Source organism: Pelobates fuscus, chromosome 3, assembly GCF_036172605.1.
Source record: "Pelobates fuscus isolate aPelFus1 chromosome 3, aPelFus1.pri, whole genome shotgun sequence".
Taxonomy (NCBI): Eukaryota; Metazoa; Chordata; class Amphibia; order Anura; family Pelobatidae; genus Pelobates; species Pelobates fuscus.
In genome coordinates this window covers 9,990,366-10,062,454 of record NC_086319.1, presented here as the reverse complement: position 1 = coordinate 10,062,454, position 72,089 = coordinate 9,990,366, and the positions used below count along the sequence as shown (strand labels likewise).

General features: G+C 43.4%; 1 protein-coding gene across 1 annotated transcript; it reads right to left on the bottom strand.

Moving 5' to 3' along the window:
- Positions 1-25,816: 25,816 nt before the first annotated feature.
- Positions 25,817-60,232, bottom strand: SSPN (sarcospan). Its single transcript, XM_063446688.1, has 3 exons — positions 59,593-60,232; positions 40,031-40,117; positions 25,817-28,273 (listed from the first exon to the last, which is right to left on the bottom strand). The coding sequence occupies exons 1-3, from the start codon at positions 59,869-59,871 to the stop codon at positions 27,908-27,910; spliced, it is 732 nt and encodes a 243-aa protein (XP_063302758.1). The 5' UTR covers positions 59,872-60,232; the 3' UTR covers positions 25,817-27,907.
- Between the last annotated feature and the right edge of the window lie 11,857 nt (positions 60,233-72,089).

The window sequence follows — 72,089 nt, the reverse complement described above, 5'->3', positions numbered from 1 at the left end:
GGGTCCTATCATTTCTCACAGGTGACCTCACCTTGCAGGGTCCTATCATTACCCACAGGTGACCTCACCTTGCAGGGTCCTATCATCGCTTACAGGTGACCTCACCTTACTGGGTCCTATCATCTCTCACAGGTGACCTAACCTTATAGGGTCCTATCATTACCCATAGATGACCTCACTTTGCAAGGTCCTATCATTGCTCACAAGTGATCTCACCTTATAGGATCCTCTCATTGCCCATAGATGATTTTACCTTATAGGACCCTATCATTGCTCACAGGTAACCTCACCTTACAGGGTCCTATCATTACTCACAGGTGACCTCACCTTGCAGGGTCCTATCATCGCTTACAGGTGATCTCACCTTATAGGATCCTCTCATTGCCCATAGATGATTTTACCTTATAGGACCCTATCATTGCTCACAGGTGATCTCATCTTACAGGGTCCTATCATTACTCACAGGTGATCTCACCTTACAGGCATATATCATTGCCCTTTGAATATTGGTGACCTTCTTGCCCAATGGATCCAGGTTACTGTAGAAGGTCTCTCCATACACGATAGACCCAGCTTACATCATGATGCGCCTTCGTGTCATGCTCCTCTATAGAAATTAAAAAAATCTCAGGCACTCACTATGATATGTTCAAGGCAGTTTTATTGGATCTGCAACGTTTTGACCTGTACCCAGGTCTTTATCAAGCTCCTCCATAGAACCTACCACTCTCTGATTTTTGTGTTCTTATTAAAAATGTTGCTGGAAGCAGTGAGTCCTACTTTGTCCTCTATATACCATTTAATTTTCAGAAAATGCCCCATGTAAGAGAGCACCTTGACGTCAGACTCGGTGTAACTTTAACCAAATCACAGACCACGACCTTTCATTTCAAGATTTGCATCCAATGTAACAGGAGACGAGAGGATAAATTATTTAAATTTAAGAAATACATTGATATTGAATGAAAAAGAGTGTCTGTTCACCCTAGTTGAAAACATTGTCTCTCCATGACTGCCACCCATTTTTTCCAGCTTGGGAATAATAAAGCCATTTCCAGGTGTCCACATAGGCCTTTTGACTAGATTACATTACACTACTGTAGCAAAGTGCAGCACGGTTGGAGCAAGCCATTCCGGGGGTTTATCTCCCTTTCCTACATCCTTTTCCCCTGTAGTTCCCTCCCCTCCATGTCACATCTTTCCAAGTATTTCTGATAGCTGCATGCGGCAGACCAGCGCCACGCCTGATCGGAGCAAGAATCGCTGAATGCTCCTCAACGCCACGTGCAGTCTGTCTAACATTGCTGGACGCTGTGAGCTTCACACATGTATTCTTCTAACCATTTTCTGCTCTGTCTAGGTGCTCCATTAAAAAATATTCTCAAAATAAATAAATAAATAAAATTATTCTTCCGTATGTTTGTGCGGTACTTTATATTTTTAATGTAGTTTCTTTTAATTCATATTTTTTTTTACTTGTGCAAATGTTAACTTGCAGTTTGTTTCTTTGTAACATTTTTAACCTTTTCACTACTGAACCTTCTGGGCTGTCTGGGAAAGTGGAGCTCGTCTGACCCCAAATAAAAATAATAATTATAAATAAATATCCCCCAGTGAGAGAGGAAGCTGATTTCTAACCATGAAATGATTATATTTATTTATCGATCTATTGATCGTTACTTTCATGACTTTCCTTTCCCGTAGCTGTAAACGAACTCCTTACGGTACAAATCATTGCTCGTTGTAGGTTATCAAAGTGTTCGATGTCAGCTTATAGTTTAATGAGCCACGTTACAGAGGAAGTTGGTATATTTTTCAAGTAACCCCCGACCCCCCCCCCCCCCTGTTTACCTCCTTCCCTTTTAATTCCACATTCTCTGAATAACAGAAGGAAGTTAATGTGAAGTATTTGGGGAAGTCTCGGTGTATAATCCGAGCCGGGGATTATGTGCAATAAATTAACAATGATTCTGCTCGCTGTTTTGTAACCTCCTGTGAATGGCTTCATGCGTCTCTCAGACTAGAAAACACAAGTCTGTCCTGTACTTGGCAACTCGCTTTGCCCCCCACTCCCCCCTCGGCACGTTTTCATTTCCAAGAATCTGTATCTGCTGCGCAAGAGCTGGCAAGTCACCGGCGCTCAAATCCCATGACAGACTCTGCGTGAGAGTGGGCAGCAAGGACACAAATATCCACTCAGTGCTCATCACCGATAATCTACTGAGCCCCACCATATCGAATGTGAACTTTTTCTAGACCCCCAACCCTTCTCACCAGGAACCCGACCTCCAGTGACCCCATGAATCCATGAAATGATCCAGTACTGGTTCACACTCTGCAGGGGCTGGGACGGGGCAGCTGAGCAGAAGCTCACGGAGTGGAGTGTAAACCGAGTGCAGGCTGTCTGTCATCCGGATAAAGAAATACTGTAACCGAGTGTCAAAGCATGGTTCAATAAAGGCGTATTTACTATACTAGGACATTTGGAGATTTGACAGAGAATTACAGACTTTAACCCAAAATATCTGAGATAGAAAGGGAGCTGAGGAATATGTTACATCTCAGTATATTTAGGAATAAACCGTGTAATTCACCCGGTAATTCTGTTCAGTTTAGTGGATAAATCTGTGCTGAGAAAGAGGGTTTATATGTAAAAATAATTCACGTTTAAACACATCTGTGTCTAAGAATAATTTAATATGAAAGCTATATTGGTTACGGCTCTATTTCTGGTCCCACCTTCCCTGAGACTCGTCCCTTATTCCTATTCTGGCACATACTGCGTACCTCCTGTATGTGGGATTAACATATCCTAAACTCAGTCAGCTCTTAAAGGGACACTCCGGGCTCCCACACACGTTAGATGCACTGTGTAGGTTAGATTACAGTTAGTTATAATGGGTGGGTTTATATTATTAAAGGGACACTCCAGGCTCCCACACACGTTAGGTGCACTGTGTAGGTTAGGTTACAGTTAGTTATACTGGGTTGGTTTATATTATTAAAGGGACACTCCAGGCTCTCACACACGTTAGATGCACTGTGTAGGTTAGGTTACAGTTAGTTATACTGGGTGGGTTTATATTATTAAAGGGACACTCCAGGCTCCCACACACGTTAGGTGCACTGTGTAGGTTAGGTTACAGTTATACTGGGTGGGTTTATATTATTAAAGGGACACTCCAGGCTCTCACACACGTTAGATGCACTGTGTAGGTTAGGTTACAGTTAGTTATACTGGGTAGGTTTATATTATTAAAGGGACACTCCAGGCTCCCACACACGTTAGATGCACTGTGTAGGTTAGGTTACAGTTAGTTATACTGGATAGGTTTATATTATTAAAGGGACACTCCAGGCTCCCACATACGTTAGGTGCACTGTGTAGGTTAGGTTACAGTTAGTTATACTGGGTGGGTTTATATTATTAAAGGGACACTCCAGGCTCCCACACACGTTAGGTGCACTGTGTAGGTTAGGTTACAGTTAGTTATACTGGGTGGGTTTATATTATTAAAGGGACACTCCAGGCTCCCACACACGTTAGGTGCACTGTGTAGGTTAGGTTACAGTTAGTTATACTGGGTGGGTTTATATTATTAAAGGGACACTCCCACACACGTTAGATGCACTGTGTAGGTTAGGTTACAGTTAGTTATACTGGGTGGGTTTATATTATTAAAGGGACACTCCGGGCTCCCACACACGTTAGATGCACTGTGTAGGTTAGGTTACAGTTAGTTATACTGGGTAGGTTTATATTATTAAAGGGACACTCCAGGCTCCCACATACGTTAGGTGCACTGTGTAGGTTAGGTTACAGTTAGTTATACTGGGTGGGTTTATATTATTAAAGGGACACTCCAGGCTCCCACACACGTTAGGTGCACTGTGTAGGTTAGGTTACAGTTAGTTATACTGGGTGGGTTTATATTATTAAAGGGACACTCCAGGCTCCCACACACGTTAGGTGCACTGTGTAGGTTAGGTTACAGTTAGTTATACTGGGTGGGTTTATATTATTAAAGGGACACTCCCACACACGTTAGATGCACTGTGTAGGTTAGGTTACAGTTAGTTATACTGGGTGGGTTTATATTATTAAAGGGACACTCCGGGCTCCCACACACGTTAGATGCACTGTGTAGGTTAGGTTACAGTTAGTGATACTGGGTGGGTTTATATTATTAATGGGACACTCCAGGCTCCCACACACGTTAGATGCACTGTGTAGGATAGGTTACAGTTAGTTATACTGGGTGGGTTTATATTATTAAAGGGACACTCCAGGCTCCCACACACGTTAGGTGCACTGTGTAGGTTAGGTTACAGTTAGTTATACTGGGTGGGTTTATATTATTAAAGGGACACTCCAGGCTCCCACACACGTTAGATGCACTGTGTAGGTTAGGTTACAGTTAGTTATACTGGGTGGGTTTATATTATTAAAGGGGCACTCCAGGCTCCCACACACGTTAGGCGCACTGTGTAGGTTAGGTTACAGTTAGTTATACTGGGTGGGTTTATATTATTAAAGGGACACTCCAGGCTCCCACACACGTTAGGCGCACTGTGTAGGTTAGGTTACAGTTAGTTATACTGGGTGGGTTTATATTATTAAAGGGACACTCCAGGCTCCCACACACGTTAGGCGCACTGTGTAGGTTAGGTTACAGTTAGTTATACTGGGTGGGTTTATATTATTAAAGGGACACTCCAGGCTCCCACACACGTTAGATGCACTGTGTAGGTTAGGTTACAGTTAGTTATACTGGGTGGGTTTATATTATTAAAGGGACACTCCAGGCTCCCACACACGTTAGATGCACTGTGTAGGTTAGGTTACAGTTAGTTATACTGGGTGGGTTTATATTATTAAAGGGACACTCCAGACTCCCACACACGTTAGATGCACTGTGTAGGTTAGGTTACAGTTATACTGGGTGGGTTTATATTATTAAAGGGACACTCCAGGCTCCCACACACGTTAGATGCACTGTGTAGGTTAGGTTACAGTTATACTGGGTGGGTTTATATTATTAAAGGGACACTCCAGGCTCCCACACACGTTAGGTGCACTGTGTAGGTTAGGTTACAGTTAGTTATACTGGGTGGGTTTATATTATTAAAGGGACACTCCAGGCTCCCGCATACGTTAGATGCACTGTGTAGGTTAGGTTACAGTTAGTTATACTGGGTGGGTTTATATTATTAAAGGGACACTCCAGGCTCCCACACACGTTAGGTGCACTATGTAGGTTAGATTACAGTTAGTTATACTGGGTGGGTTTATATTATTAAAGGGACACTCCGGGCTCCCACACATATTAGGTGCACTATGTAGGTTAGGTTACAGTTAGTTATACTGGGTGGGTTTATATTATTAAAGGGACACTCCATGCTCCCACACACGTTAGATGCACTGTGTAGGTTAGGTTACTGTTAGTTATACCGGGTGGGTTTATATTATTAAAGGGACACTCCAGGCTCCCACACACGTTAGATGCACTGTGTAGGTTAGGTTACAGTTAGTTATACTGGGTGGGTTTATATTATTAAAGGGACACTCCAGGCTCCCACACACACGTTAGATGCACTGTGTAGGTTAGGTTACAGTTAGTTATACTGGGTGGGTTTATATTATTAAAGGGACACTCCAGGCTCCCACACACGTTAGGCGCACTGTGTAGGTTAGGTTACAGTTAGTTATACTGGGTGGGTTTATATTATTAAAGGGACACTCCAGGCTCCCACACACGTTAGGCGCACTGTGTAGGTTAGGTTACAGTTAGTTATACTGGGTGGGTTTATATTATTAAAGGGACACTCCAGGCTCCCACACATGTTAGATACACTGTGTAGGTTAGGCTACAGTTAGTTATACTGGGTGGGTTTATGTTATTAAAGGGACACTCCAGGCTCCCACACACGTTAGGTGCACTGTGTAGGTTAGGTTACAGTTAGTTATACTGGGTGGGTTTATATTACTAAAGGGACACTCCAGGCTCCCACACACGTTAGGCGCACTGTGTAGGTTAGGTTACAGTTAGTTATACTGGGTGGGTTTATATTATTAAAGGGACACTCCAGGCTCCCACACACGTTAGGTGCACTATGTAGGTTAGATTACAGTTAGTTATACTGGGTGGGTTTATATTATTAAAGGGACACTCCAGGCTCCCACACACATTAGATGCACTATGTAGGTTAGGTTACAGTTAGTTATACTGGGTGGGTTTATATTACTAAAGGGACACTCCAGGCTCCCACACACGTTAGGCGCACTGTGTAGGTTAGGTTACAGTTAGTTATACTGGGTGGGTTTATATTATTAAAGGGACACTCCAGGCTCCCACACACATTAGATGCACTGTGTAGGTTAGGTTACAGTTAGTTATACTGGGTGGGTTTATATTATTAAAGGGACACTCCAGGCTCCCACACACGTTAGATGCACTGGGTAGGTTAGGTTACAGTTCGTTATACTGGGTGGGTTTATATTATTAAAGGGACACTCCAGGCTCCCACACACATTAGATGCATTGTGTAGGTTAGGTTACAGTTAGTTATACTGGGTGGGTTTATATTATTAAAGGGACACTCCAGGCTCCCACACACGTTAGGTGCACTATGTAGGTTAGATTACAGTTAGTTATACTGGGTGGGTTTATATTATTAAAGGGACACTCCAGGCTCCCACACACATTAGATGCACTATGTAGGTTAGGTTACAGTTAGTTATACTGGGTGGGTTTATATTACTAAAGGGACACTCCAGGCTCCCACACACGTTAGATGCACTGGGTAGGTTAGGTTACAGTTCGTTATACTGGGTGGGTTTATATTATTAAAGGGACACTCCAGGCTCCCACACACATTAGATGCACTGTGTAGGTTAGGTTACAGTTAGTTATACTGGGTGGGTTTATATTATTAAAGGGACACTCCAGGCTCCCACACACGTTAGGTGCACTATGTAGGTTAGATTACAGTTAGTTATACTGGGTGGGTTTATATTATTAAAGGGACACTCCAGGCTCCCACACACGTTAGGTGCACTATGTAGGTTAGATTACAGTTAGTTATACTGGGTGGGTTTATATTATTAAAGTGACACTCCAGGCTCCCACACACGTTAGATGCACTGTGTAGGTTAGGTTACAGTTAGTTATACTGGGTAGGTTTATATTATTAAAGGGACACTCCAGGCTCCCACATACGTTAGATGCACTGTGTAGGTTAGGTTACAGTTATACTGGGTGGATTTATATTATTAAAGGGACACTCCAGGCTCCCACACACGTTAGATGCACTGTGTAGGTTAGGTTACAGTTAGTTATACTGGGTGGGTTTATATTATTAAAGGGACACTCCAGGCTCCCACACACGTTAGATGCACTGTGTAGGTTAGGTTACAGTTAGTTATACTGGGTGGGTTTATATTATTAAAGGGACACTCCAGGCTCCCACACACGTTAGGTGCACTGTGTAGGTTAGGTTACAGTTAGTGATACTGGGTGGGTTTATATTATTAATGGGACACTCCAGGCTCCCACACACGTTAGATGCACTGTGTAGGTTAGGTTACAGTTAGTTATACTGGGTGGGTTTATATTATTAAAGGGACACTCCAGGCTCCCACACACGTTAGATGCACTGTGTAGGTTAGGTTACAGTTAGTTATACTGGGTGGGTTTATATTATTAAAGGGGCACTCCAGGCTCCCACACACGTTAGGCGCACTGTGTAGGTTAGGTTACAGTTAGTTATACTGGGTGGGTTTATATTATTAAAGGGACACTCCAGGCTCCCACACACGTTAGGCGCACTGTGTAGGTTAGGTTACAGTTAGTTATACTGGGTGGGTTTATATTATTAAAGGGACACTCCAGGCTCCCACACACGTTAGGCGCACTGTGTAGGTTAGGTTACAGTTAGTTATACTGGGTGGGTTTATATTATTAAAGGGACACTCCAGGCTCCCACACACGTTAGATGCACTGTGTAGGTTAGGTTACAGTTAGTTATACTGGGTGGGTTTATATTATTAAAGGGACACTCCAGGCTCCCACACACGTTAGATGCACTGTGTAGGTTAGGTTACAGTTAGTTATACTGGGTGGGTTTATATTATTAAAGGGACACTCCAGACTCCCACACACGTTAGATGCACTGTGTAGGTTAGGTTACAGTTATACTGGGTGGGTTTATATTATTAAAGGGACACTCCAGGCTCCCACACACGTTAGATGCACTGTGTAGGTTAGGTTACAGTTATACTGGGTGGGTTTATATTATTAAAGGGACACTCCAGGCTCCCACACACGTTAGGTGCACTGTGTAGGTTAGGTTACAGTTAGTTATACTGGGTGGGTTTATATTATTAAAGGGACACTCCAGGCTCCCGCATACGTTAGATGCACTGTGTAGGTTAGGTTACAGTTAGTTATACTGGGTGGGTTTATATTATTAAAGGGACACTCCAGGCTCCCACACACGTTAGGTGCACTATGTAGGTTAGATTACAGTTAGTTATACTGGGTGGGTTTATATTATTAAAGGGACACTCCGGGCTCCCACACATATTAGGTGCACTATGTAGGTTAGGTTACAGTTAGTTATACTGGGTGGGTTTATATTATTAAAGGGACACTCCATGCTCCCACACACGTTAGATGCACTGTGTAGGTTAGGTTACTGTTAGTTATACCGGGTGGGTTTATATTATTAAAGGGACACTCCAGGCTCCCACACACGTTAGATGCACTGTGTAGGTTAGGTTACAGTTAGTTATACTGGGTGGGTTTATATTATTAAAGGGACACTCCAGGCTCCCACACACACGTTAGATGCACTGTGTAGGTTAGGTTACAGTTAGTTATACTGGGTGGGTTTATATTATTAAAGGGACACTCCAGGCTCCCACACACGTTAGGCGCACTGTGTAGGTTAGGTTACAGTTAGTTATACTGGGTGGGTTTATATTATTAAAGGGACACTCCAGGCTCCCACACACGTTAGGCGCACTGTGTAGGTTAGGTTACAGTTAGTTATACTGGGTGGGTTTATATTATTAAAGGGACACTCCAGGCTCCCACACATGTTAGATACACTGTGTAGGTTAGGCTAAAGTTAGTTATACTGGGTGGGTTTATGTTATTAAAGGGACACTCCAGGCTCCCACACACGTTAGGTGCACTGTGTAGGTTAGGTTACAGTTAGTTATACTGGGTGGGTTTATATTACTAAAGGGACACTCCAGGCTCCCACACACGTTAGGCGCACTGTGTAGGTTAGGTTACAGTTAGTTATACTGGGTGGGTTTATATTATTAAAGGGACACTCCAGGCTCCCACACACGTTAGGTGCACTATGTAGGTTAGATTACAGTTAGTTATACTGGGTGGGTTTATATTATTAAAGGGACACTCCAGGCTCCCACACACATTAGATGCACTATGTAGGTTAGGTTACAGTTAGTTATACTGGGTGGGTTTATATTACTAAAGGGACACTCCAGGCTCCCACACACGTTAGGCGCACTGTGTAGGTTAGGTTACAGTTAGTTATACTGGGTGGGTTTATATTATTAAAGGGACACTCCAGGCTCCCACACACATTAGATGCACTGTGTAGGTTAGGTTACAGTTAGTAATACTGGGTGGGTTTATATTATTAAAGGGACACTCCAGGCTCCCACACACGTTAGATGCACTGGGTAGGTTAGGTTACAGTTCGTTATACTGGGTGGGTTTATATTATTAAAGGGACACTCCAGGCTCCCACACACATTAGATGCACTGTGTAGGTTAGGTTACAGTTAGTTATACTGGGTGGGTTTATATTATTAAAGGGACACTCCAGGCTCCCACACACGTTAGGTGCACTATGTAGGTTAGATTACAGTTAGTTATACTGGGTGGGTTTATATTATTAAAGGGACACTCCAGGCTCCCACACACATTAGATGCACTATGTAGGTTAGGTTACAGTTAGTTATACTGGGTGGGTTTATATTACTAAAGGGACACTCCAGGCTCCCACACATGTTAGATGCACTGGGTAGGTTAGGTTACAGTTCGTTATACTGGGTGGGTTTATATTATTAAAGGGACACTCCAGGCTCCCACACACATTAGATGCACTGTGTAGGTTAGGTTACAGTTAGTTATACTGGGTGGGTTTATATTATTAAAGGGACACTCCAGGCTCCCACACACGTTAGGTGCACTGTGTAGGTTAGGTTACAGTTAGTGATACTGGGTGGGTTTATATTATTAATGGGACACTCCAGGCTCCCACACACGTTAGATGCACTGTGTAGGTTAGGTTACAGTTAGTTATACTGGGTGGGTTTATATTATTAAAGGGACACTCCAGGCTCCCACACACGTTAGATGCACTGTGTAGGTTAGGTTACAGTTAGTTATACTGGGTGGGTTTATATTATTAAAGGGGCACTCCAGGCTCCCACACACGTTAGGCGCACTGTGTAGGTTAGGTTACAGTTAGTTATACTGGGTGGGTTTATATTATTAAAGGGACACTCCAGGCTCCCACACACGTTAGGCGCACTGTGTAGGTTAGGTTACAGTTAGTTATACTGGGTGGGTTTATATTATTAAAGGGACACTCCAGGCTCCCACACACGTTAGGCGCACTGTGTAGGTTAGGTTACAGTTAGTTATACTGGGTGGGTTTATATTATTAAAGGGACACTCCAGGCTCCCACACACGTTAGATGCACTGTGTAGGTTAGGTTACAGTTAGTTATACTGGGTGGGTTTATATTATTAAAGGGACACTCCAGGCTCCCACACACGTTAGATGCACTGTGTAGGTTAGGTTACAGTTAGTTATACTGGGTGGGTTTATATTATTAAAGGGACACTCCAGACTCCCACACACGTTAGATGCACTGTGTAGGTTAGGTTACAGTTATACTGGGTGGGTTTATATTATTAAAGGGACACTCCAGGCTCCCACACACGTTAGATGCACTGTGTAGGTTAGGTTACAGTTATTCTGGGTGGGTTTATATTATTAAAGGGACACTCCAGGCTCCCACACACGTTAGGTGCACTGTGTAGGTTAGGTTACAGTTAGTTATACTGGGTGGGTTTATATTATTAAAGGGACACTCCAGGCTCCCGCATACGTTAGATGCACTATGTAGGTTAGGTTACAGTTAGTTATACTGGGTGGGTTTATATTATTAAAGGGACACTCCAGGCTCCCACACACGTTAGGTGCACTATGTAGGTTAGATTACAGTTAGTTATACTGGGTGGGTTTATATTATTAAAGGGACACTCCGGGCTCCCACACATATTAGGTGCACTATGTAGGTTAGGTTACAGTTAGTTATACTGGGTGGGTTTATATTATTAAAGGGACACTCCATGCTCCCACACACGTTAGATGCACTGTGTAGGTTAGGTTACTGTTAGTTATACCGGGTGGGTTTATATTATTAAAGGGACACTCCAGGCTCCCACACACGTTAGATGCACTGTGTAGGTTAGGTTACAGTTAGTTATACTGGGTGGGTTTATATTATTAAAGGGACACTCCAGGCTCCCACACACACGTTAGATGCACTGTGTAGGTTAGGTTACAGTTAGTTATACTGGGTGGGTTTATATTATTAAAGGGACACTCCAGGCTCCCACACACGTTAGGCGCACTGTGTAGGTTAGGTTACAGTTAGTTATACTGGGTGGGTTTATATTATTAAAGGGACACTCCAGGCTCCCACACACATTAGATGCACTATGTAGGTTAGGTTACAGTTAGTTATACTGGGTGGGTTTATATTACTAAAGGGACACTCCAGGCTCCCACACACGTTAGGCGCACTGTGTAGGTTAGGTTACAGTTAGTTATACTGGGTGGGTTTATATTATTAAAGGGACACTCCAGGCTCCCACACACATTAGATGCACTGTGTAGGTTAGGTTACAGTTAGTTATACTGGGTGGGTTTATATTATTAAAGGGACACTCCAGGCTCCCACACACGTTAGATGCACTGGGTAGGTTAGGTTACAGTTCGTTATACTGGGTGGGTTTATATTATTAAAGGGACACTCCAGGCTCCCACACACATTAGATGCACTGTGTAGGTTAGGTTACAGTTAGTTATACTGGGTGGGTTTATATTATTAAAGGGACACTCCAGGCTCCCACACACGTTAGGTGCACTATGTAGGTTAGATTACAGTTAGTTATACTGGGTGGGTTTATATTATTAAAGGGACACTCCAGGCTCCCACACACATTAGATGCACTATGTAGGTTAGGTTACAGTTAGTTATACTGGGTGGGTTTATATTACTAAAGGGACACTCCAGGCTCCCACACACGTTAGATGCACTGGGTAGGTTAGGTTACAGTTCGTTATACTGGGTGGGTTTATATTATTAAAGGGACACTCCAGGCTCCCACACACATTAGATGCATTGTGTAGGTTAGGTTACAGTTAGTTATACTGGGTGGGTTTATATTATTAAAGGGACACTCCAGGCTCCCACACACGTTAGGTGCACTATGTAGGTTAGATTACAGTTAGTTATACTGGGTGGGTTTATATTATTAAAGGGACACTCCAGGCTCCCACACACATTAGATGCACTATGTAGGTTAGGTTACAGTTAGTTATACTGGGTGGGTTTATATTACTAAAGGGACACTCCAGGCTCCCACACACGTTAGATGCACTGGGTAGGTTAGGTTACAGTTCGTTATACTGGGTGGGTTTATATTATTAAAGGGACACTCCAGGCTCCCACACACATTAGATGCACTGTGTAGGTTAGGTTACAGTTAGTTATACTGGGTGGGTTTATATTATTAAAGGGACACTCCAGGCTCCCACACACGTTAGGTGCACTATGTAGGTTAGATTACAGTTAGTTATACTGGGTGGGTTTATATTATTAAAGGGACACTCCAGGCTCCCACACACGTTAGGTGCACTATGTAGGTTAGATTACAGTTAGTTATACTGGGTGGGTTTATATTATTAAAGTGACACTCCAGGCTCCCACACACGTTAGATGCACTGTGTAGGTTAGGTTACAGTTAGTTATACTGGGTAGGTTTATATTATTAAAGGGACACTCCAGGCTCCCACATACGTTAGATGCACTGTGTAGGTTAGGTTACAGTTATACTGGGTGGATTTATATTATTAAAGGGACACTCCAGGCTCCCACACACGTTAGATGCACTGTGTAGGTTAGGTTACAGTTAGTTATACTGGGTGGGTTTATATTATTAAAGGGACACTCCAGGCTCCCACACACGTTAGATGCACTGTGTAGGTTAGGTTACAGTTAGTTATACTGGGTGGGTTTATATTATTAAAGGGACACTCCAGGCTCCCACACACGTTAGGTGCACTGTGTAGGTTAGGTTACAGTTAGTGATACTGGGTGGGTTTATATTATTAATGGGACACTCCAGGCTCCCACACACGTTAGATGCACTGTGTAGGTTAGGTTACAGTTAGTTATACTGGGTGGGTTTATATTATTAAAGGGACACTCCAGGCTCCCACACACGTTAGATGCACTGTGTAGGTTAGGTTACAGTTAGTTATACTGGGTGGGTTTATATTATTAAAGGGGCACTCCAGGCTCCCACACACGTTAGGCGCACTGTGTAGGTTAGGTTACAGTTAGTTATACTGGGTGGGTTTATATTATTAAAGGGACACTCCAGGCTCCCACACACGTTAGGCGCACTGTGTAGGTTAGGTTACAGTTAGTTATACTGGGTGGGTTTATATTATTAAAGGGACACTCCAGGCTCCCACACACGTTAGGCGCACTGTGTAGGTTAGGTTACAGTTAGTTATACTGGGTGGGTTTATATTATTAAAGGGACACTCCAGGCTCCCACACACGTTAGATGCACTGTGTAGGTTAGGTTACAGTTAGTTATACTGGGTGGGTTTATATTATTAAAGGGACACTCCAGGCTCCCACACACGTTAGATGCACTGTGTAGGTTAGGTTACAGTTAGTTATACTGGGTGGGTTTATATTATTAAAGGGACACTCCAGACTCCCACACACGTTAGATGCACTGTGTAGGTTAGGTTACAGTTATACTGGGTGGGTTTATATTATTAAAGGGACACTCCAGGCTCCCACACACGTTAGATGCACTGTGTAGGTTAGGTTACAGTTATACTGGGTGGGTTTATATTATTAAAGGGACACTCCAGGCTCCCACACACGTTAGGTGCACTGTGTAGGTTAGGTTACAGTTAGTTATACTGGGTGGGTTTATATTATTAAAGGGACACTCCAGGCTCCCGCATACGTTAGATGCACTGTGTAGGTTAGGTTACAGTTAGTTATACTGGGTGGGTTTATATTATTAAAGGGACACTCCAGGCTCCCACACACGTTAGGTGCACTATGTAGGTTAGATTACAGTTAGTTATACTGGGTGGGTTTATATTATTAAAGGGACACTCCGGGCTCCCACACATATTAGGTGCACTATGTAGGTTAGGTTACAGTTAGTTATACTGGGTGGGTTTATATTATTAAAGGGACACTCCATGCTCCCACACACGTTAGATGCACTGTGTAGGTTAGGTTACTGTTAGTTATACCGGGTGGGTTTATATTATTAAAGGGACACTCCAGGCTCCCACACACGTTAGATGCACTGTGTAGGTTAGGTTACAGTTAGTTATACTGGGTGGGTTTATATTATTAAAGGGACACTCCAGGCTCCCACACACACGTTAGATGCACTGTGTAGGTTAGGTTACAGTTAGTTATACTGGGTGGGTTTATATTATTAAAGGGACACTCCAGGCTCCCACACACGTTAGGCGCACTGTGTAGGTTAGGTTACAGTTAGTTATACTGGGTGGGTTTATATTATTAAAGGGACACTCCAGGCTCCCACACACGTTAGGCGCACTGTGTAGGTTAGGTTACAGTTAGTTATACTGGGTGGGTTTATATTATTAAAGGGACACTCCAGGCTCCCACACATGTTAGATACACTGTGTAGGTTAGGCTACAGTTAGTTATACTGGGTGGGTTTATGTTATTAAAGGGACACTCCAGGCTCCCACACACGTTAGGTGCACTGTGTAGGTTAGGTTACAGTTAGTTATACTGGGTGGGTTTATATTACTAAAGGGACACTCCAGGCTCCCACACACGTTAGGCGCACTGTGTAGGTTAGGTTACAGTTAGTTATACTGGGTGGGTTTATATTATTAAAGGGACACTCCAGGCTCCCACACACGTTAGGTGCACTATGTAGGTTAGATTACAGTTAGTTATACTGGGTGGGTTTATATTATTAAAGGGACACTCCAGGCTCCCACACACATTAGATGCACTATGTAGGTTAGGTTACAGTTAGTTATACTGGGTGGGTTTATATTACTAAAGGGACACTCCAGGCTCCCACACACGTTAGGCGCACTGTGTAGGTTAGGTTACAGTTAGTTATACTGGGTGGGTTTATATTATTAAAGGGACACTCCAGGCTCCCACACACATTAGATGCACTGTGTAGGTTAGGTTACAGTTAGTTATACTGGGTGGGTTTATATTATTAAAGGGACACTCCAGGCTCCCACACACGTTAGATGCACTGGGTAGGTTAGGTTACAGTTCGTTATACTGGGTGGGTTTATATTATTAAAGGGACACTCCAGGCTCCCACACACATTAGATGCACTGTGTAGGTTAGGTTACAGTTAGTTATACTGGGTGGGTTTATATTATTAAAGGGACACTCCAGGCTCCCACACACGTTAGGTGCACTATGTAGGTTAGATTACAGTTAGTTATACTGGGTGGGTTTATATTATTAAAGGGACACTCCAGGCTCCCACACACATTAGATGCACTATGTAGGTTAGGTTACAGTTAGTTATACTGGGTGGGTTTATATTACTAAAGGGACACTCCAGGCTCCCACACACGTTAGATGCACTGGGTAGGTTAGGTTACAGTTCGTTATACTGGGTGGGTTTATATTATTAAAGGGACACTCCAGGCTCCCACACACATTAGATGCACTGTGTAGGTTAGGTTACAGTTAGTTATACTGGGTGGGTTTATATTATTAAAGGGACACTCCAGGCTCCCACACACGTTAGGTGCACTATGTAGGTTAGATTACAGTTAGTTATACTGGGTGGGTTTATATTATTAAAGGGACACTCCAGGCTCCCACACACATTAGATGCACTATGTAGGTTAGGTTACAGTTAGTTATACTGGGTGGGTTTATATTACTAAAGGGACACTCCAGGCTCCCACACACGTTAGATGCACTGGGTAGGTTAGGTTACAGTTCGTTATACTGGGTGGGTTTATATTATTAAAGGGACACTCCAGGCTCCCACACACATTAGATGCACTGTGTAGGTTAGGTTACAGTTAGTTATACTGGGTGGGTTTATATTATTAAAGGGACACTCCAGGCTCCCACACACGTTAGGTGCACTATGTAGGTTAGATTACAGTTAGTTATACTGGGTGGGTTTATATTATTAAAGGGACACTCCAGGCTCCCACACACGTTAGGTGCACTATGTAGGTTAGATTACAGTTAGTTATACTGGGTGGGTTTATATTATTAAAGGGACACTCCAGGCTCCCACATGTTAGATGCACTGTGTAGGTTAGGTTACAGTTAGTTATACTGGGTGGGTTTATGTTATTAAAGGGACACTCCAGGCTCCCACACGTTAGATGCACTGTGTAGGTTAGGTTACAGTTAGTTATACTGGGTGGGATTATATTATTAAAGGGACACTCCAGGCTCCCACATGTTAGATGCACTGTGTAGGTTAGGTTACAGTTAGTTATACTGGGTGGGTTTATATTATTAAAGGGACACTCCAGGCTCCCACATGTTAGATGCACTGTGTAGGTTAGGTTACAGTTAGTTATACTGGGTGGATTTATATTATTAAAGGGACACTCCAGGCTCCCACACACGTTAGATGCACTGTGTAGGTTAGATTACAGTTAGTTATACTGGGTGGGTTTATGTTATTAAAGGGACACTCCAGGCTCCCACACGTTAGATGCACTGTGTAGGTTAGGTTACAGTTAGTTATACTGGGTGGGATTATATTATTAAAGGGACACTCCAGGCTCCCACACGTTAGATGCACTGTGTAGGTTAGGTTACAGTTAGTTATACTTGGTGGGTTTATATTATTAAAGGGACACTCCAGGCTCCCACACGTTAGATGCACTGTGTAGGTTAGGTTACAGTTAGTTATACTGGGTGGGATTATATTATTAAAGGGACACTCCAGGCTCCCACACACGTTAGATGCACTGTGTAGGTTAGATTACAGTTAGTTATACTGGGTGGGTTTATGTTATTAAAGGGACACTCCAGGCTCCCACACACGTTAGATGCACTGTGTAGGTTAGGTTACAGTTAGTTATACTGGGTGGATTTATATTATTAAAGGGACACTCCAGGCTCCCACACACGTTAGATGCACTGTGTAGGTTAGATTACAGTTAGTTATACTGGGTGGGTTTATATTATTAAAGGGACACTCCAGGCTCCCACACACGTTAGATGCACTGTGTAGGTTAGATTACAGTTAGTTATACTGGGTGGGTTTATGTTATTAAAGGGACACTCCAGGCTCCCACACATGTTAGATGCACTGTGTAGGTTAGGTTACAGTTAGTTATACTGGGTGGGTTTATATTATTAAAGGGACACTCCAGGCTCCCACACACGTTAGGTGCACTGTGTAGGTTAGGTTACAGTTAGTTATACTGGGTGGGTTTATGTTATTAAAGGGACACTCCAGGCTCCCCCACACGTTAGATGCACTGTGTAGGTTAGGTTACAGTTAGTTATACTGGGTGGGTTTATATTAATAAAGGGACACTCCAGGCTCCCACACACGTTAGATGCACTGTGTAGGTTAGGTTACAGTTAGTTATACTGGGTGGGTTTATATTATTAAAGGGACATTCCAGGTTCCAACACATGTTAGATGCACTGTGTAGGTTAGGTTACAGTTAGTTATACTGAGTGGGTTTAAATTATTAAAGGGACACTCCAGGCTCCCTCACACGTTAGATGCACTGTATAGGTTAGGTTACAGTTATACTGGGTGGGTTTATATTAATAAAGGGACACTCCAGGCTCCCACACACGTTAGATGCACTGTGTAGGTTAGGTTACAGTTAGTTATACTGGGTGGGTTTATATTATTAAAGGGACACTTCAAGCTACCACAATTTTTTATGAGGGTCAGCCAACCATTGGATGAGGTTGTTGGGAGTTTTCATCCACATAAGCTGTATGGCACACTGTTGCCTCACATCTGAGTACATCAGATGTTTAACTCCCACCAGCTTCATCCAGAATCTCACTGAGCATTATCGAATTGTCATCCAAAGAGGCAATTATATTTTGCAAATTAAATTGAGATTCATAGACGTTGAATCTATGGATTATTTGTAGGAGGGGGGTTGGCTGCCGATCGTCTCCTGGATGCGGTTACTTAGACAGAACACCCGGTGGGAGAGAAATGTTTATGACGAGCTGACTTCTGCTGGGTATTAATGGACCCCATACAAACAAGTATGGAACAACGCATGATTAAAAATGTTTTACTGGTGCTTTAACAATGCCCTCAAAGGGCTTAATCACTGTGACAAACGCTCTTTACCCTGGACGTTTGCCACAAACTCCTGGAGGAATGTGGAAGCTAGCCTCCTGCCCACCGACTATGGACCATATACCTTGTGCCAAACTCACTATTTTCACTTCTGTTCTCAAGCCATTTCCTCCTGGTTCGTTTTGATAGTTTCCCGAACAGAAACACTTTCCCTGATTAACCTACTGAACACCGACAACCCCCCAGGCTCATTATCTACAAAGAAACCACAACCTTAAGTGCTCTCTCTGTGTGTAGTATAACTGAACACCATGTGCTGAAGAAAAAGGCAGCCATCATGTCGCACGAACGCAGGTAGTGGGACCTGGTCGTCGAGTGTCTGGAACTCTAAGCCAAACACTCAACTGCACGAACAACGGTGAAGCCATACAAACACCTGCTTCTTTCCGCGACAAGCCAGGAGAGCGATGTTCGGTAGGTTTGTTTGCACAAACAAGTTGAACAAAGGCTACCTATGAGCCAGGAGAACCATTCGTCTGTTTGTTCGTTTTGGAACTCCCGAAATTGACTGACTGCTACCACTGAATCTTTGGAACTGATTTGGGCAGACGCCTCGAGTGCGGTCGGTCAAAACTTTACCCCGGTGGCGCTATTTGGATAACTTGGGTGCTCATATCCAGGCTATCTGGGGATATAATATTTGTGGGGGTATATGTATTTTTATATTTTATGTTTATATGCTTGGTCATTCTGACACAGAAATTCATGGGCGTGTTGTGGGTGTGTTTTACTGTATCCTTGCTGTGTATATGTGGGTTATCTGGCCATAATAAAACCAGTCTAGACTGATGTTTGGGGAGCTCGGGCTATAATCACTATTTCACTTGGGACTCGGGAGATTTACAACAGATATACTCAGTCGGAGTATAGGGGATCCATTACAATCACTGTTTCTAGTAAATTGCTAAATTTAGTCTAAAATAGCTAAGCTGTGATTATGGTGGAATAGAAGAATTCTTCTAAATATATTTTTTACATGAATTTTGCAGTTCATCGTTCATTACATTTTACTGTTTAGTAAGTAAATTCCACCATATTTTAGGATGAACGCCCCAATAAACGCCTAGGAAATGTAGAGCAGTAATGCACAGCGTTTTATCAATATTTCTGTAAATTTCCTGTCTTTTACTTCAGGCGCAGCCATGCCACTGGCTATTATTAAATCATGTTTGAAACAAATGCTACAATCAGAGGATTTTGTGATAATTATTCCTTGTCATAGAGGATTAGGGGGGGACGGTAATCTCCTCAGACACACCCTGATACTGAGAACACCCTACATCCCCCACACACTCCAGAATTATAGTCACAGTTATTATATAGCGCCAACATATTCCTCACTGTTGTACAACAGATAAAACAAAACAAACAATTAATTGAAACACAACACGCTTGGCTTATGGGAACATTTGGTGTAAATATCACAGATTCTTCTGTATTTTAATCTTTCACTGAGTAAAAAGTTAAATTCTGCATCTCGTTATTCCGGACGGAAGAAATGCATTTAATGCAGAAATGAATAAGCTTGAAAATTCTCAGACCTTCTAGTATGTAGAATTATTGTTTGCGCCAGTTCATTAATCCGCACATGATCCAGACGTTATTAACATCAACACATCGTGAGAGAAGTTTCACGTGAGCCCTTGTGTATATAGAAATCATTTTAGGGATTTTGCTGAAATAGGCGTGACTTTTGTTTGCTTTGTGACTGCAATTATCTATTAATAAAAAAATAAAAACCAGAGCATTTGCTTTTATATCCGACTCTGTGAAACGTCCGGCTCAGTCACAATGATGTTTGTAGGGAGAACGTATTATTTGGCACCTCAACCTTCGCAGTGACCTTCTGGCAGACGATGGCTCACGCCGCTGACAGACATTGCTTACGACTGAGCCAGATCGTTACGAGTGTTGCAGAGAGTGATAGATTGTGGATCGAGTCAGTACAAAATGCTGGGTGTCTGATAAGCGGCTGAACGCATGAGCTAGGTAAGGAGCTCTCACAGAACGCGTACGGTCGCCATGATGATCAGACCCCACCACCCAGGAATTTTATTAATATTATGTTTATTTATCCCTATATTTCACAGCTATGTATTTGTGATCTATGAAAAAGAAAATAAAATATTGGAATTCACACTACTTTCTCCTGTAACTGGACTCCTCCATTTTAGCTTCCTGTCACCTGGCAGTCAGTATAGAGAGAGCCACTTCCATCTTAGCTCCCTGTCAATCATTGTTATAAGCTCCGCCCTTTACACCTGGCAGTCAGTATAGAGAGAGCCATCTCCATCTTAGCTCCCTGTCAGTCATTGTTATAAGCTCCGCCCATTACACCTGGCAGTCAGTATAGAGAGAGCCACTTCCATCTTAGCTCCCTGTCAATCATTGTTATAAGCTCCGCCCATTACACCTGGCAGTCAGTATAGAGAGAGCCATCTCCATCTTAGCTCCCTGTCAATCATTGTTATAAGCTCCGCCCTTTACACCTGGCAGTCAGTATAGAGAGAGCCACTTCCATCTTAGCTCCCTGTCAATCATTGTTATAAGCTCCACCCTTTACACCTGGCAGTCAGTATAGAGACAGCCACCTCCATCTTAGCTCCCTGTCAATCATTGTTATAAGCTCCGCCCTTTACACCTGGCAGTCAGTATAGAGAGAGCCACCTCCATCTTAGCTCCCTGTCAATCATTGTTATAAGCTCCGCCCATTACACCTGGCAGTCAGTATAGAGAGAGCCACCTCCATCTTAGCTCCCTGTCAATCATTGTTATAAGCTCCGCCCTTTACACCTGGCAGTCAGTATAGAGAGAGCCACCTCCATCTTAGCTCCCTGTCAGTCATTGTTATAAGCTCCGCCCTTTACACCTGGCAGTCAGTATAGAGAGAGCCGCCTCCATCTTAGCTCCCTGTCAATCATTGTTATAAGCTCCGCCCTTTACACCTGGCAGTCAGTATAGAGAGAGCCCCCTCCATCTTAGCTCCCTGTCAGTCATTGTTATAAGCTCCGCCCTTTACACCTTGCAGTCAGTATAGAGAGAGCCACCTCCATCTTAGCTCCCTGTCAATCATTGTTATAAGCTCCGCCCTTTACACCTGGCAGTCAGTATAGAGAGAGCCGCCTCCATCTTAGCTCCCTCTCAATCATTGTTATAAGCTCGGCCCTTTACACCTGGCAGTCAGTATAGAGAGAGCCACCTCCATCTTAGCTCCCTGTCAATCATTGTTATAAGCTCCGCCCTTTACACCTGGCAGTCAGTATAGAGAGAGCCACCTCCATCTTAGCTCCCTGTCAATCATTGTTATAAGCTCCGCCCTTTACACCTGGCAGTCAGTATAGAGAGAGCCACCTCCATCTTAGCTCCCTCTCAATCATTGTTATAAGCTCCGCCCTTTACACCTGGCAGTCAGTATAGAGAGAGCCACCTCCATCTTAGCTCCCTGTCAATCATTGTTATAAGCTCCGCCCTTTACACCTGGCAGTCAGTATAGAGAGAGCCACCTCCATCTTAGCTCCCTGTCAATCATTGTTATAAGCTCCGCCCTTTACACCTGGCAGTCAGTATAGAGAGAGCCACCTCCATCTTAGCTCCCTGTCAATCATTGTTATAAGCTCCGCCCTTTACACCTGGCAGTCAGTATAGAGAGAGCCACCTCCATCTTAGCTCCCTGTCAATCATTGTTATAAGCTCCGCCCTTTACACCTGGCAGTCAGTATAGAGAGAGCCACCTCCATCTTAGCTCCCTGTCAATCATTGTTATAAGCTCCGCCCTTTACACCTGGCAGTCAGTATAGAGAGAGCCACCTCCATCTTAGCTCCCTGTCAATCATTGTTATAAGCTCCGCCCTTTACACCTGGCAGTCAGTATAGAGAGAGCCCCCTCCATCTTAGCTCCCTGTCAGTCATTGTTATAAGCTCCGCCCTTTACACCTGGCAGTTAGCATAGAGAGAGCCCCCTCCATCTTAGCTCCCTGTCAATCATTGTTATAAGCTCCGCCCTTTACACCTGGCAGTCAGTATAGAGAGAGCCACCTCCATCTTAGCTCCCTGTCAATCATTGTTATAAGCTCCGCCCTTTACACCTGGCAGTCAGTATAGAGAGAGCCACCTCCATCTTAGCTCCCTGTCAATCATTGTTATAAGCTCCGCCCTTTACACCTGGCAGTCAGTATAGAGAGTGCCACCTCCATCTTAGCTGCCTGTCAATCATTGTTATAAGCTCCGCCCTTTGCACCTGGCAGTCAGTATAGAGCAGAGGTCACAATTAATTTTTCCCGTGGAACCCTTTGACATACTTGAAAACGAGAGAAATATCAATGTATCTTTCCTGGTAAAATATTTTATAAATAAATAAATAAATAACATCGTGTCCGGTGCGTGTCAAGGTGTGTATATCTAACACACAGATACACACACAGTGTGTATGTATCTGTGTGTCAAAGTGTGTGTATCTATGTTTGTATGTGTCTGTGTATCAAGGTGTGTGTGTCTGTGTTTGTATGTGCCAGTGTGTATGAATCTGACACACAGATACACACACTGGCAGATAGTGGCACACAGATACACACACTGACACAGATACACACACCTTGACACACAGTGTGTATCTGTGAGTGTGTGTATGTATGTATCTGTGTGTCAAGGTGTGTGTATCTGTGTATGTATGTGCCGATGTGTGTCAAGGTGTGTACATCTGTGTTTTAATGCGCCAGTATGTGTATCTCTGTGTCAGTGTGTATACGTATCTGACACACAGATATACACACACACTGGCATGCAGATACACACTGACACACACATCTTAACAAATACACACACTCAGATACACACAGGCACATACACACACAGTGACACATACACACACCTTGACACAGATACACACACTGACAAACACTCTTTGACAGACACACATACACTCTCACTGACAAACACACACACACACACACTCTTTGACAGACACACATACACTCTCACTGACAAACACACACACACACACACACACTTTTTTACAGACACACATACAAACACATATACACTCTCATTGACAAGAACAGATACATTCTCACTGATAAACACATACACTCACACACTCACTGACAAATACACAAACACATACAAACTCCCTAACAGACACACATACATTTTTTTTTAAAATTTTAATCCACCCAGCCCCACTACCTTCAGGAATGCTGGCATGGAGTCCCTGGGGTCCAGTGAGGCTGGCATGAAGTCTCTGTGGTCCAGTGGGGCTGCTGGGTGGCTGGAAAGCAGTCCCTGGGGTCCAGTGGGGCTGCTGAGGGAGCAGTGATCTCCCTGCTCAGCTCCCTCGTACGCCTCTTAGTGATGCCGGAGTGATGTCATATTCTGGCTCCAGCATCACTGCCGTGCGCGCGAGGGAGCTGAGAAGGGAGATCACTGCTCACTCGCCGCCCGTGGCCATTTTATTTTCACTTTTTTTGGCGGAACCCCAGTTAGTGTTCCGCGGAAATTGGGAAACGCTGATCTACACCAATTTCTTTTAGTTTGAAGACTAACCTAATGTGACGAACCGTATCAAACGCCTTGGCAAAATCCAAGTAGATCACATCCACTTCAACACCCTGATCTATACTTCTACCTACTTCTTCGTAGAACGCAATCAGGTTAGTTTGACATGACCTGTGCTTCATAAAATCACGCTGATTATTGCTGGTTGAGTAAAGTAAGTAATGCTAAATATGAACTTCCTACCACTCTTAAAATTCATGTCATGTTGCTAATCCCAGTATAAATCTATGGATTGTATGTAATCACGCTTCTAAACGTTTTACTAGCCTGCACGGTTTATTCACCGGACTCTGAAATGTAGCAAATTGAATCCAAATTCCCAAATTTAGGGTAAAATAGTTGATTTGGAGAATACTTCTGACTATACTCACAGTCTGACTATTTCTGTCTATATTTTGCGATAAGGTTTAATGTTTGTTACAGTTCTGAAGTTATTGAATAAACCCGTGCGTCTGGGAGGCTGGATGTATTACCCGCTATTTACAGACTGGATACATTGCCACAAAAATAAAATCAAAAAGCGGGAGATATATGGTAGAATTAAATCAATACAAGAACTGGGAATCAAATAAGCTACGTGTTATTTGTCCCCCTTTACTAGACAATTTGAATAGCGCCCTTTCAGCCAGGTTTAGACATAGACACCGGAATCCCTAGAAAGTCTGAGATTATAATATTACCCGTATAATGTTACACACGCTAGAAACATATCACAAAGTATCAAACATTGACACAAATATGAAATAAACCTCTGTTTATTGATTTAAAAAAAACATAAGCAAAGAAGGTTATTATGCAGCAAGTCCACACGGACTCTAACCACCATCAGGCTGGTTATTCCAGAGTGATTAATGCTGGCAGTAGGTCGCAGACCCTTTAATCAGTCTCATTAGAATGACCAGCGCGATGGCGCATTGCGTAGTAAAATCATCTCGTTAGTTGTGTTGAAGCATAGAGAGAACTATAACTACTAATGTTTAACTAATGTATGTAGCGTTTCCCAATACCAGACATGCTCAAATCATTCGGTATGCGATTATTCACTAAAATCTAAATTCTCAGGAATTCAAAGTGAAAACATAACTGACCGGAGATTATTTTCAATTCAGATATTCCTGCCTAATATGTAACATTCACTTTGAATTCCCAGCAACTCACACATAGTGAATAACTGATAGTGAAATCCGCAGCTGCTTTTATGATTTGTTAGATATTTAACGAGATCCTGGATCCAGTCCCATTTATTTGTCATTGATCTCAGGGGTACTTGTCGAAGGGTCCAAGCTCTGCAAAAACATAGATAACAAGTGACTTTCCTATTTCTCTAATACACCTCCCATTGGCACAGTGGTAAAGGCAAAAAAGTTGGTGTTTACAGGAGACTGTTGGTAAAAGCCAGCTCTCACAATTGCTGCATGTATTGGCACACCGGCATTTATGGCATAGTGTGTGCGCTCAGCTTAATAATTTCATTATTTATTCAACTGAAATCTTGCATTAAAGATTAAGGAGACTTTATGTTCTTTAATTATTTTGCGTCATGACACCTCCTTTCTTTAAAAAGTCCACGTGGTTTAAAATTACCACGTTATCCTGATTGTCAAGCAAAGAGATTCCAGCGTGGAGATTTGGGGTGTCCTGAAACACAGACCCAGCTCTGTGATAATATTCCCAAATTGCCCGATGATCAATACAATGATTAATACAGGAACCATGTTGACTTCCTCCTCGAAATAGCATTGTCATTACAATATAACAAGGGGGGCATTGTAACACCTACCATACTTGTGCTTTCTAACTAATATGCACCAATAGTGTAAACTCGATTTTGTAGAAAGGTAAGATTCAGGTTTATATTCAATCAACCACTGACTGCGGTGAGAATTCTCAACATTTACACCAAAGCATTGTTTGATTTTCTGAGCGTGCCGCGAGTGGTGGACTGACGAGTGATTGAGGGTTGTGCACTTGGGGCAACGATTTAATCCTAGTGAACATTTTAATACAAAAAAGATTTATTAATAATCAGAAAAAAACTCTTCTCCCTCTCTGAGTGTTTACTCACTCATTTATACAGTGACAAATATTGTTTAACCCTTTATGTGCCGTTGGTCACCAGTGGCAGCGACCTGCTTGGATAAATGGTGGGTTTTACATCACACGGACAGAGTTATTCAGTAAAGTGAGAATTCGGGGTGAATTTCTAACTCAAGGTAAAAAAAGCTGTAATAATTCTGTAGATCAGCTATGTTTTCTGATCAGCTAATCTGGACTTGAATTTGAAATTCACTTTCCGCTCTCTTTGAATTCCCCATTCAGTAAATTACGCTGTTAATATTAGTGAACGGAAAATGATAATCATGTTTGCTGATCTGGTAAAAGTCTCCAGCTTGTCTGAAGTCACAGCGTGGCTATCTTATCCTAACGTTTATCATTCAATCTTTAATTCACTACAGTTTGGTGTTTAGTGAATAAGCCCCAATGTGTCCAGTAACACGTTACCCTATCTCATTGTAACCGGACATCTGTGCATTCCTCCCCGTTCACAGACTCTCCCATTAGGGTAATTTTGGCAACTGCTAATCTGCAGACCCTTCACCCGTGAATGATACATATTAAAGCTGATTTTCACGTGATAGAGGATTATACTCTGAAGTCATCCTTATAATATTGCATGTGATCTCACGTATCCTCTGCTCGGGAAAGCACAGACTATTAACAGCGCCGGATTATACTCACTTTACCAGAAATGGCTTTGTTAGAGACATTTCCTACATGGCCCCTATATATTACCATGTTGTATATTATGTTGGTCCATGAAAAAAAGTACAGCGGGTATCCATCGAAATCAGGTCTGACCATCTGAGCAGACACAGTGGGGCTAAAAGTAGCTCACAGCAGCTTACAGAAAACCTTAACATCACAGGAGAAACTCACACTGGTCTAACAGAGTCTGGAACGGCTATTCACGAACGTGAGAATTGTCAGAATTCAAAATCAATCTCAAATTTTAGAACAAAATGGGCAAAGCTGAAGCACAGCTGACGTAGAAAATGTTTCCAAAGCATCTACTTTGGCCTTAAATTTGAAATGTAACTAGAATTTCCTACAATTCTCACATTAGTAAATGACCCCGTTAATCTAGCTGTGTCTACGTGAGAATAATAGTCCCCCACCATTTACAAAGACTGAGGGTGGGGGCAGCTGTCCGGGGAGTTAGATTGCTTGGTCACATACAGCTTGGGGTAAAGTGAGAATTCAAAGTGGATCCCAGACCAAAATAGCCGAACTGGAACAATTTACTTTGAAATGCACTCTGAATTCCCACTTTAGTAAATCTCCGAGTTTGTTTACTTCCCAGAATAAGGTTGAACGTTCTGAACGAATAACAGCCTAATGAGCAAATGTCACATTGAGAAATTATTTTATAAGAAATAATCTTTGTTTTGTGGGCCCTAAATATATTTTAGTTTTATTATGATTTAGGGGGATTTAATTGACAAAAACAGTGAATCTTGAGTAGCCAGGCCCATCAATAGGTTGCCAGTTTGTGGCCAGTGATTGTGCGTGTGGTTTTACACCGCCATTTGTAAAGGGTGTGTTGCAGGATAGAATATTGGAGGCAATGCGGCCTGTGCGCTAAACACTATACTTTTTGTTGTGGTTTTTCATTGGTGGTGGGCCCCTGGGGCCATAAGCCCACGTAAAATACTTGGTATCTGTCTTTCCACATTACAAAGCACGCTGCAAGACACACCAGAGCCAGCAACAGGTTAAAGGTCATCTGCAGGAGCACAAAGAGCATGATGGTACTGGTGATGGTGTTACAGTCTGCCACGTCCTGGTACAGGATGGTCCGACTCAAGGGATCCGACAAGTCCAGCGTACAATGGCAAGAATCAGCAGCCATCTCACACGTGAACTGTTTAATGAGGGAGTAATGATAGGCCGCAAACGCCGCGGCCATGACACAGATAATCAGGCTGAGGGTGTTGAGCAAGAAGTACGTTAACTGAAAAAGAAGAGGTGAGAATTCTGGTCATTGACTGTGACAGTAATATAAAGGGTTACACATAAAACGTATTACTGACAGTGAGAGAATGCTGCTTAACCAATACTGGGAGAAGTAATATGGTTTGTAATTTGGGAATACATCATTAGCCCTTCAGTTACAGGCACAATTTTTACAGGCACAATTGGAGCTTATTCACTAATATTTCCCACAATTCTTTACTAGATGTCTGTCTGAGAATGATGGGAGTCCAAGAACGGTCATAGCCAAGGATTTACCAATTAATTATTCATCCATTTCTTTAGTGAAAGAAAGTCCTGAGCTGGAAGGGATGTCAAAAGCTGTAATCATACACCAGGAAGAAACGGCACTGTATCCATTTGTCTCTCCATCCACTCTACACCATTAATCCATCCATTCTACACCATTCAACCATCCATTCTACACCATTCACGCATCCAAACTACACCATTCACCCATCCAAACTACACCATTCACCCATCCAAACTACACCATTCATCCATCCATTCTACACAATTCATCCATCCAATCTACACCATTCATCCATCCACTCTTCACCAATTACCCATCCATTCTACACCATTCACCCATCCATTCTACACCATCCATTCATCCATCCATTCTACACCATTTACCCATCCACTCTACACCATTCATCCACCCATTCTACACCAATTACCCATCCATTCTACACCATTCACCCATCCAATCTACACCATTCATCCATCCATTCATCCATTCTACACCAATTACCCATCCATTCTACACCATTCACCCATCCAATCTACACCATCCATTCATCCATCCATTCTACACCATTTACCCATCCACTCTACACCATTCATCCACCCATTCTACACCAATTACCCATCCATTCTACACCATTCACCCATCCAATCTACACCATTCATCCATCCATTCAACACCATCCATTCATCCATTCTACACCATTCATCCATCCATTCTACACCATTCACCCATCCACTCTACACCATTCATCCATCCATTCTACACCAATTACCCATCCATTCTACACCATTCACCCATCCAATCTACACCATTCATCCATCCATTCGACACCATCCATTCATCCATTCTACACCATTCATCCATCCATTCTACACCATTCATCCATCCATTCTACGCCATTCACCCATCCATCCATTCTACGCCATTCAACCATCCAAACTACACCATTCATCCACCCATTCTACACCATTCATCCATCCATTCAACACCATTCACCCATCTGTAACGGACCGTTTCGCTCACCCAAGGTTAAAAACCGTTTAGGCGATATTCCCCTTTCCAGATGCACAGGCAGCAACTGTAAGCACCAATCTCCCGAACTGCAAACTCTACGAATCCCGGAATCAGCCGAACAGGAAAACCATACGAAAGGGTTACACTCCTGGCAATTAGCATACAATCCAATTCCCCCAATAAAGAGACGACACTTCGGTTTGAGGGTTAAGACGAGTCTGACAGTCTCTTTTATTCCCAATCCACAACCACGGTACAGCCCACAGGGTATTACAGAACAACCAATCAATCCGTACAATAGACACATTAACTCCCACACAAAACCCTCCCCTCTGCCTGTGATATGATTACTGAACACAATGGGTAATCTAATTTCACAGGCAGAGGAATACAGTTTTTACACATTATTTATAACTTCTAAAATATACACGTCACAAACATAAAACATACATTTTCATAAGCAGCATACTCCAAATACAAACATATGTCAAAATCATCCAAATTGGTCCATTGGTTCAAAAGATAGATCGAAGTCCTTTGTGACCAAATGAAGCATGGCTTTTCTGCCCAAAACCAGTTCCACAGAGTCTTCTATCCTGGAGATAATTGAGAAGTAATCCAATTATCTCCAAGGACAGAGGGAAAACTCCATTAGCCACATGGCAGACAAAGGACAATAACATACATAAAAATACAATAAAATACACAAGGTTACATTTATTACATAAAATACAGACATTCTACCTATCCCCAGATAGCTTAGATCTGAGCGCACATTATTACCGGATGGCGCTCAGATCACATACATACAGTTCAATCGCCATGGAGCCAAAGTCTTTCATACAGTCTTTCAGTATACAGCTGGGCTCCATGGCATAGCTATCTGGGGTAGCATGGCTTTAACAGTCCGCAGAAAGGCACAAACCAGCCTTTCTGCAGGTAAAAAGAACAGGGGTCATAGTCTAAAGGGAGCAGGCAAGCAACCAGGCTTCTCCGGTGCACAGTGGCGAGGTTGGTTCCGCCACACCATCCATTCGACACCATTCATCCATCCAATCTACACCATTCATCCATCCATTCTACACCATCCATCCATTCTACACCATTCACCCATCTATTCAACACCATTCATCCATCCATTCGACACCATTCACCCATCCATTCTACACCATTCACCCATCCACTCTACACCATTCATCCACCCATTCTACACCATTCATCCATCCAATCTACACCATTCATCCATCCATTCGACACCATTCATCCATCCAATCTACACCATTCATTCATCCATCCATTCGACACCATTCATCTATCCAGTCTACACCATTCATCCATCCATTCTACACCATCCATCCATTCTACACCATTGACCCATCTATTCAACACCATTCATCCATCCATTCGACACCATTCATCCATCCATTCGACACCATTCACCCATCCATTCTACACCATTCACCCATCCACTCTACACCATTCAGCCACCCATTCTACACCATCCATCCATTCTACACCATTGACCCATCCATTCGACACCATTCATCCATCCAATCTACACCATTCATCCATCCATTCGACACCATTCATCCATCCATTCGACACCATTCATCCATCCAATCTACACCATTCATCCATTCATTCGACACCACTCATCCATCCATTCAACACCATTCATCCATCCATTCTACACCATCCATTCTACACCATTGACCCATCCATTCAACACCATTCATCCATCCAATCTACACCATCCATCCATTCTACACCATTGACCCATCCATTCAACACCATTCATCCATCCAATCTACACCATTCATCCATCCATTCGACACCATTCATCCATCCATTCGACACCATTCATCCATCCAATCTACACCATTCATCCATCCATTCGACACCATTCATCCATCCATTCGACACCGTTCATCCATTCTACACCATTCATCCATCCATTTTACACCATTCACCCATCCATTCAACACCATTCATCCATCCAATCTACACCATTTTCCATTCTAAACCATTCATCCATCCATTTTACACCATCCATCTATTCTACACCATTCATCCATCCATTCTACATCATTCATCCATCCATTCTACACCATTCATGCATCCATTCTACACCATTTATCCATCGTTTCACACCATTCATCCATCCAATCTACACCATTCACCCTTCTTATTTTAATCAAACTTATAACAACATTTTAACTTTTTAAACATTTTAAAAGGTCACGTTACATTTTAACATAGGACCCCTTATTTGATAGCAGCTTCACAAGTCTTGCATCCATTGAACTTGTGAGTTTTTGGACAGTTTGTGCTTGAATTTGTTTGCAAGATGTCAGAATAGCCTCCCCGAGCTGCTGTTTGGATGTAAACTGCCTCCCACCCTCATAGATCTTTTGCTTGAGGTTGCTCCAAAGGTTCTCAATAGGATTGAGGTCAGGGGAGGATGGAGGCCACACCATGACTCTCTCCTTTTATCCCCATAGCAGCCATTGATGCATAGGTATTCTTTGCAGCATGAGATGGTGCATTGTCATGCATGAAGATGATTTTATTACGGAAAGCATAGTTCTTCCTTCTGTACCAGGGAATAAAGTGGTCAGTCAGAAACTCCACATACTTTGCAGAGGTCATCTTTACACCTTCGGGGACCCTAAAGGGGCTGACCAGCTCTCTTCCCATGATTCCGGCCCAAAACATGACTCCACCTGATGTTGCAGCCTTGTTGGAACAGCGTGGCCGTCCACCAACCATCCACTACTCCATCCATCTGGACCATCCAGGGTTGCATGGCACTCATCAGTGAACAGGACTGTTTGAAAATTAGTCTTCATGTATTTTTCTGCCCAATGCAGCCATTTCTATTTGTGAGCATTGGTTAGTGGTGGGCGAATAGAAGGTTTATGCACAGTTGCAAGACTCTGGGGGACTCTACACCTTGATGTCCGTGGAACTCCAGAGGCACCAGCAGCTTCAAATATCTGTTTGCTCATATGCAATGGTATTTTAGCAGCTGCTCTCTTGATCCGATGCATGGATTTGACAGAAATCTTCCTCAATGTGCCTTTATCTGCACGAACCCGTCTGTGCTCTAAATCAGCCACAAATCTCTTAATAGTGCGATGATCACGCTTAAGTTTTCGTGAAATATCCAAGGCATTGAACTATTTCACTCTTTTCAGCAGCAGAGAGATCCTTTTTCTTCCCAATATTGCATGAAAATGGTGCTCTGCTTAATAATGTGGAACACCCTCCTTTAGTAGTTTTTCCTTAAATTGGGCTCACCTGGCAATCTAATTATCACAGGTGTCCGAGATTGTTTTCAGTGATCAAAAGAGCCCTGAGACACAATGCCATCCATGAGTTAAACTGAAAAACGAAATATTTAATTTTTGTGACACTTAAATAGAATTTGCATAATAATTTGGAACAGGGTGTAAGTGAGAAACCGCAAGGGAAGTAATTAATGAATGCTTCCCCTGGGTGGCCGCCATTTCTTATAACCGAATGCATGTAGTTGGCAAAAGAATGGTGGCCATTTTGTATCCCAAATGAGGGCAGCAGCATTCTTTTCAGCTAGGCACTCGCACAAACCCCGGTAAAGATTAGACCGCTGCCCGTTCTACTTTCCAACCAACTATGCGAACAACGTTCGGGAGATATGAACTACCGAACAGGGGGAGCATTCGTACCCTGAAAGTAAGAGAATCCCTTGCATGGTGTTCGCACAGGAACCTCCGAACAGAGACCGGCCAAGAAACCTATTTCCCTGGAACTGTTTTGGGCTAGCACCTTGTGTCTGGCCGGTCAAAACGTTATCTCGATGGCATTCCTGTTTCACCTAACCAATCTGAGTGATATTTGGATTTGTGATACACTCCTAGGATAGGACTTTTGTGTGGCTCCTGGTTATGGTGGGGGCACTTTTGGGGTACTGTATATTTTGGATAGATTTTCTGTACCTGAGAGATAATTGAATTATAGGTTTTTCTCACGCAATTATCTCTCAGGCACAGAGGATCCTAGGATTGAAACCCCTATATTTTTGTACTGGAGACCCCATGTAGGGGTCTGTGCATAAAAGCTGTGTGTGGTCGGAAATAAAGCAGTTGACTCCCAGAACTATGTTTTGTCTGGTTACTGGGGTAATGGATGTCTGCAGGTTTTAATGGTTCCAGTCTGGCTGAGTGAAGGAATTAGCGGAGGTACCAGTCAGGTTACCCGTGCTCCGCTACAACGAGTACTGATGAACGCTAGTGTGGAAGTGATGATTTTGAATAATCAGAGAATCTATTATTACGTTGTCCTTAAATTGGTGGAATAAATGTGTGGCCATGGTTTTGTGCTGATGGTAGATAATACATATGGTGATGCTTCTTTAGGACGTGTGGCTGCAAGAGAGGGCGTTCCACAAATTAACTACCTCTGTCTATCCCGGTGGGGTAAAACTAATGAAAGAGTTGGAGGTTTAGGATTCAAATATCACTGAAACCTTGCTGTATTTATGTGCATATCAGACCCCGAGAAGATTGCTAGAAGCAACACACGGTTTATAAGCCTGGATAGGTCATGACATGTTTCTGAGTATTGAAGACGTTAGATTTCAGTATTGAAAGGGATACTGAAATCTACGGATGTTCTTTTTCTGCCCATATCTTGAATTACAGATGTTTTCAAAATGTTACACATGGGTCCTTCTGGATCATAAAGATGGCGTCTCCCAAAGCTGACACGGCATAATCTGCTAAAAAATAGAAACAATTTAAAATACGGTGTGACAAACTCCCCTTTTCAAGTGAGTTTACCACGAGTTCCTGGAGGAGCCTGCTTGCTAAAAGTCTCAGTTCGTGTATTTGGACTATATAGTTCGGGAACTGAACAGCCGCACAAACCGGAGACCACCCTGGAGCTTGTTAAGCCTAATTGCTCGTTTGTAACAATTTCCACCTCAGTGTTTAAGTGTTCGTTTGGGTGGCCGCAATTCTTATGGACGACCACGAGGTGACAGCCATCTTGTGCGCATGAATGCAGGCAGTGGTGTTTGGTCGTCGAGTTCATGGAACTATTTTCGGATACTGAAACTTCCGAACACTGCTGGACTCGCCTGCGTTCGGTTCGACAACACTTAGAAAGACACTGTTCGGTGGAAACGTTCCCATGTGCAAGGGGAACAAGCTCCAGGGTAAGACTATCGACTAAGTTCGGTAGTTTGTTCGCTTTTAAACTACCGAACTAGACCGACCGCAAGCCCTGATTGCTGTTCCCTTGTAAAGGTGAATGCCCTACTCAGCATCCACTCTGCACTCACACAGCACTCACTCAGTATCCGCTCTACACTGACACAGCCCCTAGTCTGCACTCACACAGCCCCTACTCAGCACCCACTCTGCACTCACAAAGCCCCCACTCTACACTCACACAGCCCCTACTCAGCACTCACACAGCCCCTACTCAGCAACCACTCAGTACTCACACAGCACTCCCTCAGTATCCACTCTACACTCACACAGTTCCTACTCAGCACCCACTCAACAATCACACATCCCCTACTCAGCACCCAGTCTACACTCACACAGCCCCTACTCCGCACTCACACAACACTCATTCAGTATCCACTCTACACTCACACAGCCCCTACTCAGCCCTCACTCTACACTCACACAGCCCCTACTCAGGGCCGGACTGGCCCACCGGGATACCGGGAATTTTCCCGGTGGGCCGCGGCACCTGGGGGCTGCTCTGAGCAAGTATGTGCCACCGGGTGGCCGGTCCGGCGGCACTCCTTTCACTAATGCAGACTCGCTGAAGGCTGTTGGAGGAGGGAGGAGCATGTCTCTGTACCATGCTCCCTCGCGGTTTCTGTGCAGAGAATTGTGGGAACCGCGAGGGAGCATGGTACAGAGACATGCTCCTCCCTCCTCCAACAGCCTTCAGCGAGTCTGCCTGAGTGACATCCTGACAGGAGTGCCGCCGGACCGGCGAGGCTGCCACCCGGTCCGGCGGCTCCAGCGTGGAGTGCGGCCGGCCCCTTTGAGTCCTTGACTCCTCTCAGGTAAATGGGAGGGGAGGGGGGAAATAAAACAGAGGGGCACTGGGAAAGGATGGGGGAAGGAGAGAGAGACACAGAGGGGAAAAAGGGGCAATAGAAAGATGGTGGAGGGAGGGGGGAGAGAGAGAGACACACAGGGAAAGGGGGAGAAAGAGAGACACACAGGGAAAGGGGGAGAAAGAGACAGAGGGGGAGAGAGAGAGGAAGGGGGAGAGAGAGTCACACAGTGAAAGGGGGGGAAAGAGACAGGGGAAGAGAGAGGAAGGGGAGAGAGAGAGACAGAGGGGAAGAGAGAGGGAGGGGAGAGAGAGAGACAGAGGGGAAGAGAGAGGAAGGGGGAGAGAGAGACAGAGGGGAAGAGAGATGAAGAGGGAGAGAGAGACAGAGGGGAAGAGAGATGTGGGGGAGAGAGAGACACACAGGGAAAGGGTGAGAAAGAGACAGATGGGGAGAGAGAGGATGGGGAGAGAGAGGATGGGGAGAGAGAGGATGGGGAGAGAGAGGAAGGGGAGAGAGAGGAAGGGGAGAGAGAGAGACAGAGGGGGAGAGAGAGAGACAGAGGGGGAGAGAGAGAGACAGAGGGGGAGAGAGAGGAAGGGGGAGAGAGAGACAGAGGGGAAGAGAGAGAGGGGGGAAGAGAGATATGGGGGACAGAGAAACACAGGGAAAGGGGGGGAGAGAGACAGAGGGGAAGAGAGATGTGGGGGAGAGAGAGACACACAGAGAAAGGGGGAGAAAGAGACAGAAGGGAAGAGAGATGTGGAGGAGAGAGAGACAGAGGGAAGAGAGATGTGGGGGAGAGAGAAACACAGGGAAATGGGGGAGAAAGAGACAGAGGGAGAAAGGAGAGAGACACACAAGGGGAGGGGGAGAAAAAGAGGCAGAGGGGGAAGAGAGAGACTGGGAAGGAGAGGGGAGACTCCCCCCCCCCCCCCATGAGGCTCTCCACTGCCAGCCGGCTCCTCTGCGTCCTTCTCGCACGAGCACAGAGCGTTGCCGCGGTTACCACGGCAATGCTCCGGCTCTCACGAGAGTGAACTCTAGCCCTGGAGCTATGGGCTAGAGTTCAATCTCACCACTGCGACCACCATGAATTCCTGGTGGTCGCAGTGTTGAGAGTGAACTCTAGCCCCATAGACACACTTCCCCCACACACACACCATACACATTCACACACTGCCCCCATGCACACATTGCCCCCCCCACACACACACACACACATTCACAGCCCTCCCATACACACATTTCCCCACACACCCTACGCATTCACACACTACACCCCCCCACACACACATACACTGAACCTTTCACACACACTGCACCCCTCACACATTGCACCACTGCTCCTATACCCTAATACAGCCCCATATCCCAGCAGACCCCAGGTAAGTTGTCAAACAGTTCTTAAACGGTTTGACTACTTACTCTGTGAGGGGGCCCCGGCACACCTTGCACCATAACCACTACACAGAGCAGTAGTGGTTATTGTGTATGGATTTTTTCTTTAAATAATCTATAAGTACCCCTCCCGGGATCAGGCTCTGGATCCGCCACTGGTATATGACATGTATATTAGATATTATACATGTATACTAGATTTATATATATATATATATATATATATATATATATATATATCTAGATAGCCCCTGCACTCCAACCATGACAATAAGAAAAAAATACCTGGTGCTCTGGTGGCTGAATAATACAAAACATGAAAAATACCGGCACTCAAGGATTTTCAGCAAATCAAATCTTCATTTATTTCGAAGAAAAGAATCGACACTTCAGCTCTGTCCTGATGAAAGCTGTCCTGATGAAAGCTCCTGTGAGGAGCTGAAACGTCGATTCTTTTCTTCGAAATAAATGAAGATTTGATTTGCTGAAAATCCTTGATTGCCGGTATTTTTCGTGTTTTTTATATATATATATATATATATATATATATATATATATACCTATTATATTTACACATATGTTAAAGGACCACTCTAGGCACCCAGACCACTTCAGCTTAATGAAGTGGTCTGGGTGCCAGGTCCAGCTAGGGTTAACTAATTGTTTTATAAACATAGCAGTTTCAGAGAAACTGCTATGTTTATCAATTAGTTAAGCCTTCCCCTATTTCCTCTAGTGGCTGTCTCACTGACAGCCGCTAGAGGCGCTTGCGTGATTCTCACTGTGAAAATCACAGTGAGAGCACGCAAGCGTCCATAGGAAAGCATTATGAATGCTTTCCTATGTGACCGGCTGAATGCGCGCGCAGCTCTTGCCGCGCGTGCGCATTCAGCCGACGGGGAGGAACGGAGGCGGAGAGGAGGAGGAGAGCTCCCCGCCCAGCGCTGGAAAAAGGTAAGTTTTTACCCCTTTCCCCTTTCCAGAGCCGGGCGGGAGGGGGTCCCTGAGGGTGGGGGCACCCTCAGGGCACTCTAGTGCCAGGAAAACGAGTATGCTTTCCTGGCACTAGAGTGGTCCTTTAATGTACATTTATATATGCATAATACGAGAAATGTCATTAATATGTACCATATGTAATGAGCAGATATTGTCCGAGTCTTGTTGCTAGGTGCATACTCCAGCACAATAACATATTTAAAGTAAAGAGCGCACCCAAAATAAACAAGATAACGTCAATTTTTTACAGTTGTGCCCTACATACATTCACCATTTCAGTCCCATTACCAAGCTTTTCTTAATATGTCAAGGTAGTTGGACTGAAACATTGATTACATGCAAAGGCACGTCTGCTTAAAATAAATAAGCACTTTTGTTTATTTTGAAGCCTATGAGTGCTTTTTTTTACGTTGGAGTAATAGTTTTTAAATTTAAGTTCTCTTTTCTAACTCTGTACCTGCACACTATGCTGGCGCAACGCATTATGGGGCTGGTAAATATTTTTTTCCAGGGCTGCTTTTAATTCCCAGTCCGGCCCTGCCCCTACTCAGCACCCACTCAGTACTCACTCTACACCCACACAGCACTCACTTAGTATCCCCTACTCAGGATCAACTGTACTCACTCAGCACTCACTTTACACTCACACAGCACTCACTTTACACTCACACGCATTTTGCTGACTGTAAAAGAGCCAAAATGGTAAAATGATCCAACTCCACCAAGATGGGGATTTTCTACAGCTGGGTTCTTTGGGCCTAAATGTACTGTTGTGTTCTCACAGTTTACTGAATTAAATCCATTTTAATGTTAACTCACATTAATTCTATTATTTATATGTTGTACAATGCAGCACTGTTATATTAACATATTGATATAATCCTGACTGTAACAGCCTGCAGAGGATTATGTGAAGGCTCTAATTAAATAGCAGATAATGTAATTAAGATGTACGAGGGTCACATGACAGACCCCAGGGTGCAGCCAAGCACCCACAGAGAGGGCTCCACACAGTATTAAACATTCCTTGTCAGCTTTGGGTCTCATGACTAATTAATAAACAGGGATGGGTAGCATCACGTGGCTGTGTGTGAGTGTGTGTCACGTGTGCGTAAGTCTCGCTACATGTTTTTATAGACAATGTCCTCTTCTTTACTCCTAAACTGAGACCTGCTTCCCTGACTATATCACCATTAAATGTTGGTAAATACTGAAAGTAAATTAATTAATCATTGTATTATGAGTGCGGCCTCTGCTTTACTATTAATACAGAGAACAAATAGCTGTGGATCCTGGAGGGCTGGGCCGTACTCTCTCAGAGAGAAACATGATTGGCCGGTAACAGATATGAGATATGGAGGGGCGGGCAGTACTCTCTCAGAGAGAAACATGATTGGCCGGTAACAGATATGAGATATGGAGGGGCAGGCAGTACTCTCTCAGAGAGAAACATGATTGGCCGGTAACAGATATGAGATATGGAGGGGCGGGCAGTACTCTCTCAGAGAGAAACGTGATTGGCCGGTAACAGATATGAGATATGGAGGAGCGGGCAGTACTCTCTCAGAGAGAAACATGATTGGCCGGTAACAGATATGAGATATGTTGGGGCGGGTACCTATTAAATATATAATTATAGATTTTTTTTTTTTACTGTTCTCTTTCTGTTGACCACTTTTCACTTGGTTTGTGAATAAAATTGACAAAGGGGTATGCATTCTTGGACCAAATAGTTGAGGTAAAGAAATTCTCTAATTTAACTATTTATTTAATAAAAAATGCATTTCCCTTTTGATTTTCCCCGATTTCCAACTTAGTGATGAAACCACTCAATGTTTGTGTGATTAATTACAAACAAACTAACAGGAGAAGGATTAACTCATTAACAGCCCCCCTCCCATGTGAAAGCAGTCATATTTACCCTACGTGTATAATGCATTGTATATTATCTCATTAGTAAACCCACTGCATGTGTCTGTTACTCTTAATAAAATAAATGGAGAAATATTACTCACTTTCAGGGCAAATTGACACGATGTCTTCTCATAGGGTTGGTATGGCAGACATAGCAGGAACAAACCCAGTATGGCCACTGTGCTCACCTGGAAACAAAATCAGGATTTGGACATGTTTAGTAAATCTTAAAATAATCACTTCACGATTGCAATCTAAATAATAAATTACATCTAGATTGTAAGCTCCGAGAATAAGGCCCTCATCTCCTCCTGGATCTGAATGTCAAATTTACTATTGTCTTTTATTTACATTACACCAAGTCGCTTGTTCCAAATGCACCCATGAACAGCAGCCGCGGAATGTAAATGTGGTTTATAAAAAAAAGTATAATAACAAATGTACAAAATATTACTGCAGCCAGGGATTCTGGGTAATAACCCACCTTACCCCATAATCACACAGTATACAGAGCGCCCCCTGCAGCCAGGGATTCTGGGTAATAACCCGCCTTACCCCATAATCACACAGTATACAGAGCTCCCCCTGCAGCCAGGGATTCTGGGTAATAACCCGCCTTACCCCATAATCACACAGTATACAGAGCGCCCCCCGCAGCCAGGGATTCTGGGTAATAACCCGCCTTACCCCATAATCACACAGTATACAGAGCGCGCCCTGCAGCCAGGGATCCTGGGTAATAACCCGCCTTACCCCATAATCACACGGTATACAGAGCGCCCCCTGCAGCCAGGGATTCTGGGTAATAACCGGCCTTACCCCATAATCACACAGTATACAGAGCGCCCCCTGCAGCCAGGGATTCTGGGTAATAACCTACCTTACCCCATAATCACACAGTATACAGAGCTCCGCCTGCAGCCAGGGATTCTGGGTAATAACCCGCCTTACCCCATAATCACACAGTATACAGAGCTCCCCTGCAGCCAGGGATTCTGGGTAATAACCCGCGTTATCCTATAAACACACAGTATACAGAGCGCCCCCCGCAGCCAGGGATTCTGGGTAATAACCCGCCTTACCCCATAATCACACAGTATACAGAGCGCTCCCAGCAGCCAGGGATTCTGGGTAATAACCTGCCTTACCCCATAATCACACAGTATACAGAGCGCCCCCAGCAGCCAGGGATTCTGGGTAATAACCTGCCTTACCCCATAATCACACAGTATACAGAGCTCCCCCTGCAGCCAGGAATTCTGGGTAATAACCCGCCTTACCCCATAATCACACAGTATACAGAGCTCCCCCTGCAGCCAGGGATTCTGGGTAATAACCCGCCTTACCCCATAATAACACAGTATACAGAGCGTCCCCTGCAGCCAGGGATTCTGGGTAATACCCTGCCTTACCCTATAATCACACAGTATACAGAATGCCCCCTGCAGCCAGGGATTCTGGGTAATAACCCGCCTTACCCCATAATCACACAGTATACAGAGCTCCCCCTGCAGCCAGGGATTCTGGGTAATAACCCGCCTTACCCCATAATAACACAGTATACAGAGCTCCCCCTGCAGCCAGGGATTCTGGGTAATAACCCGCCTTACCCCATAATCACACAGTATACAGAGCTCCCCCTGCAGCCAGGGATTCTGGGTAATAACCCGCCTTACCCCATAATAACACAGTATACAGAGCTCCCCCTGCAGCCAGGGATTCTGGGTAATAACCCGCCTTACCCCATAATCACACAGTATACAGAGTGCCCCGTGCAACCAGGGATTCTGGGTAATAAACCCGCCTTATTCCATAATCACACAGTATACAGAGCGCCCCCTGCAGCCAGGGATTCTGGGTAATAACCCGCCTTACCCCATAATCACACAGTATACAGAGCTCCCCCTGCAGCCAGGGATTCTGGGTAATAACCCGCGTTATCCTATAAACACACAGTATACAGAGCTCCCCCCGCAGCCAGGGATTCTGGGTAATAACCTGCCTTACCCCATAATCACACAGTATACAGAGCTCCCCCTAAAAACCGAGTACAAAGAGTTGTCGTTAATGGTAAATTTTCAAGCTGGACAGAGGTGGCAAGTGGTGTCCCTCAGGGGTCTGTTCTGGGACCCCTTCTATTTAACATGTTTATAAATGATCTTGAAGACAGCATTGAAAGTCATGTTTCAGTGTTTGCAGATGACACAAAACTTTGTAAACTAATACAATGTGAGCAAGATATTACTTTGCTGCAGAGAGATTTAGATAGAATAGGGGACTGGGCACTCAAATGGCAGATGAAATGTAATGTTCAAAAATGCAAAGTTATGCACTTCGGCGTAAAGAATACACAAGCAACGTATACCCTTAATGGAAGCGAATTAGGGATAACAACACACGAAAAGGACTTGGGAATTGTTATAGATAACAAACTATGCAACAATGTGCTATGTCAATCAGCAGTGGCCAAGGCCAGTAAGGTATTGTCATGCATGAAAAAGGGCATTCATTCTCGGGACAAGAATATCATTTTGCCTCTTTATAAATCACTGGTAAGACCACATATTGAATATGCTGTGCAATTTTGGGCACCTGTTCTAAAGAAGGATATCATGGCACTAGAAAAAGTGCAGAGGCGGGCTACAAAATTAATAAAAGGAATGGAACATATCAGCTATGAAGAAAGGTTAACAAATTTAAACCTATTTAGTTTAGAAAAACATCACCTGAGAGGGGATATGATAACATTATACAAATATATTCGGGGCCAATACAAACCATTGTGTGGAAATCTATTCACAAACCGGACTTTACATAGGACACGAGGCCATGCGTTTAGACTGGAAGAAAGAAGATTTCGTCTAAGGCAAAGGAAAGGTTTTTTTACTGTAAGAACAATCAGGATGTGGAATTCTCTGCCTGAAGAAGTGGTTTTATCAGAGTCCATACAGATGTTCAAACAGCTATTGGATGCATACTTGCAAAAACAGAATATTCAAGGATATAATCGTTCAATGTAGGGCAATAACTGCTTGATCCAAGGATAAATCTGACTGCCATTCTGGGGTCAAGAAGGAATTTTTTTCCTAGCTTGTTGCAAAATTGTGCTTCAAACTGTGTTTTTTTGCCCTCTTTTGGATCAACAGCAAAAAACAAATGATGGACGCAAGTCTCTTTTCAGCTATGTAACTATGTAACTATGTAACCTGCATTACCCCATAATCACACAGTATACAAAGCGCCCCCTGCAGCCAGGGATTCTGGGTAATAACCCACCATACAGCACACAGAGCGTGTCCTGCAGCCAGGGGTGTTATGATTTGCAATATTTTATCCTCCCCTCTCCCCCATGTACACGTTTAATATATTCCCCAGACTGGATGAACTATTAATATACATGATATATATATAAACAGGCGATTTCCTGCAGCCTGATCATTAGCACGCATCAAACGTGTTTATATTGTGTCCTGTGACACTTACACAGCTTTCAATTCTTTGTTGTCTCTTTCATTATGATGTTGACTTGAACACTTGACAGGGCAGTGTGCACGAAAAGTGCCATTTCCTGAGATGTCCTTACAATTTAAACAATTATTTTTAGCAGAAAACAAACATTATCGGTGTAGCTGACTCCGGGTAACCCGACTGATTACCTCCGCTATTCTCCCTCTCAGCCAGACTGGAATCTTGTGTGATTAAGCTTGTATTCCCCCAGTAACTAGACGAGACACAGTTCTGGTTTATTTTGGTTTATTCAGGCAAAACACAGACCCCAGCAAGGGGTCTCCATGCAGAAACATAGCCACTACCTGGCGTCCCTAGATCTGGGAGATAATTGAGTCCGAAAACTATAACTCAATTATCTCCCAGTTACAGGGAACCATTCACAATATTATTGCAATCCCCCAAAAGTATCCCCAATATAAGCAGGAAACACACAAGTGTCATATCCCAGGAAAGCCTGGATCTGAGTGCCCAAGTTGGCCAAATAGCGCTCAGATCCTTTCGGTAGAATAACTGACCGGTTGGCCATGAGGTTGAAGCCCAAAACAGTTCCATAGAAAGTGATGCCCTGAACGGTCTCTGTTCGGGGCTCCCCATACGAACACCATCGAGGGAATTCCCTTGCTTCCAGGGAGCAAATGCTCCCCCTGGTTGATAATCTCGTTCTCCCGAAGAGCAATATCCTAGCTGTTCAGGGCACACAGTTTCTCCAATGTTCTCAAGGTCGTTTATCCGAAAAGAGTTCCAAGAGTTCAACGACCTCGTCCCTCTATCTTTGTTAGGGGGACAAAATGGCCGTCACCCAGGGGAAGCACTCATTAATTTTTTCCTTTACGGTTTCACACGTATGATAATCAACGTTCCAGGGTTCTAATGAGGTATGGGGGGCGGTCCCAATTCTGGAGCTGAACCACAAAAAAAACACATTGTATCATTATGCCAATCCAGATTTTTTTACATGTTTAAACTGAATTGAGACCTCACAATCCAAGAAGCGCAGAGTGTCTCTGTTTTTTAATTATTGAAAACTCTATGTTACGACCCTTATTTCGGGAACTTTATCATTTACCACCTGGTATTATCTACATGTCCTTACAGCTTATTGTATCACTATAACTTATTATATTACTACAATGTATTGTAATTACAGCCTGCTAACTTTATTATTCCATCATTACAACTCATTATAGATAACTGTATTATTGCAGCTTATTATATTATTACAGCTCAGTGTATTATTACAGCCCATTGTACTATTACAGCTTATTGTATTATTACAGTTTATTGTATTATAGGTTACTGTATTATTGCAGATTATTGTATCATTACAGCTTATCGCATTATTACAGCTCAGTGTATTATTACAGCCCATTGTACTATTACAGCGTATTGTATTATTACAGTTTATTGTATTATAGGTTACTGTATTATTACAGCTTATCGTATTATTACAGCTCAGTGTATTATTATAGTTTCTTCTATCACTACAGTTTATTGTATCATTACAGCTTGCTAACGTTATAATGACAGCTTGTATTATTACAGCTCATTATAGATGGCGGTATTTTTGCATCTTATTGTATCATTAGAGCTCAGTGTACTATTACATCTTATTGTATCATTACAGCTCGTTATAGTTTACTGTATTTGTGACGGACAGCTGGCACTCCGACCGAGTACCTCCGCCAATTGCTGCTCCTAGTGCTTGCCGAGGACTCCAAGCACTCCAACCATCCACACCATCAGCACTGCAGAGCCCACTTCAAACGATGCAGCTGCGCCGGGGTCTCACCGTCTTTCACCCACCCTGGATCCAAGGCCAGGATCCAGCTTCCAGTGGGTAGACCTCTCCTATTCCAGAGAGTGTAGCAGGAACAAGCTCTTACAAGAGCTTATACTCAGGGGAGTATTGTGATTATAGCAATCCCCAAGAGTGTAGTTATACCAGGGCTTGACAAATTTGCTTGGAATCTAGGAGCCAGCTAAAAAAGTTAGGAGCCAGGTTTTTTTGTTTTTTTTAAAGGGGCACTATAGTCACCAGAACCACTACAGCTTAATGTAGTGGTTCTGGTGCCTATAACCTGTCCCTGTAGCCTTTTCAATGTAAACGCTGCATTTTCAGAGAAAAGGCAGTGTTTACATTGCTGCCTACTAAGACCTCTAGTGGCTGACACTCAGACGGCCACTAGAGAGTCCTGTGTCAGTGCTCTGCGTGGACGCGCTGAATGTTATCCATACAAAACATGCGCAATATCCTCCCAATGCTTTCCTATGGGAAAGCATTAGCTTAGCTGAGATCAAAAAGAATGATGAACTCGGCAATGGAGGCGGGAAACGCCAAGGCAAAACCTGCACAGCGTGGGAAAAAAAGAGTAAAAACACCAATTGTGATCACAGGTACCTAAACAGAAATACACGCACAGACACTCAGGGGCACACACACACACACACACTGACAGAGGCATAGGCGCACACACACACACACTGACAGGGGCATACGCGCACACACACACACTGACAGGGGCGCGCCACACTGATAGGGGCGCGCCACACTGACAGGGGCGCGCACGCACTGACAGGGGCGCGCACACACACACACTCTGACAGAGGCATAGGCACACGCACAGGCATACACACACACACACACTGACAGAGGTATAGGCACACACAAATTGACATACACACATACACTTTCTCAAACACAAATTTTATTTTTTTTTGTATTTTTATCCACCCAGTCTCCCTACCTTTTGGGAGTGCTGAGTGGGTGTTCCCTGGGGTCTAGTGGGGCTGCTCTCTCTTCCTGTGTGAGAGGGAGCAGTACTCTACCATGCAGCTCCTCTCTGCTCCCTGTGATGCCGGGGCCAGAATGACGTCATATTCCGGCTCCCGGCATCAAAAACAGCACGAGGGAGCAGAGAGGAGCCGCTGGAAGATCACTGCTCCCTCTCACGGTGCCCCAGCCGACCGCCCTGATGCTCCACTGAGCCGGCCACAAAGCCCAGGGCGGCCGGCTGCAACGCTTACTCAGCCGACCGCCTCCATGAAGCTCCAGGCGGCCAGCCACAACGCTCACTTAGCCGGCCGCCTCCATAAAGCTTAGGGCGGCCGGCTACAACGCTCACTTAGCCGGCCGCCTACATGTTCCCACAGGTGGACGTCTGGCTCCATTATTTGCCCAACCAGGCGTTTTAGAGAAAAAGTTGACAAATCCCAGGCGCCCTGGCAACATTTTTAGTCGTTGTGGTGACCTGGCGCCTGGGATTTGTCGATCCCTGAGTTATCCCATCCCCCAAACATGAGCCAAATCCCACACAATTTAAAATCTTCCCCAAGCCTAAAGTCCTTTAAGAGATCCCTCTCTACATACCTCAAAACAGAATGCACCTGTCATGGTTGATTATATATTTCCTACCTGTTCTATGTTAAATTCTGTATATATTGTGTATTAATATTGTGTCTGTATTTTATTGTACCCTAACTGTATCAATGCAATGATTTGTGGACCCAGGACATACTTAAAAATGAGAGAAATCTCAATGTATCTTTCCTGGTAAAATATTTTATAAATAAATTATTACAGCTCAGTGTATTATTACAGTTTATTGTATTATTGCAGCTTGTTGTATCATTACAGCTCGTTATAGATTACTGTATTATTACAGCTTATTGTATCATTATAGTTTATTTTATTATTACAGCTCATTGTATTATTACTTACTAATGCAGTGGTTATGACACTAACAAGTGATTGTGGGTTATCCCCAATAATGTTTTTAAGGGGTGACCATAAATGGGGGCATTCCCAGCAACCAACACGTTACAGCTCATTGTACTATTACAGGTTATTGTATTATTATAGGTTATTGTGGTATTGCAGCTTATTGTATCATTACAGCTTATTGTATCATTACAGCTTATTGTATTATTATAGGTTATTGTGTTATTGCAGCTTATTGTATCATTACAGCTTATTGTATTATTATAGGTTATTGTGTTATTGCAGCTCATTGTATCATTACAGCTTATTGTATTATTATAGGTTATTGTGTTATTGCAGCTCATTGTATCATTACAGCTTATTGTATTATTATAGGTTATTGTGTTATTGCAGCTTATTGTATCATTACAGATTATTATATTATTATAGCTCATTGTATTATTACAGCTTATTGTGTTATTACAGCTCATTGTTTTATAGGTCATTGTATTATTACAGCTTATTGTATTATAGTTTATTGTATTGTTATAGCTCATTGTATTATTACCGCGTATTGTATTATTGCAGCTTATTCAGGGCCGGCGCTTCCTATAAGGCAAACTAGGCATCCACCTAGGAGGGGGAGCCATGTGCCCCCATCGCCGGCCCTTTAAATGCTGCAGCCGCCTGAGCGCTCTATAGAGAGCGCTCAGGCGGCTGCCGCACTGCCTCACCTCCCCTTCCCCGTAGCGTGGCCGAGCTCCTCTCCGGTCCGCAACCCGGCCGGACTGACAGGAAGTGCACACTAAGTGTGCACTTCCTGTCAGTCCGGCCGGGCACAGGGATCAAACGCCTGTACCGCGCACCGGAGAGGAGCTTGGCCACGCTCCAGGGGAGGTGAGGTTAGGAGGAGAACTGGGGGAGGGGAGGGGGGGGGTAAGAAGAAGAGTGAAGGTGGGGGAGTAAGAAGAAGACAAGTGGAGGGGGGAGTAAGAAGAGGGGTTGGGGGAGTAAGAAGAAGAGGGGTGGGGGGAGTAAGAAGAAGAGGGGAGTAAGAGTAAGAAGAAGAGGGGAGTAAGAGTAAGAAGAAGAGGGGAGGGGGGTAAGAAGAAAGGGGGACGGGGAGTAAGAAGAAGACAAGTGGAGGGGGGAGTAAGAAGAAGAGGGGTGGGGGGGAGTAAGAAGAAGAGGGGAGGGGGGAGTAAGTAGAAGAGGGGAGGGGGGAGTAAGAAGAAAGGGGGACGGGGAGTAAGAAAAAAGGGGGAGGGGGAGTAAGAAGAAAGAGGGGGGAGTAAGAAGAAAGGGGGAGGGGGAGTAAGAAGAAGAGGGGAGGGGGCGTAAGAAGAACACGGGTGGTGAGTGAGAAGAACACAGGGAGGGGGAGTGAGAAGAACACAGGGAGAGGGGGTGAGAAGAACACGGGAGGAGGTGAGGAGAACACGGGGGGGAGGTGAGAAGACATGGGGGGAGGTGACAAGAACACAGGAGAGGGGGTGAGGAAAAGGGGAGATGAGGAGAAGGGGAGGTGTGGAGAACACAGGGAGGGTGGATGGGTGAGAAGAGACCCCTAGGGGGTTTGCATCCCTCACACACACATGCAAACACACACACACACACTGCTTCTCTTACATACACACAGAAACACAATTAATTTCTTACACACACTTACAGACACACACCTTGCATCCCTTATGCATACAAACACAGATTCACACAATGGATCCCTTACACACAACCACAAACACACACTGCATCACCTACACAAACTGGTATGCCTATGCACTACATTCCATAAGCACACACATTAGATCCTCTACAATAACACATAACACATCCCCTACACACTACACTCCCTGTGAGCGAACTCATGAGTGGAACATGTAGGTGGACTTATGGGTGGGCCTTATGGGCATACTCACCGTCAGGCCCTGGGGGCCCAGACCTTGAGCTGTGTAAGGGGCCTCAAAAAATGGAGCTGCTTCCTGTTCTCCCAGAACATTGAATTTTGTGACCGCAGTTACAAACAGCCTCCAGAGATCCGGTTCTACACCAGACCAGTGGAGCCAGACTGCAGCCAGTGCCCATCATCATCTGGTTGTTAGTAGGCAATCTAGCATATTATTAGTGACACTAATCTCTAATTTACCTCACATTAAAGGGACACTATAGTCCCCAGAACCACTGCAGCTTAATGAAGTGGTTCTGGTGTCTATAGCTGGTCCCTGCAGGCCTTTTAATGTAAACACACACTGTGTGCAGCACTGGCGTTAGTTCATATGGCAGATCATATGGGTGGGGCATTGTGATGTCACATGGGGGGGGGCGGCAAATTTTTATTTTGCCTAGGGCGGCAAAAATCCTTGCACCGGCCCTGAGCTTATTGTGTTATTACAGCTTAGTGTTATTACAGCTTATTGTATCATTACAGCTTATTGTATTATTACAGCTCAGTGTATAATTATAGCTAATTGTATCATTATAGCTTATTGTATCATTACAGCTTATTGTATTATTACAGCTCAGTGTATAATTATAGCCAATTGTATTATTATAGCTTATTGTATTATTACAGCTTATTGTATCCTTACATCTTATTGTAATATTACAGCTCGGTGTGTAATTACATCTTATTGTATTATTACAGCTTATTGTATTATTACAGCTTATTGTATTATTACAGCTCAGTGTATAATTATAGCTAATTTATCATTATAGCTTATTGTATCATTACAGCTTATTGTATTATTACATCTTATTGTAATATTACAGCTCAGTGTGTAATTACATCTTATTGTATTATTACAGCTCAGTGTATAATTATAGCTAATTGTATCATTATAGCTTATTGTATTATTACAGCTTATTGTATTATTACAGGTTATTGTATTATTACAGGTTATTGTATTATTACAGCTTATTGTATCATAACAGCGTATCGTATTATTATAGGTTATTGTGTTTGTAACGGATCCCCTATACTCCAGCTGAGTATATCCGTGCAGAATCTCCCGAAATCCAAGTGTAGCAGAAGGTATAGTGAATTATAGCTCCCAATCCCCCAAACATGAGCCAAGACTTCATGAAGGGGTAAAACGATCTGTTTAATGTTTGCCACAGCTTGGCCTTTTATGCAGGTCCTCCAGCAAGGGGCACTCCCACATGGACCTTGTGGAGGACTGGAATACAATTTACAGTAACCAATCAACATACAGTAAAACACTCCCAGATAAACAGTAAAATCCCTCCTCTCTATCCTGGAGATAATTGGATTAAGTGGCCGTAGTAAACAAATTATCTCCAGGTACAGAAAATATTTCCATTTTACAAAGGTAACAAAATACATTAAAATACATAACTCATATTTCACATCACTGAACCCCCATATTCGACATATCCCCAGATAGCTGGGATCTGAGTGCTTAATATATCCGAAAAGTGCTCCGATCCCATGAACACAGTCGAATCGCCATGGGGTTAGTAGGCTTTCACCGACCGTTCAGCATAAATCTGTCCAGAATTAGTTCCATGGCGGTTAGCTATCAGGGTCGGTCTAGTTCGAGATTTATTAATGTACCAAACGACGCTGCGTTCGTATGAACAGAAACGAATGACTGGAAGGTTGGACGTCCCAGCGGTGTTCGTGTGAAACAGTGTCCGAATACAGTTCCATGCGTTCAACGACAAAACACCGCTGGGCGTTCGACAGTTTAAGATGGCCGCCGCCACGTGTTCGTTCATACGAATGGCGACCACCCAGCCGTTCGTCAGTTAAGCTGCGGTTAACCACAGCTTCTGGTCGGTTAATAGGCTGCACACTCCACTTGCGGGTGGTCTGGCTGTTTGTCAGTTTGTTCGTTAAACGAAATAAAAGGGAATAAATAGTGCTAAATGCACGAACAGCATATGAAAAGGCCACTAGTATCCATAAAACAGGGGTTTGTCACAGTGTTATTACAGCCTATCGTATAATTACAATTTACTAAAATAGTGGTTTTAAAACTGAAAAGTGTTTGTGGGTTATCACCAATAACATTTAGGGGGTGACCATAAATGGGGGCTTTCCCCGCACCCAAAGTCTTTATGGTTCAGCAGCGATTGAGACAATGCTTTTTATGTCCATAGCGTAGGGATTGGCTCAGCCATTGTGGTTGTGGTGCAAATAGTGACCCTCTCGATTTAAGGACATCATGTTTAATATTTGTGTTTCCCAAACGTTTATTAAATGTTTTCAGTTTATATTTAACCTTTGCCTGTATTTACACAAAATTAGAATTAAACAAGCGGTACTACAGTTAATTGATATCAAGTTCTCATCATTTCAAGCCCTGACCCAAACATGTCTTATTAGGAATATTTTGATTTATTTTTTTAACTGTTAGTCAGGAACTCTGAATATTCAGAAAAAAAAACAATTTGCAAGAACTCTGAGTCACAGTTCCCTGTTAGCATTTTACTATTTTAAGGAGAAGATCTCTTCACTTTATTTCATAATAAATGATGGATTTTTATGGCTTTTTATAGGTCACTACTTTCATTTCCACGGTTGTAACTGTGCAATGACTGACCTCTTATTTAAAGTAAAGATACAGCTGCCAACTAAGGCTATATAGATATTAAAGATTTAACAAGAACTATAAAAGCAAATCTATTTGTTTTATTTTTAATATCGATACTGGTGTCTTATATGAATATTTCCTTATGTGTTGGGACCCTTTGTACACTGAAAAGACTGAGATATAATTTATAAAAAACATTGTCTCCAGTCCATCAAATTCAGCCTTTTAAGTTAAGAACCACATTCGAAGTGATTTCCAACTTGCCACAAATAAAAGGAATTATTTCGATTTGGATCAATAAGCTGTTACTTTGATTATTAACAATTCATGTGTTGAATATTGTGTATTTGTAGATTTTACAAAAATCTTTACAATTTATTTAAAAAATCTCTACGGAATCTGATATAACAGTAAATCAGCTTTTTATGAGCTGAATTCCAGAGTTTCTTGTAATAATAATTTCTCTAAAAATATCACAGAGAAATATCAGCTTGGAATAGACGAGTCCTAATACAGTGGAGCAGATGTAGGTTTATAAGAATTAGTTTGAAAAGAGATAAATCTGTCAGCTTTCAAAGTAAAGAAATGCCTCCATAATAATAAACAATATACAACACATTATCCAACTCTCCTTATATAATTCATTAAGCTGTTTACTCTGCAAACGTCTATTCAATAAAAACTGTTTGCTGTCAACCATCAAACACTTTAAATAGTTATTTAAAACAATGTTTGATAATACAATCAGCTATATACAGGGCTAATACAATCAGCTATATACAGGGCTAATACAATCAGCTATATACAGGGCTAATACAATCAGCTATATACAGGGCTAATACAATCAGCTATATACAGGGCTAATACAATCAGCTATATACAGGGCCAATACAATCAGCTATATACAGGGCTAATACAATCAGCTATATACAGGGCTAATACAATCAGCTATATACAGGGCTAATACAATCAGCTATATACAGGGCCAATACAATCAGCTATATACAGGGCTAATACAATCAGCTATATATAGGGCCAATACAATCAGCTATATACAGGGCTAATACAATCAGCTATATATAGGGCCAATACAATCAGCTATATATAGGGCCAATACAATCAGCTATATACAGGGCCAATACAATCAGCTATATACAGGGCTAATACAATCAGCTATATATAGGGCCAATACAATCAGCTATATACAGGGCTAATACAATCAGCTATATACAGGGCTAATACAATCAGCTATATACAGGGCTAATACAATCAGCTATATACAGGGCCAATACAATCAGCTATATACAGGGCCAATACAATCAGCTATATACAGGGCTAATACAATCAGCTATATATAGGGCTAATACAATCAGCTATATACAGGGCTAATACAATCAGCTATATACAGGGCCAATACAATCAGCTATATACAGGGCTAATACAATCAGCTATATACAGGGCCAATACAATCAGCTATATACAGGGCCAATACAATCAGCTATATACAGGGCTAATACAATCAGCTATATACAGGGCTAATACAATCAGCTATATATAGGGCTAATACAATCAGCTATATACAGGGCCAATACAATCAGCTATATACAGGGCCAATACAATCAGCTATATACAGGGCTAATACAATCAGCTATATACAGGGCCAATACAATCAGCTATATACAGGGCCAATACAATCAGCTATATACAGGGCTAATACAATCAGCTATATATAGGGCTAATACAATCAGCTATATACAGGGCTAATACAATCAGCTATATACAGGGCCAATACAATCAGCTATATACAGGGCTAATACAATCAGCTATATACAGGGCTAATACAATCAGCTATATATAGGGCTAATACAATCAGCTATATACAGGGCTAATACAATCAGCTATATACAGGGCCAATACAATCAGCTATATATAGGGCCAATACAATCAGCTATATACAGGGCTAATACAATCAGCTATATACAGGGCTAATACAATCAGCTATATACAGGGCTAATACAATCAGCTATATACAGGGCCAATACAATCAGCTATATACAGGGCCAATACAATCAGCTATATACAGGGCCAATACAATCAGCTATATACAGGGCCAATACAATCAGCTATATACAGGGCCAATACAATCAGCTATATACAGGGCCAATACAATCAGCTATATACAGGGCCAATACAATCAGCTATATACAGGGCCAATACAATCAGCTATATACAGGGCTAATACAATCAGCTATATACAGGGCCAATACAATCACCTATATACAGGGCCAATACATTCAGCTATATACAGGGCTAATACAATCAGCTATATACAGGGCCAATACAATCAGCTATATACGGAAACCCCCACATTCGACATATCCCCAGATAGCTTGGGTCTGAGTTCTCTATATAGCCAAACAGTGCTCAGATCCCACGAACACAGTCAAAACACCATGGAGCAAAAGAGTCTGTTCACCGACTGTTCGCTAGAAATATGTCCACAATGGGCTCCATGGATTTAGCTATCTGGGATCGGTCTCGTTCGTGTATTGAATGTACCGAACGACACAGCGTTCAAAAAGAGACGAAAGCGGTGGTAGTTGGATAGTCCCAGCAGTGTTCGCGTGAAATTGTGTTCGTTCAAACGAACGGCGACCACCCAGCCATTCATCAAATACGTGTGGTTAACCGCAGCTTCTGGGCGGTTAATGAGCTGCACACTTCTATTGAGAGTGGTCTGACTGTTCAGTAGTTTGTTCGTTTTTTAATAAAAGCACAAAATAGGAGTAACTACACAAACAGCAGACGAAATAGAGGGTCCTGGCATTCACAAAACAGGGGTTTTGTCACATATAAATATTATAAACTTCCTATATGTCGCAGGGATTGTGAAATGTGATGGTGGACGTGGCATGGTTGCTGGCAAAGTGGAGAACTTTCTCGATGTAATGACTAGAACGGGGGCACATAGTGCGTACAGTGCAGCAATCACTAGTGGCAATCGGTTGGTTGCTATGGTGATTATGGCACATTTCAAAGTTCGCCCACAATTTTTACCATTTTATTTGCTGAATTGACAAGTGTCCTTATTTAGTTGGGGTAGTCCTGGAATTAGACACTGCTTACTGGTCACCCAATTTTACATTTCATTTTGCAATTATCATTATTATTATTTATAGAGCTACAACATATACCATGGCGCTGCATTATTGGTTTACAAACAAACAACACAATGTTACAAGCATTGAGGCACGTGGTGAGGCAGCAAGAATGTTAGTAAACCTGGATGAGCTAGATTTAGAAAGGGGTGAGAATTGGAGAATCAAGACACCAGCTTCAATGAAGACTAACAGTGAAATTCCAGACGATAACGTTCCTCCAACGTATTAAATGTTATAAAAACGATTTCTCAAACAACTTGCCCGTTAATCCCAGTTACCGTGCCACGACTATTACAGAAACATGTATGAATTCTACATTATATGCTGAGACACAATACAACACACAGAAATATCCCACGCAGAGTTCATGTTCTAATAACAGCTATAGAGTTGAAGTTGTCATCAATAATTATTTATTTTGTTATGAAGTGCCAGCATATTCCGAAGCGCTGTACAATAACTGGACTAACAAGCACGTACTTGAAACAAGACAATTGGACTTACAGGAATAAAAGGTTTAAACCAGGTGAGGGTGAGGGTGAGATGTAAATGGAGTGACTCTGTAAGACATGATCACCTTTATTAATATATTCTCATATTATGACTGTAACAGATCGCCTGGCACCCCGACTGGGTACCTTCCGTTGACGGATGCTCCTAGTGCTTTACGAGGGCTCCAAGCACTCCACCAGACACCATAACTACTGCAGACCCCAGGAACCGACGCAACTTGGTTGGGGTCTCGCCGTCTTCCACCCACCCTGGACCCAAGACCAGGGTCCAGCTTCCAGTAGGTAGACCTCTTTTAAATCCAGAGAACAGGAACAAGCTCTTACAAGAGCTTACTCTGGGGAGTATAGTGATTATAGCAATCCCCAGAGTGTAGGTAGTTCTCCAATCCCCCAAACATGAGCCAAGACTTCATGAAGGTTAGACAGGTCTGTTTAATGAGCACAAAGGCATTTCTTTTATGCACATTTTACCCACAAGGTTACCACCCACGTGGACCTTGTGGAGCACAGGACACAAACCAATCAACATAGTATTGTACAGTTAGACACTCCTAGCTAATGTACACAAACCCTCCCCTCTGCCTGTGATACAATTACCAAACACAATGGACTAACTCAATTACCACAGGCAGAAAATATAAATTTTTACCCAAAGTCCAAAAACACCCCAAAACAACAACATATCCCCATAAATCCTACATCCCTGGATTGCCCTGATCTGGGTGAACAACATATCCAAAAATCACCCAGATCAGAGCAGGGGTTCAAAAGTTTAATGGAAGTCACATTTGACCGACCGCAAGCATTGCTTTCATGCCCAAAACAGTTCCACAAATTTAGGCTGTGCGTTCGGTCTATCTTCTTCTCTCTCCTTGAGATAATTGGCTTAAGTGGCTGTGGTAACTTAATTATCTCCAGGTACAGGAAATATTTCTAAGTCAAAACTGTTACAAAAACCACATAAAAATACATAACTCATATGATACAATGTTTAACCTATATGTCCAACATAACCCCAGATAGCTTAGATCTGAGCGCACAATATGTCCAAAAGCGCTCAGATCTCACGAATACAGTTGGATCGCCGTGGGGTTACACAATAGCAAGGGCTGATGGAAGATTAAGGAGGGACAAAGCAGCCAGTTTCACCAAGTCTGGCAGTGTCCCTGGGACAACGCCCTGCTGTGTTGTGTTTGTCGTACTGCAATTAACCTGTTTCTGGCTGACCATTTAGTGAATGGGCTCCTTTGATATGATCCCTTCTCTGATGGTCTGCGAGAGCAAAACCTAGAGACAAATATGCTAATTAAAAACTAGACATCGACAAATCGTTACTACGTTTAATACATTTATCACTAATAGAAACTTGCAAATAATGTATTGATGTGTCAGCAAATTTCCTAACTACACAGAAATGAGAACTATTTCAGGACATTGCCCGATCACATGTTCTAAATATATGGATACTGTACTGTTTGTTTGTGTTTGTGATAGTCATTGTGCGCATTTTGTTCACTATTTATAACAATGGCATAATCATTTTCACTTTCTTGTTTTTGGACGGTTAAAACCCAGTAAAAAAGTAAGATGTGATGAACATCACTGCAAATTTTCTTCAAGCATTCATTTTTTTTGATTATTTGAACTGCGTTGGTTAGTAAATGCTCCCAAAAATCGACTTATTCTAAAAAAAGATATAAAAGTCCACTCATTTTATTATTTATCTTTGACAAAAACTAAACCTCACAAGATAATATTTTTTTCTTGTTCTTGTGAAACCCAACTATTTAATGTGTAAAGACTTTCTATGAGTCCTGCACCAGTCCACAGACAAGTTAGAATGCTTTAAAGGTATACTGAATAAGCCACCAGCCAGGAATTAGAGGTCAAAGGCTGTTCGCTATTGTCCTACGAATTAAGCAGTCAAGCAATCCATTTTAAAACTGATCGCAAACAGCATTGATTGTGCAAAAGTTGAGTGTTGCTGTTTTTCTTACATAATGGCACGTAGATTTAGTTGTAAATCTGTAAAATATGTGACCGATTTCTTCCTTGCACTTTCCTTGTATTTCTTGTGTTAAATATACAAATTAATCAGCAAAAAGAACAGAGACCCTGCATGAACCTTTCTGGATACCAAAAAAGCCCACAAGTAGTGGAAATCCAGCACAATCTCCTCTAAGAAAAGCCAAGGGTCACTTTTCAAAGAACCAAATTCTTTTACCAACGTGCCAGCATTGACTGTTTCAGGTGTGTGGGCGCTAAATTGTTGCTGTGAGCAAAGTCCATGCATTGTTCAAACCAAAGTTAAGGACACATTTCTCATGGTAAAAGCATTGCATAACGCGCACAAAATGCACTGCTCAAAAAATCAACCTAAACCACAAGCACTTAATGCATTATCTAGCCTTAATAGCACGTAAAATATGTGCTACATCTAGATGGCATTAAAAAACACGCGAAACGCGGGGATCGGTTCGAAATCAGGCTGAAAGTAAGTGGAAGAAAGATTTTTCTTTTTTAATGTATCAGGAAAGCATTGAATTGGTCACAGGATAGATTAATAGAGATAGTCTTAGAATGTCACGACTTGGCCTTCTCGTTGGACTACATTACCCATAGTTCTCAGACAGATAGTTCTCTATAGTGTGATGTGCATTCTTTGTTAATGGGTCCATTTTCAGCGGGTGTTATTTTAGGATAACCGCATGTCCTGCAATATTGTAGGAAAGTTTGCGGGATCACACATTGTCAGACAGGGCCGCGTGTTTATAATATTGTGTATCTCTCTGTCGGTAAATTATACATTTTGAAAACAAATGGCGACAAGGCCCAAGGGAGAGTGCGCAGCTTAGTGGACAAGGGCACATGTATGAGTATGGGAATGGATGAAACATGATTGGTTGTTTGTTATGTGTGGGAGTGTTGGATGTGAGGAAGGGGTTGGTGACGAATTAAGCTGACCTCAGTGCCACTTAGGGGCCCGGCCAGCAACAGTTTCCTGCCCACCCTCCCTTTGTGCTTTAGGCCCGGGGTGTTGTCACAGCAAGGTGGGGGGCATGTCCTTGCCAAATAGGGTGGGAGATGGTTTGCAGGTAGATGAGTATGGGGATAATGGCCGGGTCTCATCCTCCAGTCTCTTATGGTGAACCTTAAGGGGTACCAGGTTGGACATGTCCCCACTGAGCTAAAAGCCGGCTGGTGGATAGCATTATGGTTAGGTCCCCACCGACCTAAAAGCGGCTGGTGGGGATCCCCAAAGGGAAGAGGAATTTATTATGCCAAGGGGAGAGGTAAGAGCCTTTGGGAAGGGGTGAGTTAGATTGGCTAGGACGTTTTGACTACATTAAGGGCATACTGTATGACATTATGCAACGTTATCGATATGTTAATTTATGATCGTTTTATTCTGTACAGTTTTATACGTTTGGATGCGTTATACAGTATTTGGATGTTTTAATAAATGCTGTGGCCTGTTATATCCAAGTTTTAGTGTCTGTCGTTATTTGGGTAATTCATGGTTGGTTTGAGGGGAAGATCTCATCCAATGCCCACTACATACATCCATGTAACATTTAATACTAGCTGGGGTTCTCTGTCAGTGAGGGACCTATTATTCACAGGGACAGATAATTATTGAGAGGAGAGGTAGTTTGGGTTTTCAATATTAAGACGTAGAGGATTATCTAATACTAACTTGTAATAATTGGTACAAACACCAAACTGTGATGTTAGCCAAGGGGCACGTTCCCAGCCAGAGATCTCTCTTCTGCCCTGTAATTTATGTGTAAGATATATTTAAGCACCCTACTCCCTCCCAGGGATTTATTTCCCTTCTCTGCCTCTCTATATAAAGCCGCACACTGTATATAAAGGTGCAGCTGTCTAGAGCAGATGACGAGATGTAAATAAGTTACAAACTTTGCTTCAGTTCTGAATTTTTGACTACAGAGCTTGCAGTTACTGCAGAGTGTTCCACATTCTGCCATTCTCCATCCCACAGGGGGAACAAGGTGGCAGGTACTTTTTTTAAAGCCCCATCAATGAGTTTCACGAGTGGCAGAATAGCGGGGCTGGGAAGCGTAGACCCTGTTTAAGATGCAGCCCTTTGCTTAGTGTTAGTTACCCTGTCCTGACATGGCCCACAGGAGCCGGGCACTCCCCAGTCCATGCTGTTATCATGCAGGAGGTTAGTGAAAAGGGTCATGCAGGAGACTCGATGCTTACAATGATCCCAGCCCAGTGAGGGGTGTCTCTGACTAGCAGTGAGGAGCAGCTCCCGGCCATTAGGAAGGCTACCACTGTGATAGACACTCCAAGGGCCAGCTGGAGAACAGCTACCAGGAGAGGGAAACGGCAACCACAGCACTTGTGGGCCTCTTCCTGCTGGGCCGTTTTGGCTTCCTTGTCCGACTTGTTCTTCATCTTAGGCTTGTCTGGCTGCGCTGCGGTGGCCGGGGGATTAGGGGCTGTGCTGACGGCCCAGGGCTTCTCCTCTGTTCCCATCCTGAGCTTCTGAGGGTCTGGGACTGGTTTCCAGGCTGTATGCTCACTGGCTGGGATCAGCTGCCCCTGCTTTCTGCACGCTGGCTTGGACCGACTGCCCGGCTGTCTGTACGCTGTCTGGGACTGATCTCCCGGCTGTCTGTACGTGTGCTGGGACTTATTTCCCAGCTGTCTGTACGCTGGATGGGACTGATCTCCCGGCGCTCTGTACGCTGGATAGGAACAGTTTCCTGAATGTCTGCAAGCTGGCTGGGAACACAACGCTGAACTAATACGGAAAGCATTCCAGCTGATTCTCGGAGCCTTTAAATGCCACTTATAGACCAGAGAGGAGGGGGGAGTCCAGGGGAAAACGGAGGGACAACTGCAGCAGGACACAGCGGCCTAGAACGAAAGAACACGCACACATAGATATAGAGTATAAACACACACACAGATATATAGACACACACTCACACATATACATGCACGTAATACACAAATACAAACGCACACACATAAATACCCACGCAAACACACATGCTTAACGTTATAAACATAGACGCACTCACTTCAATAGACACTCACATTTATGATAAATGCATAGGAGGAGCTCTAAACATGGGACTATCCCAAAAAACTCAGGACAGTTGGCAACTATGACACCTGGACAGGTACATTCATAGTCAAACTAGCTGAGTGCGCATGTACAAAATCATTTATACACAAACACATAAATGCCTATATACAGAGACACAAATCCATATACATGTCCCTACACAAACACACACAGACATACAGATACACACTCATACAAACACAGACAGAAAAACAAGCATAACAAATGAATCAATCCTTATCTGCAGCTATTGAAAAGCACCACGGCCCTGTTAAACGTGACAGGCAGGGCTTAAATATTTTAGCAGGCCTGGGGTAATGTTCCCATGCAGTGCTACACCCTAAGGCCTGTCTGCGCTGTGTGGAGGCTGCAATCTTGCCACAGAACCTCAGACTGGGCTGGCAGCTGCACCCAAGGGCCCGTCACCCAGATAGGCTATTATAAGACACTGGCAGGTCAACCCTCTCACTGCCAAACTGGGGTAAAATGTCATCAGGCATAAACGGATGCCATGGTGGTTAACCTTCTCACTGCCAAAAGGAGGGGGGCATACAGCAGTCTCTCCTGCCAGTGTAGGGCATGCTTTTAATTCTGTGGATTTTAACCCTTTCATTGACATATGCCCATTGCATTACATCCAGCGACGTGAAATATATCAGCGCTTTATAAAAAACAGTAATAGTAATTATCGTGGCAGCAAGACGGTAAAATCTACTGTATAAATGTCAAAAATATATAGATCGATAATATACGTTTTTATAGTGTATAATTAAGCTTTTTTAATAAATGTATGGGTTTGGCCCACCTGGAGCCATTACACTTCCCCTCTTAACAGACAGTATGGCTTCAAATTAAATTCCCTTTATATAAAACACCCGTAGTGAACTTTAACTCATTGCTGCAGTAAGTATAAATTTTACATTTAGTAGATACATGAGCGGCCATTTTCTGGTCACTGACGATGAGATTAAAGCTCGCTGAATTCTGATTGGCTAAAAACTCCTAGTAGCCAATAACAATGTTCCCAAATTCCCACTTCTCGATATTTAATATACAAACAATGTCTAAAGGCACACAGTAATAGTAACTGAATCTGTAGGACTACAAATATTTAACCTATTCACGGCTGTAAGGAAACTCCTTCTTAGGTACTGCTGTCTGGAAGTGAGACAGTTAACGTACAGTAGAGCTCCTGTAATCCCCATTATAGAACTAGTTAAATAAAACGTCAACATTAAATCCTTTTGGAGAGACGTGGCCTGCTCTTCTCATGTGCTGGATGACGCTGGTAGGTGGGCGGAATGTTATAACAAAATATCAGCGTTTATCTCACTCTGCATAGATTTCATTTCAATACAGTGACCTTTATCACTGAATATTAATATTTTTAGCTTGACACTTATTTTTGGCCTTTTTTTAGGTATATCTGTAATGCGTATTCTTCCTCTCTCTGTTCAGAGTCCCCCCCCCCATATAGTGTATTTCTAACTGCGCTAGAACTTTCTTGATATATTATGAAGGTTCTATAAGTTCTCGATGCTTGCTCCCATTTACGTGATATATCCCGGTTTCCTTACGTTTAAAGACACTCCAGGCTGAAATGCGAGTACAATTTGCTTTGGATGTTAATTAGCATTAATCATCAACGCGTCTCTGTCACTCTATACTCACCTTACTTCAGTCTGTTCCTCTTCTCTTCCTTACGCCTAGCCGTCTCTTCTTTTTCAATCTGTTACCTGGAGTACATAAGACAAAGTAGGAACTATACATTAAAGACTGCTTTGCTTTATGAATTTCCCTCCGCTTGACAAAACTCGACAAAAAGTGGAGCTAGTTGAGCGATAGCTGTGAGAAAAGTCATTGTCTCGGTCATCATAAAAGACTATATCTATGGAGTCTCCCGTGGTCTTGCAGGATCCGCCATAGACGCGCGAGAGTACATCACAGACCTGAATCTCCAGGAGCTGAAGCTGACCCAATGGATGCTGATTGCAGCAGGGGATCCGGTTCGGATAAGTAAAACTCACCTTCTCCTGCAGCCCGCGGCCACCAGACTCCAAGCGGCAAAGTCACCATCGGGGGTGACAGAGCTGCTTTACTGTATCTCAATGACATCGTCTGTGAGCTGTTTAATTCTTCCTTTTTATGTAAGATGGCAATGTGAAACTTTGTATAAAGATCTTCTAAATGCCGAATTTGTCCGTGTATAAGATGCCCCCGTGTATAAGATGCCCCCGTGTATAAGATGCCCCTGTGTATAAGATGCCCCTGTGTATAAGATGACCCCTATTTTTAGAGCCCAAGATTAAGAAATAAATATTTTTAACATTTATAGCACTGAAGTCCAGTTTGGCTGATCAGGATCCCCCACCAGTCCCCGGCCCCCTCACACGGTTGGCCACTCCCTGAGGTCCGGACACTGGTTCAATGGACTGCGGTCCTGCTGTAGGCTCTAACAATGCTCTTTGCCTGCAGTACCCTGTGGGGGGTGTCCAGGCAAGGCCTCACCCTGTGGAATCTATCTGTATTCCAGGTGTGAGGTCTTGGTGTGGTCCAGAGTGATGCGAGGAAGCATGCGGCTGCGCAATATCTCCTAGACCTGCACACACAACCGATCAAACTCACGGAGAAGCGTCTCCTCTGCTTCAAATATGTCAGTAGGTTGCAGAGGTTTACAACACAGCCTATACCCGCGGGAACCTGGCCGTAGCGAACCCAACAGTCAGCTCTGTGTTCTGTCAGAGAGTAAGTACCGTAAGTATTTGGCTTAATAATTAGACAGCCACGTGCAACGAACTTGGTTGGCTGTCAGGCCCGCGCACAAGTGATTTTTTTGTCTAATTTAGAAAAAAACATAGTCTTATACATGGAAAAATACTGTTAGTTTTTCAAACCTTAATTCCATCCGAGCTGCAGTTCTGTATCTAATACGCACAATGCCGGACATAGCTGTGCCCAGAGCACCCCCATATCGAGCAGGACAAACAGCAGCAACCCCGGGATCCCTCCCACTCTGTGTCCCATGCGGTTCCCACTCCCACAGTAGGCGGGACAAACAGCAGTAACCCCAGGATCCCTCCCACTCTGTGTCCCATGCGGTTCCCACTCCCACAGCGAGCAGGACAAACAGCAGTAACCCCGGGATCCCTCCCACACTGTGTCCCATGCGGTTCCCACTCCCACAGCGAGCAGGACAAACAGCAGTAACCCCGGGATCCCTCCCACTCTGTGTTCCATGCAGTTCCCACTCCCACAGCGAGCAGGACAAACAGCAGTAACCCCGGGATCCCTCCCACTCTGTGTCCCATGCGGTTCCCACTCCCACAGCGAGCAGGACAAACAGCAGTAACCCCGGGATCCCTCCCACTCTGTGTCCCATGCGGTTCCCACTCCCACAGCGAGCAGGACAAACAGCAGTAACCCCGGGATCCCTCCCACTCTGTGTCCCATGCGGTTCCCACTCCCACAGCGAGCAGGACAAACAGCAGTAACCCCAGGATCCCTCCCACTCTGTGTCCCATGCGGTTCCCACTCCCACAGCCAGCGGGACAAACAGCAGTAACCCCGGGATCCCTCCCACTCTGTGTCCCATGCGGTTCCCACTCCCACAGCGAGCAGGACAAACAGCAGTAACCCCGGGATCCCTCCCACTCTGTGTCCCATGCGGTTCCCATTCCCACAGCGAGCAGGACAAACAGCAGTAACCCCAGGATCCCTCCCACTCTGTGTCCCATGCGGTTCCCACTCCCACAGCCAGCGGGACAAACAGCAGTAACCCCGGGATCCCTCCCACTCTGTGTTCCATGCGGTTCCCACTCCCACAGCGAGCAGGACAAACAGCAGTAACCCCGGGATCCCTCCCACTCTGTGTCCCATGCGGTTCCCACTCCCACAGCAAGCAGGACAAACAGCAGTAACCCCAGGATCCCTCCCACTCTGTGTCCCATGCGGTTCCCACTCCCACAGCGAGCAGGACAAACAGCAGTAACCCCGGGATCCCTCCCACTCTGTGTCCCATGCGGTTCCCACTCCCACAGCGAGCAGGACAAACAGCAGTAACCCCGGGATCCCTCCCACTCTGTGTTTCATGCGGTTCCCACTCCCACAGCGAGCAGGACAAACAGCAGTAACCCCGGGATCCCTCCCACTCTGTGTCCCATGCGGTTCCCACTCCCACAGCGAGCAGGACAAACAGCAGTAACCCCGGGATCCCTCCCACTCTGTGTCCCATGCGGTTCCCACTCCCACAGCGAGCAGGACATGTGGTAAGAGTAATCCTTTATCACGGTGGATTGTACCTGCGGTATGATGAATATACCACGCCATGCCTTATAACCAAGATAAAGAAACATGAATTCTTAGTGTCGGGATGCTCCCTTGCTTATCTCAAACCAGAAGCCATGTGCCTCCATTAGGGAGCCAAGATATTAAAAAAGATCTGGCTTTTATTTGGGAGGGGGGTTTAGATAAATTCCTCTAATTCCATCTTTGCTGTGTTTTATTATCTTGAAAGGTGCTTCTTTTCCATGGATTGGTTGTGTAAATTATTCAACCTTGTGCACCTTCTTCCTGGAGATCCAGTACGGCGAAGTCCACATGTTAATTATCTTTATGATGTAACACGCTCTATCCTGGTGACATTCTAATGGTGGCGATCAGAGGTTTATCTTAGCGGTGGGAGCTGCATGTTTAGGGTGTGCGTTATTTATGTTAGCACTCTAGGTTGCGTGTTTTGTTTTTAAAGCTGAGCGGAGCGTTCTGGCCCTTTAATGATGAATATATGTTATTATTTCATATGTTATTACAAATGTGATAAAGGTCAGAGCAATTGTTTTTTTTAAGGATTTATTGATGACAAAATACTGCTTGTGGAGACTAAGTGTGTGCAGGGTTGCCTAAAAATACTTGAAAAATTAGATACAAACTGTGAATATTTGCTCTTGTGATATATAGGTGTACAGAGATGGAGATTATTATTTTTTTAAACATATAAATAAATCCTGGGTTCCATTTACCGACATGGGGCAGCATAAAGCCACTTCTGACTGTCTATTCACAAATCATTCATCTGGAATGGACTCAGTTTGGGTACTAGTGATATCTCGCAATGAAGTAACGGTGTTATAAGAGGCCGATTGCCGGCCAGGAGTGGCCAGCTGGAAAATAATTAAATAAAGACCCAAGACCCCTGCCATAACAGCAGCACAAATCGCATCCATGTGTATTGGGGTGTGAATTAACCCCTTAAGGACCAAACTTCTGGAATAAAGGGGAATCATGACATGTCACATATGTCATGGGTCCTTAAGGGGTTAAAGGGTAACTCCTGTTTTAAGAAGTGGCCATGGTGCTAGCATTTCAGCTTGAAAAGCTGCACATACATAGAAATCTGAACTTTTGTTGTGGGGACTAGTTATACCCTCGGCACATCTAATGTCAGCTCTGTGCAAAATGTATGTCTGATGTCAGTGCACACTGCGCGTTATACGCTCCTACCATTGCAGGCAGACGTTGGCTAATATAGCCGATTTAAAAAACTCAACAACTCAGTTCTAATCACAGACTTTGGCCTAAACTTACCAGTCTGGGTTTAGACTGTCCCTCTAATTTATGTATTTTATACAGCCCGGTCCGCATATCCCATTAGAGTAGGGACCTACACACATACTGTTTATGTATGTGTGTGTGTGTGTGTGTACAGCAATATTAATCATGTTTAAAAGTCCAAGTACCTTTATTTATTAGTTTGGGAGGAGGGTTGGGGAGTTGGGGGGGTTGGGTGCGTTTGAGAATTTTATGCCTACAGATGCTCACAATGTAAATCCATCCCTGTATACAGTATAGATCTAATAATTGGATCCGAGCTTCCCAATAGAACCTGGCCGATGTGAAAAGTATCTCAGTCATGGAGAATTAGACTCCCTGCAGCAGGATTCAGACATTATATTATTTGCTGTGCAAATTGCAGCAGTACACGGCGAGCTCCATGCGGGCGGTGCAATAAAACGTCCGGTGGATTTGTAAAAGAATCCCCTGAGCAGGGAGACTTTAATTCCAGCGAGGATATAACATGAGGACATTTCATCCACTGTGTAGGTGGCATGAGCACAGTTTCCCTGATCATTTCTGTGAAATGAAGGGGCGTGCTGTGGAGTGAGCATGAGACGATGACTATGTGCGAAAATAATTTTGTAATTTAGGGATTTAGGCGCCCACATCACAACATTGCGCACGTGCAGGATTGGGTGTGACAATGCTCAATGATTTCAACAGCAACTGGACAAATCTCTAAACAGTGAACCCAACGCTTTCTAAATAAAGGGGAACATTCCTAAGACAGATGTGTCCAATCTCAGCTTTAGCCCCAAATCGGCCATGATTGCCACATTCTGCAAAGTCAGTGCTGAACTCTATTGATCACTGTCTGTAATTCCCAATAAGTCGCTGGTAACGTGGTCATTGGCAGAATTCTATGATCCCGCTGTGACATTAACTTCATGTATGGAACTCTTTTTAAATTGAATCATTTTATGTTGTGAAAAATGAGTTAATGTTAAAAATGTGCATTTTCTTTTGATGAGAAGGGGATCACGGGTTATCTCTTAGCTGGTCTGATATAACAGGTTCGATAATTAGTTTGGATTCACTCTTGTAGCAGAAATGTGCTGGTTTTCTCGACCTTGACCATTTCCATAGACTGATGTAACGATGATGCTGTTGTGAATAGTTAAATGAAGACATACTTACCAACAGTCCAATATCCCTCGGGACAGTCCTGACTTGGTGAGCCTGTCTTGCCAATACTTGGACTACTTCTAAAGGGAAGCACAAACATATCATTAAGCATGCTTACATTGTATAAACATGTATGTCGGACATTACAGCAGAGTGATTTAGCATCACTTTATTCCTGAGCAGTGCTGCCCGATCTCATATGCCCCTTTTGGTGACACAGTGTGTTCCCAGTGCAGCAAACTGTATCCATTCCAATTGTGTACCTCCCAATATTGGAAGTATGTATAACAAGGTGAATGCATTGTAAATATAAAACGATATAGCCCTACTGGCAGGCTTAGGGCCCAGCTAACACCTCCATGGGAGATCAACCTCAGATAGATTGGGGGGATGGGAGCTTTTAAAACTATGACATTTCAACAAAGACTTACGAAATATATTCTGAGGAAAAAGTGAAAAACGTTTTGTTGGATAATTTCTGTACTTTTGACTTATTTATTCCTGATGTGATTCATTTTTATGTAAGAAATGGGCTATTTTTATCTGTTCAAAGGGCGACGCTGAGCTGCTTAAATGTGATATATCGATAGCCCATTCTTCCTCTTCAAAACAACAAAATACTTTATTATAAAATGTAGGAAAAAAAGTTATTCTCACATGTGGAATGCAAACACAATGATAGCCAGAGCTCTCTGCAGCCGCAGTCCTCGGGGAGCACTGTCCCCCCGCTTTTCTTATCTATCAGAACCTGCTTTACGTGACTAAGTAAAGCCATGTTTTACCAATCTCTGCAACCTTAAAGGACCACTATAGTGCCAGGTAAACATACTCCGCCGGTCTGGATGGAGTGGAAGGGGTTTAACTTACCTCTTTATCCAGCGCCGGGCGGGGAGCTCTCCTCCTCCTCGGCTGAATGCGCATGCGCGGCAGGAGCGGCGCGCGCATTCAGCCAGTCTCATAGGAAAGCATTTACAATGCTTTCCTATGGACGCTGGCGTCTTCTCACTGTGATTTTCACAGTGAGAACAACGCAAGCGCCTCTAGCGGCTGTCAATGAGACAGCCACTAGAGGCTGGATTAACCCTATTGTAAACATAGCAGTTTCTCTAATGTGTCTGAGTGTATAACAGAGCCCCACAGCAATAATACTCCCAGTAATGTGTCTGAGTGTATAACAGAGCTCCACAGCAATAATACTCCCAGTAATGTGTCTGAGTGTATAACAGAGCTCCACGGCAATAATACTCCCAGTAATGTATCTGAGTGTATAACAGAGCTCCACAGCAATAATACCCCTATTGCTGTGGAGCTCTGTTATACACCCAGACACATTACTGGGAGTATTATTGCTGTGGAGCTCTGTTATGCACTCACACATTACTGGGAGTAGTATTGCTGTGGAGCTCTGTTATACACCCAGGCACATTACTGGGAGTATTATTGCTGTGGAGCCCTGTTATACACTCAGACACATTACTGGGAGTATTATTGCTGTGGAGCTCTGTTATACACTCAGACACATTACTGGGAGTATTATTGCTGTGGAGCTCTGTTATACACTCAGACACATTACTGGGAGTATTATTACTGTGGGGCTCTGTTATACACTCAGACACATTACTGGGAGTATTATCACTGTGGAGCTCTGTTATACACTCAGACACATTACTGGGAGTATTATTGCTGTGGAGCTCTGTTATACACTCAGACACATTACTAGGAGTATTATTGCTGTGGAGCTCTGTTATACACTCAGACACATTACTGGGAGTATTATTGCTGTGAAGCTCTGTTATACACTCAGACACACCAACAATATAGAGCTCCTAGAAAAGAGGGACATTAGGATTAAAAAGGGGGACATAGATGTTTGGGCACAAAATAGTGACTGTCCCTCCTAAATAGGGACACTTGGGATGTTCATGTTCACAACATTATTAGCTAATTAAAAGAACGGTTTCCTAAAGCAGTGCTATTACTGTGTGTTTCAGATTAGACTGGAGCAACCTCCAGTTCCAAGTACACCAATGGTACAGCTCTGCGGACTATGTTGGTGCTATAAATATTTGTAGCACACCACGCAAGCTCTCTAGATCTGACCTTTTCACTGCAGACTCACAGCGACCTCCATCTGAGGCTTAGAACGCAAAGACAAGCCTACTAAACACTGCTTGGATTAGAGTAATGGATCAGGTTGGTTGGAGTCAGACCGCTGGTCTTTTCAGAGCTCCTAGTAGCTGGATCATGTCTGGGGGCAATAACCTTGGACCAAATATTTGCCATCAGTGGAACCCTCGAAAGGGCCCTGGACATTGCACAGGATGAAGCACCTTCTGGCAGTCAGTGCAATGATTTCAATTGATAATGTAACGAGTTATGGTTATGATAAAACCAACCATCACGCTGAGCTTGCTGTGTGGAGTACTAAACTGGCGCTAAGCAGAGATACAAGCGACACATTTTCTCTTCCATCCTTGGAGCGTCTACGAGAAGATGCCCAGATACAGCTAAAGGCAGCTCCTTCACCAAATCCCCCAATATCTGGGATCTGCTCCTCCAACATCTGAGGAATCATGTGCCCAACTAGGGAGCTTTTTCCAGCACCGCGGACAATCTGGAGCAGCACTCTCAACCCACAGTAGTTCATTTTGGAGGTGTGACAACCATCTCCTCACCCTACCCCAAGCACATCGAGGCTAAGTCTCGAGAGATACCGAGGTCCTGCTATGATAAGATGGCGCCAGTGAGACAACCAGCTTCAGTGACCGCCGGAACAATCATACAGACGGAAAATGATGACCAACCAGCAAGCTATGCAGATATAAATAATAACATAATAATAATAATAATCTAAAAGCTCTGCGGTCCAATATAAAAGCTCTTTTTTATGCTGACATCTCAGTGGTGAGACAGGATATGGCAATATTGACAGGCCGCATGCAAACAGTAGAGGAAGATGTAGACGAATGGGGAAGCAAACAGCAACACAAAGGCAAACAACTGAAGCTCACTGACCCTACAGGAGCCGACGCGTTTATTGCAGCTACCTAATTAAGATCAACCAATCAGTGACCTGACAAGCCAGGATGGGATGCAAACAACATTCAGCCATTTTATCCGGCAGGCAAACAACCAGCACCCACCCTGAGGATATCTCCAGCCGTTACCTGTCTTGGCCGGATTCTTCGATTCCATCGCAAACAAGTCCATTTCTGTTATTGAACCATTTGAACAGTTTCTAGATACATACCTAGTTTTTTCTTATATTTCAATCACTTTTCTAGACAAGCTATTTTTACTGGAGCCCATACCCCTCCATGGGCGGCATGTGCCCATGGAGGGGAATGGGCTCCATGGGCACGCTGACCTGAAGGCCTATCGTATCCGAGAGCTAATTAATCGTGTGTAACATGTATTGCTAATGTTTGTTTTGCACGTAATTCCTCTTCAAATAATACGATAAAAAATACAAATTGCAAAAACAAAACATTTATACACATTTTATCTGCTTTTCATTTTTAGAGGAACAGATTAAGTACCTTAAAGATATATTGGAGGGTAGTTTGTGTCCATTCATCACAGTCTGCCTGCTGGACATCACATGAAAAGTGCTCCCCTGACATACAGTGTCTGTCTCCTTCTGGACCTCACAGGTTCTCCCATAAATGCCGTGCTTTGTATAGTCAACGCTTTGCCTATCTGCGAATCGTGTCCTTTTAGCGCAGGGCTTAAAAGGCATATCTGTATTCCAGGAACAGCGGGGACCCGAATTCACGCCCTCTTTACCTCCTACCACCTCCGCAGGGGGTTCATTAAATTGCCTGCTCTTTGTACAAACCTTATCATAAAATAAAGAAAAAGAAAAACTGTGTCTTTCGTATTATATTTTAACCAATGTGCAAAAAACGAGAAATGGGGAATTATGAACTAATATAATATTTTATGTCCCAACCACGACCTTAAACCCGAACCTCAGCTTAGGGGGTCAGGGTGACGCAGTGCAATAATGTCACGAAGATTGACCCAAGACAGAGAACTCTCCGTGTATAAATTATATTACCCCGTCTAGAGCATGGCAGCCGGTAACATTTTATTTAACGCTTTCTTCCAAGTTCTTCCATAACGTGAAACTGTTGTGTTCCAGGTTTTCATAAAGAATTAATCTTTACGGAGACGCTTAGAAATCTCAATATAACTCCACTGCTTTCAAGGACAATACGACATGTTTGCAGGGCGGGATTTTACTGCCCCAGGGCAATGGCAGAGTCCCCGCAAGTGTTTATTCCCTCTTTCTCGTGTCTTCCCCCCAGTTTCTCCCTCTGAGAGTTTCTCTTCTGTCTGCCACTCATTGGATTAGGTGACCAATTACACAGATTATTTTATATTTATGATAAATAAAATATATTTTTTAAATAAATCCAATAAACCGTATATTTGTGATTTAGATCCCTTAGTACAATGTCCATGCTTGTGCTATAATAAGGCGGTTATGCTTGGCCCCTGTTGCTGCTCGCAGCTATATTTAGGTATCACTACCGTGTATTACCAATAAAAATCCAGTTATTAATCCTAATCATGAAATGGTATTTATAATATTCATCTATTATATTTAACAGACTGCAGAGGTCTGGACAAAGATACCCCTTTCTAAAGTCTGAATTAAGGTCTAGGTTCGAGTAAGTGTATAATAACGGTGTGTAAGTAACACGATTAAATCAGAACACAGCGCGGCTCCTATCCTCAGTAGTGCTGGTGGTTTGTAATGTTTGGAGATGATGGGGCGGTAAACACCACTTTAGGACCCCACCTCGCTACTCATGGACCCACCTGCTGGCTGGGAAAACAAATTCTCCCATCATCTGTTTTTCAATCAATCATCTTTTGT

Coding starts and splice junctions, on each gene's coding strand:
- SSPN (XM_063446688.1), bottom strand. CDS start 59,871: ATGGGAACAGAGGAGAAGCCCTGGGCCGTCAGCACAGCCCCTAATCCC. Junction 40,118..59,592: donor CTCACTGGGCTGGGATCATT/GTAAGCATCGAG, acceptor TTTTGTTTCCAG/GTGAGCACAGTGGCCATACT. Junction 28,274..40,030: donor CGTGTCAATTTGCCCTGAAA/GTGAGTAATATT, acceptor CTTCTTTTTCAG/TTAACGTACTTCTTGCTCAA.